This window comes from Euprymna scolopes, chromosome 1 (assembly GCF_053919585.1).
Source record: "Euprymna scolopes isolate OS-2025 chromosome 1, ASM5391958v1, whole genome shotgun sequence".
Classification (NCBI taxonomy): Eukaryota; Metazoa; Mollusca; class Cephalopoda; order Sepiida; family Sepiolidae; genus Euprymna; species Euprymna scolopes.
In genome coordinates this window covers 77,115,370-77,187,458 of record NC_136482.1, presented here as the reverse complement: position 1 = coordinate 77,187,458, position 72,089 = coordinate 77,115,370, and positions in this window count along the sequence as shown.

The window sequence follows — 72,089 nt, the reverse complement described above, 5'->3', positions numbered from 1 at the left end:
AAATACACTTTTCGTTGCTATCAACCCATTCTTTGAAGTCTTGGTTTTGTTAAAACAGTATATATATATATATATATATATATATATATATATATATATATATATATATATATATGCGTATGTGTGCGTGTGTGTGTGGGTGTGTGTTAGAGGGGCAATATAGGTATATGTGATACATACATATATACAGATCTGCGTGTGCGGCAGAGTAGATATGTTGTTTTCAATAAATATAGAATAGTAAATGTACGTTTTTATCCGATATATTTTAAAATATGTAAACAGCATTTCAGAGAATGCTAATATCATAATAGAATATTTACCTACAAATATTGAACCAAATTTATATCTTTAAATGTATTGTTGTATAAGCTATATTTACATATATATATATATATATGTTTTTTTTTTACAAATATTTAAACGGAATGTGCTCTGATGAACTCGTTACACTTATGCCCCCTCAACGTACATATCCTCGACAAATCCGCTTAGCAACAAAATCACACATCTTCATTGTTGAGATCCCTAAATGCCAGAAAGCTTTCTGCTCTAATAGATTCTTCTTTCGGACAGCTTGATTTATGGATTTCTTTTCTGCTTCCTGTTTTCCTCACTCTACTTATATGCAGAAGATTAAATCTAACGTAAACCAGCATCTTGTTAACTTTTAGGAGGCATCGTCCGAAATAGTAGTTTCTAATGTCTAAGTTTTGGTATGCCTTGTGAGGAGTGAATGTGAGATCTCCCCAAAATCGAAAAATAAACAAAAAAAAACAAAGCTATATGAAAAACAAATACATTTAAAAGCATTGCTACCCTAGGGATAAAAGTTACTGCTAGTACATATATCTAAATGTAATAAATAGAAAAAGTAGATAAAAAAATCGTATAAAACAGAACACATGCGACATTTATGTGGAACATAAAAATATGAATGGAAAATAAGCTAACAAAATATGGACATTTGTTAGATATATCCTGACTTCAAACATTAAATGAAAACTATGTCTATTATTAAAAATTGCATATCGCAATATTTTGCTACTAGCAATTTATCAAACATAAACCAACTTTTTATGGATAAATATGCGTGCATAATATTCCTGTTCTGTGGAAAACATTTAATTTAGATAACAAGTAAAAATAATAATAAGGGAGAGTAAAGTACACAAGAAATACTGCTTATGCAAGTATGTACATATGTTTATCGAATAAACATAAACTTGTGCTCAACTTTCACAATAATCGAAGACATTAGAATTTTTAGGGATATCATCAATTTGTGTATTAATAAATTAAACTAAATATAGTCAATATAAATAACTGACGCAACAGCAATTTGCTGTAAAATTGATGACAAATTGTTACTTAGTAAAAGCGTAAATACGTAAAAGTATGTAAGCCGCTACTCGTACGTAAATTGATATACTAAATAGAAAAATCATATATATATATATATATATATATATATATATATATACTTGCAAAAGTACTCGTCGTTGACTGGGTCCAAAAACAGTCTACAAAAATGGACTCTGATTTATGAAAGTATAATAGGTTATGAAAAGGAAGGATTGAAAAGAGATAGCTTCGAATTTGGGGGGATCACACACAAAAGAAAAATATGATGAAAGTAAAAATAAAATACATAAACCCCATAATTTATTATACCATACCTGTTCACAGTGAAACACTTATCACACTATTCTGTGGATCTATAATAAAATAAACCTTGTTAAACTTTGTGACATATTTCCATTCTATGCAAGTCAGGCGCAAAGAAACCCATCATAATTTTATTATACCATATTTCTTCAAACTGAAACATAATTATCAAAGTATAATTACGCAGAAAGATATTAAAAGTCTTTATCAAAGTGTCTGTCCATTTCCATTCTATGGAGGTCAGGTGCAAACACAGACCCCACAATTTTATTATACTATCCCTATTTAAGTTAAAACATCCTTATCAAAGTATTATTATGTACATCTATATCAAACATACTTGTAAACGTTTTTTTTATTTTTAAATTTTTTATTTCCATACATTGTGGATCAGACGCGTACGCAGACCCCACAATTTTAATGAATCGTCATTATGCCAGATTAAACATACCAATTCCTGTGTCTCGATACATCTTCTGTTATTATATGCGATCAGTTTTCTATAATAGTCAACCATATACGAGCCTATTCGTGACCAGTACCACACACAGACGTTCAGATTTATATATTTATACATATATATATATATGTTTGTATATGCATGTACATATATATACGAGTTTTAGTGGTAATGAGGGTAAACAAATTCATATAATATGTGAATAAAAATAAGCAGTAAGCACCTTTGAACATGAAACATAATTATCGTTCGATTATTTCGTCCTTATGCGTTTCTGTAAATAATCATCAAAGTAGAGGACTCTTTATGTTATAGTGATAGGCATAGACTTCGAGAGGAGACAACATGTTGTAAGAGGTGGAAGGAATAGGTTCTGTATGTATTGGGAAAGCTGCGTGAGAAAATAAATCGACAATACGAGATTAAGAGTAAGCATTGAAGAATAAGGAGTAAGTGGAGTCATCAGCACAACAATGAGGTGAAACACGATGTAGTTGAGAAAATAAAACTATGTATACGAACGCGGAGAACAGACGTACAACCATTTAAGCACGCGTAGGTGAAAAATAACGTACATCATAAGTTGGAAAATCACTTGTTTAAAAACATAAATATGTTAAGCAAAATCTGTTTTATAAAATCAAAACTTAAAGTCAATATTTACTTTTACATTTATTACATTTCTAAGGTCTAAGCTATACAAATTATGGTGCTTTAATTTAATTCTGATTGAATCTAACATATTGAATATATGTTATATTATATTCATTTTCTTGTATCATCAAATAAAGTGTATACATTTAACAATTAATGATATTGCGGTATGCATTTACAACTTAATTTTGTAAATGTCTACAAAATATACATAACATAAGAAAATTAAAGTTGTTCTGGATTCAATTTACATTAAATAATTAAACTTTGCTTTGCAAATTTTATTGATGCCATCTTTAGAAATTCATAAATTTCAAATTTATTTTTTTACCTAAAATTTTACAGATTATGAAAAATATTGTGTTACATGCATAACTAAAATGCTTTTCTGACTTGCATTTCATTTTTAGGATTATATTTCACTAATTTCTCATTTAAAATTTAAAATTGTAATAATTTGCTTGTACATGCCTGTAACACGTTGAAATAATTTTCTGTTTCAATATTCTATTTAGATGGAAAGTAAATTTATATGTAATAAATGATTAAAACCTGATTTAAAATATCTACTTTGATTTTCCCTTACTCATGCATTTTTTGTATCTCTATCCGCTTCCAATCTCTTAGCTCAAATATATTCTATCTAGGACATATGCCACTGTTGTATTCAACATAATATTTTAGAATAAATTATTTTATAAACTGATAAGCTCAATTTAGTGTATTGAGTACAATAATAGTCAGCATTTACTACGTTTCATGTGGCCCACAGTTATATTGCACCCATCAGTTAAACATATGAAACTCTAGCCCTGTATTATATAGCATATGCTGTTTACTGAGAGTCCTATTTGATAATAATTTATTGCTCTAGAGTTTGCTTTTATTTATTGGTCGAGTGTAACGTAGTACACGTATACACACGCGTTAACTCGTCGACACTCGGGACCGAACACGATGTAGGAGCGTATGTCGTAAGGAACAGAAAAGAAGAAGTAACTTGACTTGTTTTTCTTCCGTGAAAACAACGACATTTATTTACAGAACATATATCATAAAGGTTTCATTAAGATAAATTCAGTACATAATGAGAAAAGCTAGGTAAAAAAATATAATATTCTAAAAACAATAGAATTTGAGCTATTAAAAACTGTTGCCAATACATAAGCATAGCACCATGATGAGGTTTCTGTGATCGCATCCAACAATAACAATAATGATATATAAGAAGCAACAATTGATCCAAAATTTAGACAATAGAAGAAAAAAAACCAAACGTAAATTCAATGAAAAAATAAATGCATGTTCAAACAGAATATAATCTTACGCAATTCATACAAACGCAGAGAAATATGTCTCCAATGCGAATATCTCTTAAGTAAGAAAACATATTTCAACATTATTAATCCGATGTCAGCGCTCGTCTGAGCAAACCTAATTATGACGTCATTGATGTGAGTGCCGAACTGCCTGAAAACAAATCGTGATATTATCATCTCCGTATAGTTTTTTTTTTTTTTTTAGATTGAACGCATTTTTTGTGACAATGCTCTTAGTTTCTTTGCCATCGAATCGTGACAATCTTCTTGGAAACTGACAAGTTTTCTAAATTAAAATGGGGAAGGCGTGAAATTGATTCGTGACATCATCCAACCAGATTGCTTTCCATAACACAGAATTGTGTATATTGAATCCGACGAAAATTTGAAGATGCTCTGTTTCAAGAAAGACGTTAAAATACAACATAAATATTATAGCATTATGATGTCTATCAAGTATTTAGCAAAGAGCCGTTTTGAAATTTAATCAATTGTCCAATAATTTTACTTTTGTTCCATATTCACTTGAGCAAGGTATCGGATGAAATCTTAAAATCTGTTAAAACAAGTGACAATTATATTACTTTGCAAATCAATATCATGCACTCGCATATATTATGTGTTTATTCTTGTATAAGCATATTAGATGACATTGCAATTCAAATGTAATTTATATGCATGAAATCGTGATTCAATAGCATCTTTTATATGGATTAAATTTTCAGGTTGAATCAGATGAATTGTATGTTTTATGTCGATATTTTATAACTTTAAAATAGTTGAGTTGTTGAGAAACAAACATTGATATTTATGACTTCATTTATTAGGGATGTGCAAGAGTTATATATTTTTTCTTTTAGAAAAAACTGTTTACTCCTTTAGTATGCTTACTCGTTTAGTATGCTTTAAGACTTGCAAACATAAAATACTACAACAGAAAATCCTTAGATCAAGCACATTAATTCACCACATTTTTAGGTAAACGCTATCCAAAATTCATGGAAACACTGTGATGTGTATAAATGGATACACATTAAAGAGAAAATAGTTAAAAGTACTAGTAAAATGTTCGCATATAAAAAATCTAGTTAAATATCTAATTTAATAACGTAATTCACAGAGCAAATTTAATGCGAACTAAATCGAAGAAAGTAGTTATTTATAATGTGAGATACATATTTTTTCATATATCTTATTTCTATCAGATTTGAAAATCCGGCAATTTTGATTTTATTAAATTTCTTACCCAATTAATGACAGCATTTTGTTAATGATGACTGTAGAGGACACAACCTACGATTAAGAATGACTCCGACATTCTAGTCAACTATGTCTGCCGAGATTAGAACGTTGATTAAATGGGGCGCTTTCGTCTACCTTCCGTGCGAATTATAGCATTTGAAAGAAAACTTTCCGAATTCTACAAAATACATGTGAAGGATCTCGGTGATTACATTGATTCTAACTCTGTGCAAAAGTTTAGAAAAATGGAAAGAATAACCCGATGCTACAGAAAATAAGTAATTTCCTCAATATCAAATATTATGATTTATATTCATGTTTAGATCAATATAATGTTTGGCAAACAGTCGGATACATATGATTAAGGTAATCTATTATTTTAAATATATAAACATTATTCATGTGTCATGTCAAAATCCTAACGTGCGCACAACAAAAATATTGCATGTTTACTAACTTGACTTTCATCATGATTTATACGGTTCACACTATATTGGGATAAATATTATCGTTTAAAACTACGCATACGATTTTTAAAAATATTATCATAATAGGCTGAGTTATTTTTCTTCTTACCTATTACTGATATAACGGTATTCATAGTAAATACTTGTTAAACCCGTGTCGCAATGAAAAATCATGAATTTGATAAGGTGTAAAATGAGTTTTTATTTTGATTCAATAATCTAGCAAACTTATCCATATTGAAAAATCGTCTTAGATAGATTATATACTTTTTACGAATAAAAGCTTAAGGTCAGAAATTATAAACTTTCATCTGTGCTAACAACAGGTAAACAATGAACGATATAAATTACCGTGTTTTTTAGAGGTCAATCTCATGTGGGTGTATTTTTTGGGTTGTACTTAGCATTTACGGCGCAATATTTCCTCCCGTGGGCGCACCCATACGTAAGTGTCTTCTTACTATTTTTTACTCTACAAGCAATACATATTACCCCGTGCATGTAAAGGGCTACGATTTGGGATTATGTTTACAGAAAACTTTAAGGAGTTGAACATCAAGAAATCTGTTTCGAGTGCATTTAAATCTCATAAGTAAGAGCAGTTAAGGATAAAGAAAACAAGGAGAAAATTCCAAAGTCTGGAAGGTTGTGGAAAGAAACTATTAGGTTCAGAAGAAAGTTCTTGCGGAATTATATCGTATTAAAAAAAGGATGAAATCATTTCGACAACGCCCAGCATTAATCAAGAGAAAAAGTCCGATTCTCCTCCGCAACATGCCCGACCGTATGTTGCCAAAGACACCCTCCAGTAGTTGAACGAATTGGGCAACAAAAGTCTTCCCCGTCCGTCCTACTCTCCAAACCTATCCCCTACCGACCACCCCTTTTTTATTTGACATTTTCTGTGTGAGAAATGCTTCAAAGACATAATTGATATCAAAAAAGTGATCTTTGTAGTGGACTCTGGATGAACATAGGAGGCACGACTGATCCAATTGCACTCACAGTGTACACCACCGTTACCAATTCCCCGCGTTCAGCGGAGGTGATTGAACCAACTTGTTTATTTCCTTTTTCTGTGGCAACGGCTCCAGGGTTTTGAACGGTGGTGCACCCAGTCTCATCAGCGTTGTAAATGTCACTTGGTGAGAACTTGTACTTGTCCATTATCTGACTCAAGTTGTTGAAAAATTTATCAACAACTGGGCGGTTGAAGGCTGTGGCACGCCTAAAAGATGTTGCTTCTGTCACTCTAATTGCCAGGTTCCGGCGCTTCTTGGAGCCTAACCACCAATCATGTCCTGCTTTTTTCTCACGATCCCAACTTGGTGGCAGATTGAGACAGTTTTTTTAGCAAACTCATATGCCAGTGTGCGACATCTTCTGAATGACAAACCATGAAACATGTCTGACAATTGTTTAACGTGGTCAGCCAAATCTCTTTCCATTTCAGGACTAAAAACCAATTGCCGTAAGGAAACAGGTGTGTTAGCAGTCCCTGCTGGTTGACTGTCGTGTTTGTCCATGTACCGCTTCAGTGTCATTCGATCCATGTTAAAGTCCTTTGCAGCACTCCTCACACTCTGACCTCCAGTAACAGCAGCAGCAGCTCGTTCCATAACGTATGTAGGAGTTTGTCCACGATTTGTCTTTCGCACGTAGTGGCGCATTTCTGGTGGGCCTTTTTCTGTGAAACTCACAAAAAAGAAAAATGAAGTTAACACAATAAATCCGATAATGATGTAGAATATTACTAGAGTGAACTAGTTGATTCAGTGGAGTTCCTGGCATAAGTCTGGAACATTGAACAATGAATGCCAGAACAGCTGGCATTTGTAGAGAGGCACCTGCCTCTCCTGGCATGTTTAGCCAATCAGGCGCCTCCAAATGGAATAACCCACCATGCCTGACTAATTGTAGGCTAGTCCATAATGGTGGAGAGGGGAGGTAAGTGCATTCTTGATTCTACAATGATAATAATAATAATGTTAAAAATAATAATGATAATAGTAATAATAAAAATAATTATTATTATTAGAATAACAAAGCGCCTGTACAGCATGCAAATTCCTATCCAAGCACGGCTTACACATCTTAAACGTTTACCAGGTAACCCATAGATCTAATTCTTATACAAGTAGAGCATGTAACTTATACAACATGCATTTTGAATTCACTCTATAACAGGCCTACTGATGTGGTTGCACATTCATCTGTTTCTTGAAAATGTGTAAAAAGACATATGGGTCAAGTTGAGCCAGTGCCACAACTTACCCCATTAGCATTGGCTCAACTTACCCCAGTCTGAACTCATTGAATTGTCTGTTCAAATGCATGCATCTCATGTGTGGTGAATGTAAAAATCTTTTACAGGTATGAAGGCAAGTAATTGAACACACAACTACCACATATTATATCTAATCAAACTATTATTACACACAAGAAACATGCACTCACATCTGTAACGCTTTATTTTACTTTTTTGGCACGAAATCTGATTTTCTTTTACTGCATCAACCTCTGATATTGGTTCAGCAAAACAAAATGGTGGAGGTTAAAGTCACGTGATCAGTTGTTTATAGATTGCATATAAACTTGGATTGGCTTAGTCAATTGTAGTTAAAAGGGGGTGGCTCAACTTACCCCTATGCTCAACTTACCCCGACTTCCCCTAACCTTTGTAACTGTACACACATTAATATGTTTCAATGAATATACTGTCAGTAATCATTTTAATTCATTTATTTACAAAATCAAACAAAATGTAATATGTTCGTGTGGTATTAATTAATTTAAATCTTGTAACTCCCTGTGAAGTAAAACACCATGATTGAATCAATAGAATTTTATGCTCTCAGCTAAAAACCGTTTACTACATCGAAATGCAATCACATACAAGAGGAGAGGCATACACACAAACAATATAACTATACAATAAACAAATAAATAACAACAAAGGTTTGCTAATGAAGATTACCACGTAGCAAGCTGATGTGTTTAATAAAAATGTCATGCGCATTCGAAAAAAAAATCCCACATCTCCTTTTCAACTGAATAAGTAGATAAGAAGAAATAGGAATATTGCGTCAGAATAACTTTATTTAACCGGATGAAAATGAATTGAGTCAAAATACACTTCTGATGAAATATCTGACTACAGTCAAATTCAATTTAGTTTCGAATGCTGCACTACTCCGCTTGATTAAATTATCGTATTATATTCACTGTGAAGGCCGAAATAAAGATAAAGTGTTTTCTGAGCTTTTAAATGCGAATACTATGAAGTGATTTATCGACACTTTTCACCTATGACGTGTTTGTGTATTTGTATAAGGTTCTGTTTTTCGTTTGCTACTCTATTTGTTGAATCTATGTATATGTTCGTCCGTCGTACGTGTGTGCCGTGCTGATGGGTTTTTCGAAATGATAAATGCAGTTTCTCAGCCCGAGACATTTATTTGTTCAATGACAACGTTGTCTGGGCTGTTGTGCGGCAGATATCAATCGAGAATACCTAATTATGGGTCATTTATCAATTTCAAGTATAGGCATATGTCTACGAAAATGCCATTCTGTCTAGACCAATTCCTCTACAAATTTGAAAGAAAGCAGGACTGTTATTGGTAATACAGGTGTGTTATAGTAAAAGTCACGCTATATTAGAAGAGTAATTGTTTAACTTTACATAAATGAAGTACGTGTTATTTCAAATTATTTTCGTACTGTAAACTTTAATATAAATAAACTATTTGAATCCCGAACATTACTAATACTTATTTTTATAACTTTTTTTCAAAATAATTATAAACTGTAGAACTTATTAATCAACCATTGTTTCTTACATTACAATCAATTTGTTTGAAAAGATTGTGTATGGTTATGAGAATGGACTAATATGGTTCTTACTTGTGTAAAATAGGTAAAGAGTAAGAGTCCTGACTTGAAATTTTGTAATAAACTAAATGAAAGAAATATATATTACATTAAAACTTAGCCACACCAGACAATCCTCATATGTTATTTTCCTGTTACCCAATGTAAAGATTATTCGATCAACCGGTGTGTTTTTAGTAGGTTAGTGAGTGATGTATTCTTAGCAACTAGAGGCTGAATAATATTTGTGTTATGCACTGTTGCCGTAAAAGTTTTCCGTAGGATCTATACAATAATTATGATTTTAAGAAAACATTCTTGAAATAGATTTTTACAATATTTACTTATTTTGAGCTATTTTCATACTGTTTATTTAATATAAGTTAATTATTTTTCAATCACTAGTTAAATGTGTTTATTATTTTATTACTTAGGGGTCACCATTTATCAATTCTCGAAGACAACTCAAGATAAGACTTTGTGAAGTAAGCTGGTAGAATGTAATCGTTAGTAGCATAAATTGGTTAGAATTCGATCATTCACGGTGACGATCAACAGGGATTTCTTACATTAGACGTGTAGGTCACTATGTTGTATTTTATCGGGAAGCATACCAGCGGAACAGTGTTTCAATAGAGGGAAGTTTTGAGAAAGATGCTTTGTTCATGGAATTTGCGTTTATATTTAGGCCAAGATAGAGAGTGAGAAAATCATATATAGTGGTTTTAGCTACTTAAGTGTTTTTTCTAATATTTGGCAAGGTGGGACCATAGATTGGAGTTCAGATAAGAATTTGCCAGGGAAATAGCGATAGCGCAAAGACCTGCTCGTGACGTCTTTTCTATTGGAATAAGGTTGCAGGGAAGAATAATTTCTTTACACCTACTTAAATTCGAAGCCGATTTTAAACTGCATTTAGGCAGAATACAGTGTGCAAAAATATTCGAATGGCCTAAGAATGTGAGTTGTAAGAATTAACCCTGAGAGACACAAGCCCTAATACAGTGAGTTTATAAGTTCTGTCCATGAACAACTACTCTTATAAGCCTATCAGAGAGAAAAAATTCATAACTGAGAGGATATTATCAGCTATTTCATAGGTGGTGATCGTATGAAGTAGTCATTTATGCCGCAGTATATCAACACCCTTCGATATGTCAAGATCTATTGCCCACGAGAGAAAACCATCGTCGAACGATTCACTAATCCTGTGTAATATAAGAGTTAGTATATCAGCTGTAGATTTCACAAAACGGAAATAATATTGCATGTCACTGAGAACGTTATTCTTGCTGAAGTGGATGGCCAATTTTCTGTTCATCACAATTTTCAGTAACGCACAGGAAACTGATTGGTCTGTTCTTAGAGGGAAATGATCAATCAACGGTATTTTTAAATACAGGGCATACTGATGAAGTTTTCCAAGGTGTTGGAAAGCATTTCTTTTTGAGGCAACGCTTAAACAGTTTTATAAGTATTTGAGTTTTATCAGCTTGAAGCTTTTTGAGCACTACGATTGGAATGCCGTCGCAGCCAATTAGTTTACTAGAATTTAGGTGTTTGATATGTTTAGAAACATCACGTACAGAGATTCATGTGTCTGTTTTTTGTGTTGTCATTTACAGAAGGGATCTCAAAGGGTGGAATCTGATGCAAAGTTCTTCGCAAAAAGTGATGCTTAATCATTGATGATGGTAGACTAGATGACACGCTTCTGTGCAGGGCCTTGTTTGTTATTCACAAAACTGGTGGAAGCAAAACCGTTGCTCTGCAATTTAAACAAATCTCTTGCATTTTTATTACACTTTTATAATAGTGCCCGGCTATCTCAAAGCTAGCTTTAGTTTAATAACATCTATTACGCTGGAAGCAATGGAAGTAGTGATTTCTGTGCGCAATGGCGGCGGCGCATTCTGGAATGATCGAGAGGTGGTTGTTGGGCCTTTTGATAGAATATTTTGATGGTTATGAAGCGATCGATACTCACGGTTTACTATTGTCAGTTTTGATATTATAGAGGACGCATTTCTTTCCGATCTTGTGGTGCAGATGTATATTTGATAAGAATTTTTGGAAGTCATCCCTGTCAGACATTGCGTATCTATACACAGTACGACGGAGAGGTGCATCAGAGGACTGATTACATTTTGTGTCCAACTTAACTGAGAAAACTGAGCGATCGCAACATCCCAATAGAGACAGAACGGAGGATAAGCATATGCCAGGGTAAGTTGCAAGAAACAGGTCAAGGAGACTTGTATATTGTCTGTGGGAGTCGGGCATACGGGTGATTTCGTGAACAATCATAACAGTGTTAATTTATGGGCAATTGGGAAATTATGACAGTATTTCCCCTCATCATTCGTCTTGTTTGAGGGGACTAGCTATTCAACATTGTGAACATTGAAGTCTGCACAGACGTGAATGCTAGTCGAGGGATGAGTAGCCAGAATGTTGTCAGTTTTTTTCAGAGATAACTTCAATGATATACACTCCACTTATATAGTTTTGATAGAAAGCAAATATGAGTGCTGTGCTAATCTGAAGCACATTAATGGCAGATTAGAAACTTCTCTGGAGATATCATTTCCACATGAAAAGTCATCTCTAATGTAGGCACATATTCCCTGCACATAACGATTTTCGAGGTCAAATTTGAATAGCCGGTGATCGTGAACTCATCTAAGAAAACGATCGATCTAATTTAGCACAGGTTAGTCTCCTGTAATTGAATTTCAACCTCTTGATGTTTGGAACGTATACTCCTAATGTAAGAGTAGAATACCTGCTAGTGGGGGTCTATATTGGGAGTTGAAGTTGATTTTTCATTTTCTTGGGATTGTGAGAGGCGGAGAAGGTCAGCAGTTGTTTGATTAGAGCAGAGAAAAAAGCACAAAGAATGAATTTTGCAAGCAGTATAAGATAAAACCATAACAATTACTCACTTATATGGTTTCAAGAGGCATCACCAGCAGCTAGTGCATGGTCTAGAATCCATTCATAAAATTGCAATATAGCAGCGCCAGTACTTAGCACCTGCTGGCAGGACAGACTCCTTGGGGCTAATACAAAATTCGTGTCCCGTGTACAATTGTAAATAAGAACTGAATGATAAATACAAGTGAGAGTTACGGAGCTGCCGAAAACGTAACCATAGTGCATGTTCTATTCTTCATTATAAAAAGAAACTATGTATTGTACTCAATATACGTTCAAAAAATCTGTTTTGCTTTTCACAGAAGAGATATCGATTATTTTTCTTCTCACTAAGGGTTTTTAAGGGTTATGTTTTATCTATCCAGCCACAAGCGGGGAAGAATCTGCAAAAGTAATCAATTTAAAAAAACACAGTATCGAAAAAAAAGTTCTTACAACTGATATTTAGTAAACTTCACTTTGCAGACTGAAATGGGGTGCGCAAACAAGATAGAGAAAGAACACATTTATGTTGAGTTCATGTGGTGGAAGATATAGCATAACTTGGGTTTCCATGACAACAATGCGAGAAAAGACTAGTAGTTTTGAGGGTCTAGCATGGAAACCTGCAGATCGTTTTTTAGATTTATAACGAGGGTAATAACACGCAAAAAATATTAAAAAATGAAAGAAATGAAAGACAAAACAATGTGAATGTCCTAGAAATTAAAAACTAAGTTTCATACAAGAATCTACAAGAAACAGTCAATTAAAAACACGGTCGTATCTAAAGATTACGTTCTTACAAATGATAACAAGTGCACTTGATTATATGACGAGGATAATTTACAATTAAAGATTTCATTAATCAACCAATTCTATAAGCTACAAATATTTTTTGTTCGAAATAGTTGATAAAATGATGAAGATGAAATGTATAAGAATTGAAACTTGGCTGTTACGCTGAAACGCGTTCGTTACGGTTTAAAAGTCCCCAGGACCCCAAACCATCTGGTACCGTCGAAAAGATACAATCACACTAGGTGAATAGATTCGACTCGGCTTTTTTTCTGTTTTAGCAAAAGATATTTATTACCATTGCTTTTCAAACAATGGATGCTTCTTATTTTTATTACTCTCAATTCCTCAGTAATAAAATTAAAAATAGCGATCAAAACGGCTGCTATCCATCCTTTGCCTGCTGCTTATATAATTACAGGCATTCATATGCGCTTTGTTACAGTATGAGAATTGCTTTCACATGATATATATTTTTTGTAATTAATAGTTACCACTAGGATCCTCTGACTCAGACTGTTTATAATAAGCGTAAAACATTTTTCTACTGTAAAAGACACCCTATCATACAATCACGTATAATGAGATGGTGTAAAGTAAAATACTCAGCTATTAATTACTAGTATCTTTGTAATTTATTATCTCTCAATAATTTCATGTCGTGTCTTTATTAACATCTTGGCAATCTGTTTAGACAAACGCATTAAAAATAAAAAAAACAAAACAATATAACGAGTACGATACTTCTAGACGTAGACTCTACCTATCATATTTATTTTACATGCCAGGATTGTTCATTAAACATTGTCTTATTGTTACGTTCGCCATATCCCTTCGTTTAAGCTTCAGCCGGTAGCTTATTGCATATTTCTTTGTAAATTAGGCTCTATTTGTTTATTGCTTGTGATCAGAAAAAAATATAGTCGTGAATGCTTGAATTGTATGACGCTGACAAATCCTGTTCATATGGAAACAATCTCGCTTATGTAGTATAAACTTCATTTCTTGTAAAAGTTGTATTAAACAAAAAAGATGTGTATACAATGTGATGTACCTTGATATATAGAAGTTTTTCAACAGGTGGAATAAGTATGCATACACACTCACGCTCTTATTTATGTGTCCGCATATATACACGTATTTGATTATGTATATTCATGAGGACAGCTTCAACCTCTAAGTTAATAAACCCTCATTATGAATTTTTAAATATTTGCTTAGCATAATGTTGACTATATACAAAAATGCTTACATTTATGCAATCTATGTAAATAGGATATTTAATTTTATCTCTACATTTTAGATATGTGCACATCTTTCAGGCATTTTTAACTTTACAGATAATAGATTTGCATAATGCGCGTTAGATTTCTATTTAGTTTAATGCCAAATTGTGAAGCAGGCGGTAGACTTTCTTTCTGAGAATCCAGATATATAGATATGATTTTTAGGAGATGGTAACTATAGCTTTTTTACAATGATTAAGCACTATTCACTAATTTTGAAATATTTTGGGCTATTACTTCTTCAGAAGTTTTTTTTGGGGGGGAGTAGTTTCCAATACTCCGACTGTTAATGATGTCTTCTCCGTGTGTCTCTTTCTGTTCCTTGATCAGTTATAATATTTGCTTCGCTTTTCTGTCTACTTCATATGTGCACGACGAAATCTACGATATGAAAGGGATCTCTCACATGCTTAATGTTATGGCATCCGGTCTATTTGCTGGGATGGATTTTTGTGTTTGTATTTCCATGTCTCAGATGATCCTCTGATTTTTGTTTTCGACTGCTGTTACCGGTTTTTGTTAATAAGATTGGGTGGCTGTTTAAGATGAAGTTACTTTCATAGTTCTCCGTGTAATTTCTTCCCGACCTAATACTCATTGTTTTAATATTATTTGTGAGCTAGTTTGCTGACTTACCTTATTATGTGCTTTATTGTTTCGTCTATTTGATTGTAGATTCTACATCTGATGTTGTCTTTGTTTTGTCGATCTTGGCTTAGATATACTTGAAACTTATGACGGTTTTTTTTCTTGAGGTTGTAAGAAGTGATTTAGTTTTTCGGTTTAGGTGTCCATTTATATATATGTCCATGGGTTTTGTGTCTCTGATGTTTTGAAATCCTTATAAATCATACATGTATTTGTTTCCGTTTCTGTTTTATCATTAACATCTAGCCTCTCTGTTCTCTGTCTACTTCATTTTAATAGCTCCTGTGTTTTCTTTTACACGTGGTATCAGTCAAAAGTGTCCTTTGTACGTAGTCAATAATAATAATAATAATAATAATAATAATAATAATAATAATAATAATAATAATAATAATAATAATAAGGGAGTATTATTGCCACACAGATTCCAGTGAGGACCAATGGTTATTACCAGTAGGAAAACAATAGCAAACGACTGTTGAGATAATACAAATTCATGTGCAAATATTATAGAAAGGTGAGAGCAAACTTGTCTTTGATCAGACTCCAGGGAACAAAACCGGTTGTTGTCAGTGAGCATGACTAATAATAAGAACAAGAATAAGAATAAACAAATCTCCCATATTTAAGGAATCAAGAGTGAGAATAAATTATTCAAAACAGAAACAGAGATGAACAAGCTCCTTCCATACATCTCAACATAGACTATTAGAGCCTTAAACAAGAGATTAACTATGAAGCTTAAAAATGAAACCAACGGGGAAATTAACTGCACCGACAAACCTGGATGAGATCTGGAAACACAGATCATTAAACTTTAAAAAAAAAATGAAGTAAAAGCAAGCTGGGGAACACAAGGCGACGATGGATGTCACGCGTACTTGTTTTAAATATTCAAAACACTACATTAAATAATAATTCAGAACATGAACATATCTATCCACGAGGCAGTCGTGCCAGAATGGATGACCAAAAACAGAACTACACTGATGCAATAAGCCGCAGATAAAAGACACCCGTCTCTAGCAATGCAACCCTATAATATTTTTTTATCTATAATATAGGAAAATACAAACGCACCTATTGAATGGACAAATTTATAATTTCCTACATTATAGATCGCAGACTATTCTCAGAAGAAGAGAAGGATGCCAGAAAAGATGAACACATGACTTAATATACATACACCAAAGGATTCTGAAGGAGCTAAAAAGTAGAAGGAAAATATACCCAGGGCATGGATCAACTACACGAAAGCGTAAGACGGGATAAAACAAGCACGAGTAATAGTATGTTTGAGAATGTACAAAATACCAGAAAGATTATCAATATAATAGAAAATGCAATATAAACCTGGAGACTTAAACTGACAACCGTTGGGCAAAACTGATTAAAAGACAAATGCTTTCCTATCACCACTACTGTCAATTATTGCCATGCCGCTACAAGAAAATATATTACAATTCACGAATATAGATGAAAGAATGTACCACATAATGTACACGGATGAGCTGAAACGTTTTTAGCAAAAATCAATGATGAACGAGATATGCTAATAAACACAACCATAATATTTAGTATGAATGGAATTCAGTATGGAAAAGTGGGCAATGCTAATTATAAGAAGGAAAAAATGGAAGCAACGAATGCATTGTACTACCAAACCCAACAGAAATGAAGGCACTAGAAGAACATGATAACTATATACGTGGGAGCTCTGAAAGTAGACATTATTAAAGCAATAAAAATGTAAGGGAAAATTGTAAAAGGATGAATTATTCTTTAGTATGAACAGAATTCTTGTTTCCTAACCGGTATCCAAAATATCATGTTGTATTAATAATACGATATAGTTTAATATATCTTATCATTACAGTTCCTTTGAGATTCCAAACATTGGTTATGAGATTTAAATATATTTATTCTTAAATCAGGTGTTTTTTATACCTTTGCCGTATTTTATGATTGCTATTCTCTTGTATTATTATATTGTGTAAACACGTGACTGCTTATCCAACACATAAAAGGGACGGCAAATGTTTTATTTATTCGAGCGAGGAAAATGGCAAAAGAACGGACATATTTTCCTGCGGAGAAACAAATAATTTTTGCCGGAAACGATTGCTAGTCAAGCCGAAAGAACAAGCTATGCGCGCAAACGGGATGTAAAAAAGGTAAAACAAGGAGGAACAACAAGCAATGTATCGGAAGTTTTTACGATGAAATGAATAAATGTTCAAGTGATTGAGTGTATGGAATATCTGTTGTGACGTAATCAGTAACGCGTCATCATTAAACATTCTTTAATCAAAAGTAATTTATTACTTGGGAGAACATTTAAATCAGATGTGATTCAGAAATAAGGAACTGCTAATACTAATGTATAGATATATATGCGTGCCTATATATTTTTATAATATATATATATATATTATAATATATGTATATATATGTGTATATATACATATATATATATATATATATATGTATTATTTTATGTGTTCACATTAAAATTTATGTATCGATTGTTCAGTAATAATTTCGACATTGCTCGATATGAGTCGAGATAGGTAGTAAGTTTTGTAAATATATATGGATATTAAAGTTCACATTTTATATATTCTTGTGGTATTGAACTTTTTATATGCCAATTAAGTATAAAACTTCAAAAGAACTTTCTGAGAAAGATAAAAAATACTGAGTAAGTCGCATATGTATTACACTGATTTGTATATTTTCCTCACCTTAGCTCAGTCTGATGATTACGTCTGGAAATTAATGTTATATTAATTTACTTATATAAGCACTAAAGATAATCTACAAAGAAAATTATATGCATCCTATATTTCGAACATTCTAAAGAACGTGGAATAAGTAAAATAAATTGTGTAAACTAAAGGGAAATACACATCTTTTTGGTAAATGTGTAAGTGTTTATATTTTGCGTTAACAGTTGTTAATATTAAGGACAAAAATCTATAGCTGTAATCTTATGTAATGAGCAATGGAAAATGCACACTACTATAAATATAAGAATAATACCTACACGGATCGATCTCTTTTTCGAGAACGTAAATTGATCATTGAATCACATGCATAAAGAGCGGATATTATAATATAGATTACAATAATATAAATATATAAAATATATATCTTTCCAGATATTACATTAGACACACTAACACCAATTAAAATACATTGTGTGGACAAGATCGCTCATACTCCTACAAACATTTTTTTAGGCGCAAACATCCACATTGTTTACAAACTGCTATTATTTTGATCGTCAGTAATTGAAACATGTGACATACTTCGATATAGGAAAATAAGGGAACGAAACGAAATAAAAGATACATTTTTTTATAAAAAATATCACGATTAACCACAACTTTAAATTACTCTGTCATAATAAAATATGTACACTCATAAACATACATGTTAGCCATTTGTTTTTAATCGCACTTTTTAATTTTTGGGGAGTATATATATAATAATTTTAACATAACAATTACTTGTCTTTTGAGCACCTGATATTTGAACATGTGAGCTAGCACAATATATATCATCCAAATATTTATGTTTATTTTAAGAAGAAATTTATATAACTACAATAATAAATTTAAAATATTACATAATTCTGTGAATTCACTAAGTATTTCCTTTAAAATTTAAAATATTTCTTACTCCGTGCCTTAAACTAATACATTAAAATAGTGCACGATATATATATATATATATATATATATATATATATATATATATATGTGTGTGTGTGTGTGTGTGTGTGTGGTTGTGTGTGTGTGTGTGGCTTTTAAAAATATAGCCCCCATTGTAAAACGCATAAAATTATCCTTGAAATATAATTTAATATAACATTTTATTAAAATGATAAAAAAGTATAATTCAGGCACTTTTATATAAAATTCAGTATATGTGTACAGCATTTGCAGATCTACCAAGAATATCATCAACGGATTTCGCAGGAAACTTTTGCGATATGATAATCATAACTTCACGTAATCGCCCTTTCTAAATTTATGTTGTGGTTGAGTACACTTGCTCTTTTAGTCAACAGAAAATATATAGTCCCAGAACGTTAAGTCAAGACATCTGGTCGGCTTTTCGTACGAACCACGACAGCCCATCCATCTCTCAAGAAATTAGGCATTAAGCTATTCACGAACAGCAGAAGTAATGTTTGAATGCACCTCTCTTTTTTGAGAGATAGAACTCGGCCAATTTTTAGTGCTAGAAAATTGGATTTAAATGCAAGATGTTGTACCTCCATTTATATTGTATAGTGTTGTTTTTTTAAAAAAATTTATACTTATATTTACAATTATTTTTCATCAATGTCACTCTGATTAAAATTTCCTATAAACATGCTTTAATTTTATTCTGCTAATGTATTTGTTTATTTGTTTTAATTTCGTTTATGATAATCATATTAATAATGTTTTTCATACATTCGATACGTACAATTATTTCAGTTCTGTATTAGAATAAAATACAATTTCACATAACGTAAGTAGGCTAAGGGACAAACTAATTCATCTTGCCCCCTCCCATTAGGCTTGCATTCACAAATATCCGTGGGCTTAGAAATAATTTAGCTGATGTTGAAGCATTTCTCTTAACAAATACTCCGGATATCTTAGCACTAAGTGAGACTAACCTACACTCCTCCATCCCTTCTAACCACTTTAACATGCCTGGGTATCTCCCACTCTGCCGTAAGGACTCTGACAGACACATGCACGGACTTGGGGTTTACATTAGTAATACCCTCCCCCTGACTAGAGAAACAAACCTAGAAACGGATGGTCAAGCCTTTATGTGCTTTAGACTAAACATGCAACACAACATTAGCTACTTTTATTTTCTCTACCGTTCTCCCTCGACTCAGGACTGCACCATAATAAACAAAGTCTCTGACAGCATAGACACGGCACTCTCCCTCGACACTAGCGCACAAGTACATGTATTTGGTGAGTTTAATATCCACCACAAAAACTGGCTTGGATTATCTACTTACACAGATGCAGCGGGCAGCACAACTCATAGCTTCACTATATTTCACTTCCTATCACGATTTGTTACGTTTCCAACCCGTTTCCCTGGCCAAGAAGAACAACACGCATCACTTTTAGATCTGTATTTGATTACAGTTCCCGATTATTTCATAACGAAGGCCAACAACCCACTCGGGAACGCTTATCATGCAGTGATAATGGTTGAGCTCGCCCTAGACTCGAGAGCCAAAACTGAAAAACCAATGCTCAAACAACGAGATATAAAAAGGCTGACTGGGAAGCCATCAAGGAATTAATCAGAAATGCCGCATGTGGAAATATTTTTCTCTTCCTGCTGAACAGTGTGCAAAGGAGACCACTGAATGTTTCAAAACTGCAATCGAAACGCATGTTCCCATGCGGAAATTTTATAGTAAGCCCCACTCTCGCCAATGGTTTACGTCGACTTGCGCAACTGCCATTGCTCAAAAGCAGCAGGCATACCGCTGATTTAACCGACATACGTCGAGTTCAAACAGACTGAAGTATATAGAATCTAGAAATAATGTTAAGAAATAAATAGCGACAGCTAAGAGAGAATTTACGGAAACCACTAAAAAACGCATCGAAGCACAAAAACTATGAACTCGAGACCTCTGGAAAATCTACAACAGTGTAGTAAATAATGGGCAATCAACAATTCCCCCACTAACCAAACAATCACGAGGTTGTCTCCTCAGCAACTGACAAGGCTAACATGCTTGCCAGTCGGTTTGCCTCAAACTTCACACTGGACCCTTCCAACCACCCCTACCTGACTTTCCTATGCGGACAGATGCCATGCTAGACGATCTGAAAATCACCCCTGCTCAGGTGCATGCTATCATAAAAAACCTTGACAATTCAAAAGCATGTGGACCCGATCTCATCTCAGCTGTGCTATTAAAAAAATGCTCAGCCGAAGTAGCTCCAGATCTCTCCAAACTCTACAACAAATGCCTTAATGAATCATGCTTGCCGCACTGTTTGAAAACTGCTTCTGTTGTACCAGTATTCAAGAAATCTGGCGAAAGGACTAACCCATCAAATTATCGCCCTATTAGCCTCCTCTCACTTTTTGCCAACATATTTGAGACCTTAATAAACCATGCTCTAGTCCAGCACCTTACAGATGCTAAACTTCTGACCGACCATCAATATGGATTTAGACAAGCCCGTTCCACGGAAGACATCCTAACTGTAATCTCTGAACGAATATACCATTCACTTGACAAAGCGGGGGAGGGCAGAGCGGTACCTCTAGATATATCTAAGGCTTTTGACAGGGTATGGCATGAGGGTCTCCTCAGGAAAATTAGATCATACGGTATCAGTGGTAGAATACTTAACATAATTAAATCCTTCTTAGATAAGAGAAAAATCCAGGTTGTCCTTGACGGTCGTACATCTAAACAATATGATATAAATGCGGGAGTGCCCCAGGGGTCTATCCTTGGACCTCTATTGTTCCTGATATTCATACATGTCCTCTCCGACAAAATTGCCTCTGAGATGGGTATATCTGCTGATGACACTACACTCTATGGCAGGCACGACATGAAGACGAATGAATATATTTCTAAAGAAATGGCAGAAACACTAGAGAAGACCTCCAACCTCTAGTGGAATGGGGACAAAAATGTTTGGCCACGTTCAATGCCGCCAAGACTAAACTAGTTTCCTTCGATATTACAAGAAACCCTCTCTACCACCTATAGCAATGGCCAGCAACTCTTTATCTGAGAGTACATCTTTCAAACTCCTTCGCCTAACGTTCACAGGAAACATGAGTTGAAACAATTACATTGAAGGCATTGCCAGGGCCGCTACAAGAAAGGTGGGCTCTCTCTACCGTGCTAGACAACTACTAACACCCGAAAGTATCCTGTACCTCTGTAAGGTCACCATTCGCCCATGTATGGAGTATTACTGTCACCTTTGGGCTGGTGCATCTGCTACTAGTGTCTCGCTCCTTGGTTCAAAAGAGAGTCGCAAACCTGATAGGCCCTGAACTGGCATCTAAGCTTCAGCCTCTGTCCCATCAACAAAATGTTGTACCCCTCTGCCTGTTCTACAAGTATTTTAGTGGTTAATGCTCTGACGAACTGGAATCACTTGTGCCCCCACGACGTGAGCACCCTCGACAAACCCGAGAGGCTGCTAAATCCCACCCCACACTGTAGAGATCCCTAGATGTAAAATATCTTTCTACCCTAATAGTTTCTTCCCCAAAATCGCTAGACTTTGAAATTCCATTCCAAGTCCCTGCTTCCCCAACAGTACTGATGTGCAGAAGTTCAAGTGTAACGTGAACCGACATCTTGCTGCCCAAATCCCTACATAGTGTCCCAGTAGTTGTTGCCTCTGATTGTAGCTCCCTACACCAAAGTGGCAATTTGCCTTGTTTGGGGTAAAAATATAATTAAAAAAAAGCTATTACAATTATCATTGAAGTAGAGAGCATGTGATAGATGTCTAATATCAAACAAACATACCAGTGATATGTATTCACTTACTGTGTAGGTATATTTCTATCACCACAAATCATGATCACACCAAAACAAACAATCGCAACCTCTAGCGACATCAGGCAGTTTATTATTAATCTTCCCATTATCGTGAATTGCTTAACGCATTACATATTCAAACTTTGAAATCTTATATAATAAATAATGGCTTTGAGTGGGAAAACACTTTAAGCCATTAACAATGATGTAAGACATTAGTATATATAAAATTCATATCTTGAAGCGTAGAATATTATATTAAAACAATCAATGAGATAATGTCATATAGTATTACTCCTTGCAACAGATGGGTCTCAGTAACTGTAACTATGTGCCTACAGGACAATTTCTAATCCGCAAATTTTCCCATAAACAAATATAATTTGATTTTATAGATTGAACTTAATTAGAGCTCTGACACATAGTGATGGTTTACCAATATATTACCCCTTATCAAGGAACATCTCGAACGCAAATGTAAATGGATCAATTCTCAGTTAAAATAAAATAAATATTTTGAAATTACAAAATATATACACATCAATCACTGGCATAAATATTCAACTAATGAGTTACCTCTTATCAATATCAAGACATCAATCAAGTATAAGGTTTATTGAGCTACATAAATGTTCAGTTCAATGATGATAAATATTTTTAGAAAATAAGACATGTTTAATTACTATCATTTAAAAACTACAGTTGTGAATATATAATTATTTCTATTTAGGAGATGATTGCTCATGTAAGTTGAGGGCTAAACAACAGAATAGATTAAAGCAAAATGTATCAAACTTACACAAGGTAACAATTTTTTTCGCTATATAGAAATAATGCATTAAAAGATTACCATGAACTATATATCAGAGAGATATAAACACAAAAAAATAGAAAAATAAACATGTGCATAAATTAATGCCTATATATAAAAAAATTGATTGGCGTCGAAGAAAATATAAATTAATGCCTATATATAAAAAATTGATTGGCGTCGAAGAAAATATGAATGAAATGCAAAAAAAAAATTGCAGCATTAATGGCATTAAGAAGTATGTTTCATGGGATAAGGAAATCCACAAGCAGTCCCCAGTTGAATGTATATCCCTGTTAGAGGAGATGGTGTTTGCAACTCTTGCAAGAAAGTGTCGATGCTCCCTATATAAAACATCTGGTATTCCAAAATTAATGACCATATTGTATTTCCAAATTTGTCATCTATCTGACTAGGCTCACCGTAGCTTAGCTTCAGTAATTTAACGAAAACTGGTGTGTCAACGTGATCATGCCGTATATACTGGTTAAAGTATATACTACATATAAATGTATATTACATGCAATACACGGAACGCAATGAGGTTAGTTAAGTGATGGCTGACAGCGACCGAGAGTCTAAGGGTGTACTGTTTGAATCCAGTTTGTTCCATAGAAACACTTTCATCAAATCGACATCTGAGCTTGTGTGCAACCTCCTAGAAATTGGGTTAATACAAAAACAGAAATTATAGAATTCGCCTAGAAAAAGATACGACTACTCTATCGACATTGATTAGTTTGAATAAACATGGCGGCCTTATCTGTTTATTTGGCGTTCTTAATTTAGCCTCTGACTGATTAGTTCCGATCATTAAAAGATGACACAAGCGTTATCTTTTCATGCATCCTTTTAAATTTGGAGACGAAAGATGCATTATATGTTTGAGTGTTGACTTCGATTAATTTTCCATCTGAAGTAATATGCTAAGGTTCTTAGATTCATATTAAAAATCGGGTATCGGTTTTTTTTTTTCTGAGACATTGTTCTGCAAGATACACTGTTTGTTTTTTAAGAAGCTACAGCTTGTCTCCGGATTTTCATATTTAAATTATATGTTTTGATTCATCTTTTTTCATATATTTTTTTGATCTTGGAGTGCATTTTCTTTAACGTCTACATTGATTGTGTCATACATTGTCCGAAGCAATTTCAATAAAAATATAATAACCGCAATAAATAATTCTTAATGATATGAATTAAAACGTACATAGCTGGTAAGTTTTCTTTGACTAATTTTCAGAAGTCTTTTAAGGTTGTTAATCACTGCATACGTATAAAAGCGGGCATTGTATACATGTGTATGTGTATATTTTTGTTCACAATTACACCTAAAGTTCACTGAGTTGTATGTTTTGTGTCTGAGAGTGCTCTTAGATAGGTTTCGTGTCAAATTCTCCCAATAATTATCGACGATCGATAATCGAAAATCTGATTAAGGAATAAGCAGTCCGATTTTGATGTAAGTTAATATTCTTATACATTATTGTAGCATAAGTGCATTTTCGAATTTATTTTTCAACGGAGAAGAAGAAGGGGTCGGAGTATAAAACAAAAGTAGATTCGTTCATACCACTTGACCTATGATACTTGACATTTGCATTTTAAACTATATTCACGCCATTGTATAAAACAATTATATAAAATCAACAGTAGGTTCTCTACAGTGCAATGCAGACTACAGTGTATTATTGAATAAGTCATTACCGGAAAGCATGTCAAACTACCAAGTACACAACGCTGGGCCCGAGACGGCTCTGATAACCAATAGATGCTATTGAAAATTTTTGTAACTATTTATTATAAAGTGTATTGTATTATTTTCTTTTTATTAAACCCAGATTTGTGAAAGCGACATGTAATACCGCTCATCCGGATAGTATTATTATATCTTTCCTTCGACCAATTGATATGTTTTGATTTCACATCATGATAAACTAATACGACTAAGTTCAAAAACGGTATAGTTATCAATCATAGTTACAATTATTATTGTTTGCTACTGTCGTATTCAATAGTCTTCTACAAATATTCTGATTTCTCTTTTCGATTATAATATTAACAAAGATTTGAATAATATAAACATTTTAAATATATACATAATATATCTTTTTCTTCAAACTACTATTACTTGATATAGTTATTATTACTTGTGCGTAAAACCATCAAATGTTTACTTTTCTACATTTACCCTGATAAATTTTTAATTATGTCACACTTCCAAGTACGAGTTTCCGGGCTTATATCCAACACACTGCTATTAAAATTCATAACTCCTAATTCTTCACACTGCTGCTAGAAAATCGCTTATCCAAAACTCGATGCTAAGATGTTTAAACTCACTACTCCAAAACTGCATACTTTGCTGTCAAAGCTCTCAACTCTAAAACACGATGCAAAAATTTATACTTAGTTTCTAAAATATCAAGTATTTTATTTTAAACCGGAAGCATTTCATCCAGATATTAGGTGACAATGTCGCAAACATATAAAAAGAAAATGCGTCATTTATCGTGCTTTTGGTCTGCATGAGACTCCACAAGCTGCACAAAGGTACCAATTTTTATGTCGTTTTAACACAGACGAGTACCCTATGATGTCTTTAATTGCATTTCACACCATCCGCATACTTAATCAATAAAAATTATTTTCCATTACATAATCTGTGCAAAAATTGTCTCTATGGTCTGTGCCTTGCGACGTGTTTAACTCTGTTTTACTGTTACCTAGCATTTACATTAGGCACCGCCAAAACGGGGGGGGGCAGGTAAGTACTTTTTGACGGACCGTCTTTTTAAAAATCTACCAAAAATCAGGTAATTATCCAATCAATACGAAATTTTCAGCGATTATTAAGAGAAGTATGAACTTTATAACAGTTTATTTATTTTTCATAAACAATATGTATATATATATATTTTTGCTTACAACCCCCCTTGTTTTGCTTAAAATAATCATCTGAAACTGAACAAAACATATTATGTTGTTGTAAGGGACGGGATTATAGGTAAAAAAAACTTGTTTGCATACCTTATTTTGCTGTATGAATATCAAAACTTCGATTGTGTTTCATTATCCCACTTTTGATTTTTGAAGTGTGAAATTCGGTGAATATGTTAAGTAAAATAATTAATTTAAGTTAAGCAAAACAAAAAAATATATTTATACGAAAAAAGCCATTTTAAAATATTTGATAAATAAATTAACAATTTCTTTTTAGCGAGCCGAATAATGCATGACCATTATTAAACAGAGCATGCTTTGAAGAATCGATACCAAAAAAATCGATAAATATTGTGCCTTTTGTGTTAAAAATATCATTATTGTTTCGATCAAGTTTGGAAACGTTTGCCGCCTTTCGACTACGGTGGACCAAACGCGCTGAAATATATTTTTTATTCTGCTTTAAATTACCCCCTCCCCATTTTGGAGAGACTGGCCCCCACACACATACACATTAAAAACCAAACTCATACAAATTGTCACCCATCTGGTACTAGCCAGCCTTAGCCTTAATAATACATTGAAATTTTCGTCACTGATAAATAAATTTTTTTTTTTGGCTTTTTGGTCTTTCGTAGTTTGCTTTTTATCAAGCACAAATGTAAACAGTAATCAACTCGACTCGAAGTAACTGGTTGCCTATATGAATAAGTGGAATTATTTTAAATCCAGGTACTTATATTATAATATCTTTGCATATTCTCATAGAAAATCACCCTAAATCTTAGTTAGACAAGAAATAAACAAATTAATTCTTTCCAAAACCTTTTTCTTTACTATTTATATACGTTTTTGTGCAAAACAAAAAAACGCGAATTGTTAACTTTTGGGGAAAAATTAACATTTAAAATTTAATTAAAAATAGTAGAAAGGTTTTACATTATTCTGCTTTCTATATGATTAAATTCAGGGTTTTATCTTTCTGGAAAAAAGTTCCTCAGAAATAATTGATTTTAATAAATGTAAGTTCGTTTTAAAAAACAACAACAACTTGATTTTTCGGCCATTTTTGGCGGTGCCTAATTTACATCCTCATAGTGTAGATGAACCACGTGCATTACATCTAAAATATGCTATGGCATTCAATCTTCACCCTAGTTCTAAATTGATTACACGCTAGTAATCATTCTGCCTTACAATTGCATCCTACATCGCGTGTTTGGTGGTTTCACCTAAACCTCCTTTTCCTATTGGTATACCGGAGAATACTTACTCAACGCATTCTGGGGATATATCTCTTTAATGTCTCCATTAATAATTAATAACTGATCTATATGATATTGCGTCTAATCTTTGTCCAACCACGTGAGCCATGTTGTACTAGAATGTGGTCTCTCATTCCTCTCCAACCTATTGTTCTCACTGCCCACTGATGTCGCCCCACTAGTCTATTCTTTTAGACCCTAAAAGCTGCCCTTTTATTGCTTACTTTTCTAATTTTAGCATCATCTGGAGAATTTCTGAGTCATCGTCTATTATCATGATGTTATTTATAAGACCTGGTTCAACCATCACTATTTCGAACTTCTCTCAAACTGCAATACTGATGTAACATGAAACTTTCCCCATATTGTTAATATTCCACAGTAAATCATTGACAATAAGCTCCTTCTTTGTCCAATTCTTGGCCAATTCTTCGAAGTCTCAAGTTCTCTAGCATTATGTATATTTTGGGCGATATCAAGCGATAGTCACACACACGCTCACAGACAAATACACATACATACACACACAGACACAGACACACAGACACACACTAACACACACACACACACACACACACATATATATATATACTGTACTTCCATGTGCTGCATTCCATGCACCATTTCTGACTCGCTAATTAATAGACAGTATAGCTTAACACAGATAAAAACAGCAGTTACTGTTTTTATGTGTTTTAATATATCTAATATTTCTATGTGAAGTAAAAATACTGCCTTTATTCGCAGTTTTAATTCAGATACTAATGCTCCGATTATAACTAACAATCGTTTTAGAATCCTTTCTCCAGCTCTCGTTGTACGCTTATTTTTCACTCTATATTCTTGTAGAGATATCTCAATTAAATACCGTGGCTGTATCTGTGTTCATTTTTATTTCTTCTGACACTTATTTTAAAGCTAACTTGATGGCTTTCAAAGAAGCGTCTTATAGCCACTCGTGCCCACTTTAAATATCTGCTCTCAGATTCTTATTTTTCATGAGATTGGTGCCCGTGCTGTTCCATCCACCCAGAAATTCTGACGATTTTGCTATGTCCGGATCTTTTCAAATGTTCCACATTTTCTTTATCTTTATATCCACCATTATACCATCGATATTTGAATGGCTTCATTTTGTTACTTTCTTTCTATAACGCCGTTTTCAAAACAGCTGCCATAATATTCAGTGCAACATTTCGTCCGAATCTAAGCCGTGTAAAACAACAAATTTTCCTTTGTAGCAGACTAGCTGGTACTACCATAGTTTTCTTGTTTTTTTAGTTTTGTAGCTGCAAGTCTGTAAACTTAACGTCTACAATCGAAGCTCATCTCGCGGACCGTATCCATTTCCTCATCACACACATCTGTTTTAATGCTCTCTGTATGGCAACCACAATCAACAAAAGTCTTCAACTGGCCGGGCTTTCTATTGACTTGAACATTGCAATCAGTGGTAACAAACCTTTTCCTTTTCTGTCTGGTAAAAAATACCTTCTGCTAGCAACCTTTGTACTTCCTTTTAAAACACTGAGAATTCGTAATTATTCAGAGAACCTTACAATGGGTCATTCTATTTAAAAATACTTAAATAATCCTTTCAATTTCCATTTTGTTATCCATTCATTTTCATCCAAAATTTCCTTCAAATCTGTATCCGCAATTTTTTTATACATCCATTTGCAAACTTTCCCACAACCTTTTATATAGATATACTTACCATCTCATTGCTTACATCCATTCCAGTAATACCTTCAATCCTTTTAAGAGTGCGACTCATTAACAGATTTTGCATTTTTGACTTTTGCTATATGCACTTTGATTTCTACTTTCAGGGCTCCTTATAATTTTATACCATTTTCCTAAACTGCGTTTACGTTACCAATTCTACCCTATATACCAATGAGTTTAGAGTTGTTTAAAATAGTGATGTACCAAGTATTGAAAAATGCACCGCAACTGCTATTATCGAAAAAGCAATGCGCTCAACCTTTCTACAATTTTAGTAAGTTACTCTAGGTATCTCGATGCAATCTTTTATAAAGTACGGTCCTTGATCTCTGAAACAGTGAATGCTTATGAATTTCTTATTAGTCTGTTAATTGTCTGTAAATTCGCTGCCACAGTTCCAGTCTCCCAAATTTTGTTTTGCTTACTAAGAACCGTGCAGTTATTATTGCTTTCTTGACCTTCTCTTTATCTGCGTAAGGTAAATGTTGTAGTGTTACAGGTTGATCGCCTAAGAATTTGTAAGGAAAGGCAATTTTACTGTATAACTCATCTCATCTCTAGGTATCCTGAAAGATCAACCAATCTTATTATGTTAAAACTCAACCGATTGTTATGTCTACTTGAGTCATTTTAGTTTTTTATATGCTTCAAAAGTTTAGTCGGTGAATGAAGTCATTAGTTTTATTTCGAAATCTCCGCATATGATGGGTCTTCTTTGCTCATCTCTACGTACGCAAACAAAGTATTTCCATGAAGAAATAGGGAAATAAAACATTTTTGTAGCTTAGCTATCAAGTGTATCTTTGATCCACGCGACTACATAACCTTTTTATGAAAAGTAGTATCATATCTTTTCTAACCTCAATAGGCCTTGTTCCCTGATCTCGACCTGCTTAAATAGCTTGTGGTTAAAATAAGAAACTGTTTAATGTTCAACATTAATCTTGATGGATTTGTAGCTATGCTGTGCTTCCAAGCAACAATTTTCAGGGTTAAATTTGATACACTACGGCTAAAATGCACTATTCAAATTTTGAGAATTACTTCCCAAAACCCGCAAGCTCCAAACTTGGCACTACCGTTAATAAAGTGTTGTTTAAGGTGATCTAAAACAAAAACAAAATAATAATAAAATTGAACATGATTTGGAAAGCCCAATATATTTGGAATATTTTACGATAATTAGAATTTACGCGTTTGGAGAATGTATATTAACTCCTGATATTTGACACAATTTATGTGGTAATTATTATTACATAAAATAATAATAAACATGAAGCTTACACAACATCCATAACAAAATATGATAAATAGAATTCCCATATAGGAAAGCAAAATTACAGTTCGTCTATTTATATATTACTGGCAAAATTGCGAGTTAGGTAAAATTTAGTGTTTACAAATGATTTTACAAAAACATATTGCGAAACATTATTTCATATCATATGGAAAATTCTCTATGAGAGAAAAAAATCTGAAGATACGCGCCAAGCTGTACATACGTGATGTATAGTGAAAAAAAACATAGAGTTTCCAAAAGATTGGTCGTCAAAATTGCAGAGAGAAATATCCACTTTCAGAGATCTACTTTAATGAACACATGTGTTACACTTATATCGATATTTTCTCGTAAAATTTTTACTTAATATGACTAAATATTGTAGAAATATTAAAAGTATGTGCTTTACACATTTCTCTTATGATTTTTACATGTGTTTCAATAGCAGAAATAGTTATATCTAATTTCCTAAAATATTACACAATGAAACATCGGAAATAACCTCTATACTTCCCCACAATTTCAGGCTCTCCCTACACTTTGTGGATATTGGCAGGAATCAAATTTATGTACGGGATATCATACTTTAGATTAAACTCATGACATGTTTTCGTATATCTTATTTTATTTGGCACTAATTAAAAAATTTGTGTAATTAAAATTCCATTTTTAAATATATAATTTTAAATTTATAATGTGTAATAATTTAGTGAACCTATTTGATGCGTAAACATTTAAAAATAATCACATAATTTTGTGCAAAAGTTAATGGGAAAATAGAAACTTTCTTTTTTATTAATAAGAAATAAGATTTCTCAGACAAACGACGGTTGATTGATAGTCGAACATGTCCCAATCTATATAACACACTTGTTTTCGAGAAACACAAGAGATATCATCGAAACTTACTGCCGGTTGTTCTGTCTTTCTTCTTTCGCATATATATATATATATATATATATATATATATATATATATATATATATATATATATATATATATGTTTATGCTTTCAGTGTAAATAGAATGCCTTCTTTTCAAAGTTACATAAATAAAAAAAAATAATTTAATTGATATTTGAACACATTTTTCCAGAAATAAGGTAACATAGAATGTAATAGCATTTACATAAATGTTAATGACTATGTATATATATATGTGTGTGTGTATGCATATATATATATATACATATATATATATATATATATTTTTTTTTAGTTATACATATAAAAAGGCCCATAATATCGTAAAAATCTAATCATATCCATAGACATATATCTATGCGAACCATACTATTTGAACCGCAGTTTGTCGTTTGGGTTTGGTGAAAAAAAAACTACTTTTGCTTCATAAATTGGCCAGAGAAATAAAGTAGTTCTATAGGCACATAAGTTAAAGATCGTATAAATATCTAATCTTGATTTGAAAATTGAATAATGACACGAAATAAAAAAAAAGACAAAACATCTTTTCTGGATATTTTTAAAACATGTCTAACGTAAAACAATTATAGAGATCACATGTCAACGGCATAAGGTTATTCGACTTCACTGTGTTATTACAAACTAGAGTTCTAATATATTATATTTTTTAAGGAGCTGTTTTAACATATATGTCAATCAATTTAGAATCCACTTATGCTAGTGATTTGAGAACTTCATTTTTTTTCAATTAAGCAATTGGACTCCGTTAATAACTTGTTGTTTTGGTCTTAGTTTTTATATATCACTTTTTCTTAAGTTAACCGAATGCACTATTTTAGTTAAACTTGATGGCATAATGTATGTATGTATAGAAGTGAAATTGTGAAAATCTGACACGTATTGAGTTCACATTAAATTTAAAGATGCGTGGAATGTAAGGAGTTTTCTCAAACCAATGGGTATGAAAGTAAATGGAGGCAATAATAATGATTAAGATAAAATGTTCTTGTTTTTCTTGCCATAAATTTTGTATACAATAAAACATGGTGATAAGTCAGCTATTACACCTACAAATGGCATCTACACCTGCTCTGACTAGAAGCTGATGTAAGATCACACAGCTCAAAAGGGCAGGTCTATAGAGAAAAACATAATACTACAGACGCCTAGGAGGAAAACGACAACAAAATAATGATATTAGAATTGATAGTGATTGAATAAGCTCTAAAAATTTTGTAGCCTGGATATTTAAAAATGGCTGCATTTACATCTTAATAAATTATACTTTTTTTTCACAATGTTTGATTTAAAGATGTGTGGAATGTGGAGAGTTTTCTCACACCGATGTGTATGAAAGTATATGGAAGCCATGATTATGATTAAGATAAAATGCCTTATTCTACAGACGCATTCCAACCCTTGAGGATAATCGTGATAAAATGTTCTGGTTATGCAAGACAAGCTTTAAATATGTTTTTTACGATTTCTGATTCTGATACAATAACACATTTTGTCCACGTATTTTCATGTGTTTTATGTATGAAACAGAAAAATAATTCGTTACGCATTTTCACAGCAATACTTGCGGAGGAAATTTGCTATACGCCATTGGCGTTCACGTACGAAATCAGTGCACTACATTTAATATATACTTATATTAAATACACTTCATATATATTTAAGTATATTTTACATACATCCATCTATATCTGATACACACATTGACAAAAGATAATTATATAATTATATAAGTGAATGATTACACAATTGCTGAAATATGAGACGAAGCATAAAGCATAAAATGTTTTGCTGAAAACAAGTATGAAAACGCCTTGTATCTGAATGGATTGCCAGTGCAGATATCCAAAAAAGTAATTAGAATAAATCTAAAATATCTTGGGAAATGGAAATATTATCTGTCCGAATATACTAAATAGTCAGCAAAAAAAGCCATATGTTTTATTGAAAAATTTCCTTGAAATATCAGTCAAATAATTCAATAATAATAACACAATGTATGCATTTTTGTATATTTTATTAACTTTTTATTTTTTTTGCACGCTGCCCAATTTCATCCCTTTAAAGTTAAGTAAACGTTAATCAAATATTTTAGCCGAGGTGATTTATCTTTCTATGCTCCGGCTTTATCTGTATTTTATATTAATTGAAACACATTTAATAATTAAAAAATAAAACAAATTAAAATATTTAATATATATTTACTTTTATTTGTATGTTTATTTAATGTTCAAATCATTATTTTAACATTATAGTTATTATCATTAGTTGGTTGTAGGCAGAAATCAACAGTATAGATTGTAAAACATACATAATTCCATGCATGAATATGTATTGCATAAGGCAACATTTGAGGGTGTTGACTAACTATAGAGATTATAGTTAATTTTTAGCGGTTCAGAAATCAGGTAGCGTTATAATTTTTAGGTACTTCTGTGGATAGGTGTTAGCTATCTTTCATACGCTTGAATATATCAACATTTATACAAATCAATAGAATGCGCAGTTGTGCCTGAAAATGTTTAGGCATAGTAACTGCATTTAAAACAGAAAATTTATAAAAACGATACTAATTCCATTCACATAGATAGCAGGATAGAAGTATTACTGTGTGTAAATTTTCATCTTATCGAGTTTCTATAGACAATCAGATACCGAATCTCTTTAGAATTTCTTATTTATTTTAGTAGAAATAATCACTAATCCACGCTCAAATTGCATTCGCCGATAAGATTTAATGATAATCAGATTCCTGCTGAGACAACATCGTGACAGTTTCTAATATTAAATATGTGGTTTTTATGGTTGAGGGGTGCCATATAGTTGATGGCGGTATTCGTAACGCCACTATCTTTTAGGGCTGGCTCCAAAAAGGCTTGTGCGTATTGAAAATTTCCCGTTTATATGAATTTGTACTAATTCTATTTTCGATGAATTTCGAGATGCGGTGGTTATATAAAGGGTGTATATATATATATATATATATATATATATATATATATATATATATATATATATATATATATATATATATATTTATATATATATATTTATATATATATATATATAAAGGCATGGTATTGTTTTAAGTATTGAAGTAAGTATATATATATATATATATATATATATATATATATATATATATATTTAAAATATAATTATCCACTGACACGTGTTTCCTCGTCTACGTCTCATCAGAGTAGCTGAATCTAACGAGATTCGAAACCGGAACCACATGGGAAGAAACCTAAACCCTTACTCCTCGTCCACCTCGGTGATTGTTCGGGTATATCGCGATTTACGTAGATGTTATTTGTTTTTGTTTTTGCGATACGTCTTGAATGAATTAAACTATTTATGAAAGTGCATTTTTACCTAAATGCGAGTTGTGAATAATTTTCCCTTTAACCAATTTGGTACCCCCCCACACACACGAGGAGCGGCATATGTATTATTTTTAAAATATAATAATCCACTGACACGTGTTTTGTCATCCACGACTCATCAGTGGCTGAATCTAGCGAGATTCGAAATCGGAACTCCATGGTAAGAAGCCTAAGCCTTTAACCAATTTGGTACCCCCACATGAGCATATATATTATTTTTTTAAATATAATTATCCACTGACACGTGTTTCGGCGTCTACGACTCATCACGGTGGCTAAACCTTGCGAGATTCTATTTTTCTCTCTATCTTTTTCTCTCTATCGCTCTTTCTATGTATACATATATCTAAATATATCTATGTATGTTTGTATATATACGCATATATATGTATATATAGAGAGAGAGAAAGAGAAAGAGAAAGAGAGAGAAAGAGTGATAGAGAGGAAATGATAGAGAGAAAAATAGATTGAGAAATCAAGAAAAAAATGAAAAGAGTAAGAAACAATGTTCAGTTCTTTTAGGATTTACCATTAAATTAATCTCATAATATACTAGTTTTATATATTCGGCGTCCCCGTGTCTTAATACATTGCTTGGTGCAGCGTTTAGTCAAAGAATATATAAGATTGACTGAATATTATAACTGTTAGGTTGTTCCTGAAAGTTGGCAGCATGTTGGATTTGTGTAAGCCTTAAGGATATTTATCCTCATCTATGAAAACAAAGCATCCGTAAATAAAGCATAATTTATTTTTAAACGCAACTGTCTTATGTTAATAATAAAAAGAAAAAAAAATCTCCTCCACGACAATGCCCGACTGCACGTTGCTAAATTGACCCTGCGAATTAAGCTATGTCACTCTTCCTCATCCGTCATTTTTCCAGACGCATACCTACTGACTACCAATTTTTCAAGAATCTCTACAACTTCCTACATGAAAAATTGTTAAAAAAACTTAAGCGATATAAAAAACGCTTCCAGCGACTTCATCGCGACCAGAACGTGAGATGTTTATTGGACTAAACACACTTATCTTGCGTTGAAAAAAATGTGTTGATTCTGATGGTGCTTATTTCGATCAATAAACTTTTGTTTGAGCCGAGATATGTTTATCTGAATTTAAAAGTTAAAAACCGCAAGAAATTTCTTTCAATTATACACACACACACACACACACACACACACACACACACACACACACACACACACACACACATATATATATATATATATACATATGTACACACACACACACATATATATTTATCAGCATGATTAAAAATATCATATTTAACGTATTTTACGACCGATCCGCGCCTATTTGGTACAATATAATAACCAATAAAGATTTTTCTTTATAATAACAATATATTCGAAATCGGCATAAACTAAAATATTATATTTAAGCGTATTTTTATGACAAGGCAACGCCGGGCGTCTTGCTAGTATATATATAATAAAAACAAAAATGTCATATTTAATATAAAGTATAAAATGGGAAAATGAAATCCTCTATTAAAATCTTCGTTTGTGAGGAATAATTCCTTGTCAAACATTTGCTTCTATCTGACAGAACCTCAATAAAAGTGATTATTGATCTAACGGCATTTCATATAGGATACATTTAATACTTTTGCCGAAATTTTCATTCTGATAACAAATCAATAACATTAGGTTTTATGAGCATACAAAAAGTATAGTGTGTTTCTTGAAAGTAACTGAATGTTGTTTATATAGGAGATGGAAATGAATTGCCACTCGATATGTTCTTCAAGTACAATTATGAGTACTTTTGATGTAGCTTGTCGATATTAGCGAAATAAAGAATTTTATCTGATATAATATATGAATATATGATTTCTATTATTTAGTTTAAGCTTACTATCTTTCGAGAAGTTTTTGTTGTGAAAAATTCAAATAACTTGATAACTTGATTGTTCACAGTTCTAAGAACAATTGAATATAGTAGTCCAATTAGAACATTAATATTTGGAAAAAAAGCTCTTGAGACTTTAAAATTTAATAAATTAAGAATATTATTGCTGTTCTATGAGATATTCGATATTTTTACACTGTAATTTAAAACACTACTACTACTACTACTACTATTAATAATAATAATAATAATAATAATATAACAATAATAATAAGTTTTATCATTGTACAGATCCAGTAGATATCTCACTTCTGATGATACACTCTAGCTATATAAGAGCCAATACGCCATGAAATAGTGTACTCTTACCACATCTTACCAGAAACTTCTAGGAGCCCCTATTCCGCCTTGACAAGAGTTAAAAACCTGCTTGGAAAACTGGTGAGTGTTGCCCTTTTCTCTTCCCTGCAAACCATTTCCCATAGAAGAGACACTGCCAGCCTTTTGTGTTATATCGTCATTTTTATTGCGTCTGATCGGCTGAGCTCCAATCAATGGTCATCCTTGTCAAGCTTTCACAGAAGAGACATGTCCATCTACAACCACTATCAACAATTTTCCTATTTTCTATCTGTGCATAAATCTAAACGTGGGTTCCATTAATTAAGCTTCTTTAAATGAAATGACCGCATGTGGAACTCTGTTTTCCCCCTGACTTCCACATTACGGTTGTCTTCAAGTCCAATGTAAACAAGTTCCAGCTGAGCCGGTCCCTTAAATAATGAAACAGTAGTAAATACCAACTATTACCGATTACTACACATTTGTACTGATGACTACTGCGCATCTAGTTACCCTTATCCTCGAGTGGCCTTCAGAACCATGATCAGAAGTTACCACCTTGTAAAAAAAATAGATGTCTGGAGCTATGAGTATTATTAATGATAGAGAAGGTAATTGTCATATACATGTAAACAACATTCTGACTATCCGTTGACGCAGTTCATGAGCACCTGAGATTTGCAGTAGTTCCTATAAGAAACGTATTTATTTATTTGTAGTTAATTTCATTTAAATTATTATACGTTTTTTTTAACTCATGTTACCTCTAACAAGGTGTATAACAACTTGAACGTAAGGGGTTACTACTTGGGCTCATGTCAAGGAAATAATTACAAGATGTTGGTTTGCGTTACATTCAAACTTCTGCATATCAGTACTATCAGGGAAGCAAATAGCAGAAAGGGAATACCAAATTCCAGCTATTCGAGCGACGAAACTGTTAAAGTAAAACGCTTTCTGGCATTTAAGTATTTCAGAAGTGAAGGGGTGATATTTTCTTTCTAAGTGGATTTGTCCAAGATATGTACGTCGAGGTGGCGCAAGTGCAGCAAATTCATCAGAACACATTTCACTAAAATATCCGTAAAACAGGCACGGCGATTTATCACTGCAGTGATAGGAGAGGGGTTGGAGCTTATTCGACAAAGTGGAACCTTTTGAAAACGCATTTGCAACAATATTCAAGAGGCAGAGGCTGAAAGTAGATGCACCTACGCAGATGTGGACCAAATACTTCATGCATGGGCGAATGTTAGCTTTGTAAAGATACAACATACTCAGATGTGAGTAGTCTTTTAGCTCGATAGAGGAAACTCACCTCATTTCCAGCAACCTTCGCAATGTCATCACTGTATTTGTACTAGTTCATATTGCTTAAGAATGTTTGATCGAGGAGTTTGAGAAAAGAAAATCTCAGGTAGGGTGTAATTTGTTGTAAATATCAGCGATTGCGGAGGCGTAATCAAAATGTAATTTAAAATACATCAAGAAGGTTTAATATTCTATCCTATTACTTTAATCAATTACACTTAATATGAGCTTAATTGTCCTCAGATATGGTAAAATTAGATAGTAAGCTTATCAAAAACTTAGCACTAAATAATTTTTATTATAAATACTTTTAAAGCATAAACATACAGACATGTAAATATTTGAAGACAGATTTTCATTTTGATATATCGTATCTTAAAATATCATGCATTGCTTATTTAAATAGTTTGCGATAAAAGTTTTTGAATGTCAAATAAAAATTGGTAAATAAAAAAGAAGAGCATTTTCACATTTATTTTCACCGTTTGTATGCAATGTTTTGCCTTTAAAGATAGCCATAAATTATTATTACGTAACTAAGGAAAACGTACATTTTCACACATTATTATTCATTATTTTTATTTTAGATAAACTAAATTGATGTATGCGTTTCTGATTATACTATGTTGAAACACATTCAAGCGGTTAATGCACACACACACACACACACACACATATATATATATATGTGTGTGTGTGTGTGTGTGTGCGTGTGTGTGTGCGCCTGTGTTAGCCGCTTGAATGTGTTTTGATATAGTATAATAAAATATGTATACATTGATCTAGTACAGTTTAAATATAGGATAATATATAAGTATGTTATATAGTGATTATTATAATGATAAACGTGTGCGTCTCGTATATGTAAAGAACACGTAATGTACTTTGGGCACGTATTTCCGATTTTTGTCAAAATAATTCTCCTCAAAGATATTTTAATTTTACTCTTGAACATAAAGAAAATCTTGCTCTTAAAATGTATCCCGTTTAATTAGTAAAATAATGCTTCGCAAGAAATGAATTTCAAACCACTTTCTCAAATGTTCTGTACTAAAATTTTAACAAAAACATCTACTTAGATTCTTATCCACACTAAAACATGAATATATATATATATATATATATATGTATATATATGTAAAAAAATGCATCTTACGTTTAACTAAAACAACTCTTTCCGGTAGAAATACTCAAGCATTAACATCATATCCTAACCTGAATTAATGTATTCTTCAAATAATTTTTCCAAACGAAGTTACAGAATGAAAGCATAAATGATTTGCCCAACTGCTTTTTAGAGGTAACTTTTCGCCATTTTTATAATGATTCCAACCAAAATGCTTATAAAACTAATCCTTTACTAATAATCCGAGATGTTTGAAAAAGAATACACCAAATAATCAGGTAATGTATAAAAAAACGAAACCCATTCAAAACTACTAGCATGAACACCTGTGGTGTATATACATTCAAGTTTCATTTCATATTTTAAAAGTGCTTAACAGCGTTTAACAACATCAAGCCGATATAACAATTCCTCCCTTATTTATTAAATTGCATTGTGTTTCTAATTATTTTACCACGCATGGATTAGCTTTAGACAGCATGTGATTAAGAATGTTGATGCATAATTTTGAATCCCACACGCTTATGTTATTCCATTAAATCCACCACTATGCTTATAGACTGCAATACAATGGCACTGCAAAAAGTTATCAATCGAGCATTAACAAGTCCAATTTAATCAAACACTATTGTAGTGGACTCTTTGGAATCAATTTCAATCTGATTCCAAAGAAAGTATGATCAGTTAATCATGTTTTTTTTTTAATATTTATTTCTAATCGAATTAACCTTATGGAGATAAAGAATTCTATGCTTTGATAGATGTTGGGTTGTGATGTGTGCAATACAGTGACAGAATTTGAACCTCGAATAGCTTCATTAATGTGTAAACGGGAGGATTGGAATAAAAACTTAAACTATTGTAATATTGCTGTTAATTTAGTCTATTAATAAGACGTGTGTCCCGACATTGCACGGGATGCAACCTGTATAATATTCTGCTTGATTATTTCCTAAATTAATACTTACTTTACGCGTTAAAAATGCCAAATGATATTTTGTAGGCCAATCTGATCAAAAAAGGCAAAATAACGAAATTTGACGTTAAAAGCCTTTCTAGGGCAGCATTTTAGAATGACCCGCTTTGATATCCCTTCGTCTCGAATCTCATTAAATATACAATAATTTATTAAAGAAAATATAAAGACATATAAATAAATGAATCATGTTGTAATTATTTAAGAAAGAAACCCGTAGTAATTTCGAAGTTCAGATGGTCGTAACTGATGAAAATTCAACGGAAGATTCCGTAAAATACGACATATTCGAAAAAAAGATCAGAGCAAAAACAGAACATTTTCTGCTGAGAGGAGCTGGACTAAAGGTGTAAATTAAATACTATCACTGAGAAGGTGGGTTTATAATTCCTATTAGACTATATAGTACAATATTATTTTCTTTTATTATTACATAATAATTTATTTCATTTTAGTCATATATATATGTAGAATTCATTTATTACATATATATATATATATATATATATATATATATATATAATAAAATGGACACTAATAGAACTGATAGTAAACTCAGATTCACAGTGTGCTATTTTTTATGGTCATAAAACTAGTTTGCGCAATCCGAAAAAAAGAACATCTTTCTCAAAATATATTGGTTTATTAAATATTGTTTTTGTTTCCGTAGATTTTTTACAGGTATAGGTATTATTAGATACTAGACTGATTTTGACCCGTTGAGCCAGTATGTTATATTAGCCATGGAATTAAGGTATGAGCGTGACACGTGTTACGTAAAGAAAATAGCTTTTTTGTGACAAAACAGAAATATTTCTATGAAAGTATATTAAAATGAAAAATAGAATATAGATAGATTTCTATGAGTTGCTCCGTTTATAATTGTTTATTTTTAAAAAACGAAACTTACAGCCATTGATTTATAAGTGGTTTGCCATACTTATAGATAAATGTATACTGAACATATACCATAATACTTAAAGGTAACTTCATATTTTGATATATCTTTTAATGTAAACGCGAATAAATAACAATTGGGACGCTGAAAACGTACAAAGCATAACAATACGTTTTATTGTCGCGTTTAATATTTATTTGTAACGCATAGAAAAAAAATAATATTTCGGGGTTATTGATTCATGTTGGTAGTGTAGAAGAAAATGTATGAGTGTGTTTTTAAGAAAGGTGTATTAAAAATGGAGAACAGATTTTAATAAAAGAAAGGCGGTGGGTAAATCGCTGTTGTAAAATGTTTTTATGGTTGTCAACGGGTTAAAGTAGATTTATTTGTAAGAAAATTGCGTTAAAACAGCTTAAACGTAATACGGAAATGAACGATGTAAAAAAATGCAGAAAGTATTAACAATTGTTTATTTGAATAATTTAAACGCGAAAAAAATGGGACGCTGAAAACATACACAGTAAAACAATACTTTTTATTGTCGCGTTAATTATTTATTTGTAAATATGTTTTCTTTATTTGCGTTAGAAATAAATAACCAACACGACAATAAAGCGTATTGTATTACTGTGTAGGTTTTCAGTGTCACAATTTTCCCCCTTAAAATTATCCAAATAAACAATTATAAATATTTCTGCTTTTTTTACATCGTTGATTTCCGTATTAAGTTATTGGTTTTTTATGTACGCATGCGAAATCGGAAGTCATAAACCGGATGTTGGTTTATAACACCGGTTACAAGGTCATTTGATAGTTATAATTATATAGATGTATTTCACTTTTATGAAACTATCGTACAGTTTTTTGATTGTTGACTTTTGTCGAAATAAATCTGAAACTTATGGTAATGTAAGGAAAGGTTAAGCCAGCAACAATTCTACAAATTATCTAAATATACCTACTATTTTCAAGGAATAAAGAATTTCTCTAATTTTATGACGAAGTTTAAATTTTTATATAGTAAGAAGTTGTTGAAAGCAGAATATTCGTCCCTTACAACATATTCTAACTCATCTATAATAGTGAACTTTTCCCGTTTTTAGTTTTCGATTTCAAAACAGAAAACTATCCTCAAGTACACTATAGCTATAGTGGCTATATTTTCTTACATATCTATTACGGTCTTACGTTTATAATATTTTATGCCTTTTAATTTAAATATATTATATTGATTTTTAATATATCGGGGTGAATTAAATGTTCTATTGTTTTTAATTTTACATTGTCTTATTAATAAACATATATCATAAATCATGAAAAGATGGAAACAAAACTCATAAGTTTTATAGTATTCATAAAGTTAAAAAAAAACGTCTCGGATAAAGTTGTGACGTCTGAATTGTTAATATTTTATGCGAACACTCAGACTTAATAGTTGTAGCTTTAGAGTATGTTTATGTAACGAGATTAATTGTACGTAAATATCATTATATATTTTTACAAATTGCATCGAAATATTCGAAGAATTTTAATTTAATTTTGAATTTTAACTGATTTTGAAGTTCGGAGGGTTTATTATGAATGTAGCTAATCCACATAAAGACAAAATACACAAACCACCAAAATATTCCAACATTCTTACTCTTATAAAAGGGTAGAAAATAATTGAGTGTGAAATAGTTTGAATTTTTTTTAAGTTGAATATTTTCTGGTTAGAAATCAGTTTTCTAATACGTGTAAAAACACTAACAATATCAGTTTTCATGATAAACGAATATATCTTGCATTCTGTCCATGTTTTAAGGGTTGCCACTCCATATCTAAGCCCACACTAACTCGACCCTGATTTACAGTGTGAGGGAAAATTTACTCGCCCCTAAAATATTTTTACTCATCTTACTTTATGTCTTTGTTTCAGTCCATAATAGTAAATAAATTTTAAACAATTCAGGAAATTACCGCGTGTATAATCTAACAAGAAAATATTTAACTCTTGTAAATCATCTATTTTATTACTAAGAATATTTCAGTAAATATTCAACCAAACGTTAAAATACAACACCAGTTTCTTTATATAGCATCATTCATATTATTGTTCCATAGAAATAAGAATCATTTCTTTGCATGCTGATATGTAGTATCAAAATGACAATTGAAATATAAATAATTCAAGACTGTGTTTATTGGTACCGTTAGAAAAAGATATATATCTAACGTTATACACAAAGAAAACGTAATGTAAAATCAGGCCCTTGAAATAAATATATTTTAAAATGCAAAACCAATATTAGAGATCCATTTTTACATTAAAACATTTCAATATGAAGTCTCTAATTCAAAAAATATTCTGAAACATACAATCATCCCAGCAACTCAAAAAATCAAAAATAGTTACTTACAATAATTACTGAACAAAACTCGAATGGAGATCATAATAAAAATGGAAATTTAGCATCATATAGCATTGAATATTTCAGCGAAATTTATATAGATTAACCTAGTAATTAAACGGCTTTATTAATGAAACAATAACGGTTTTTATACATTTGTTCTATGTTTTTATTTTTAGAAGGCAAGTCAAAATATTCTATCATGTATGACATGTTACTAATGATCAGTCGTCTTGATATTTTTATGTGTTTACATTTTATAATTCATGTCCAGATTTGTTTATATCGTGATACAGTTCTATCGTCCCTGGAATAAATAAGGTTTGTTTACGAAGAAACGAAACTGAAGCGAAAGCTTATTACTTACTTGTTGTATAATTTTATTTTCGGTGCGTGCTTGACGGAACGATGCGTTTTTTCCTCTTCAAATCTTCGTCTTTACTTTTGTAAGCATGAAGTGCATGTAGTTGTAGCGTCAGAAGATTTTTTTTCCGAATGAATTTCAAAATCAGAGAGCTAAATGAAGGCGACATTTTGACTACACGCCGAATGTGGAAATTTGACATATTGTTGACCTTTAGCGAGACTAACCTTTTTTCAATACGATATTCCAACGGTCTCATAGTTAGAAATGAAAAAAAATCACAAATGATGAAACATGTGTGTTATGAGTAAGTTGCTGGAATCCATATTAAATAGAGAAATAGTAAACCACCTCAGCAGCAATAACCTTCTTAGTGACACACAACATGTTTTCCGCTCTGCAAGATCTACCGCAGATGTGCTGACGGTTATATCCCACAGGATTAGTGAATCTCTTGACAAAGGCTTCCTTTCTAGGGTAATTGTCCTTGACATACCAAAGGCCTTCGATAAGGTATGGCATAAAGGCCTACTTCACAAGATTTCCAGCTACAGTATAACTGGAAATGTTTTCTCAATCATTAAATCATTTCTCTCCGATAGGCTCATAAGAGTAGTGGTAGATGGACAAAAATCGGAGGCCTGCAATATAAATGCTGCAGTCCCTCAGGGCTCAATCCTGGACCCAACTCTCTTCCTGATCTACATCAGACCTCCCTAAACACATACTTAAATCATTCGTTGACATATATGCTGATGACACGACCATCTACGACAATACATCAAATAGTGTAAACGACAAGGTTCTCTCTTATTCTCTCTCTTCTGATCTCGAGCATGTGGTTCAGTTGGGGAAGATGGGCTGGTTACCTTTAATGCATCCAAAACTAAACTCCTATCCTTACATCATCAACGCTCTGATCTCCATCTGGCATCAATTGTGATGGATGGCTCTCGTCTGGGTGAGACCCCGTGTTTTGAAAAGCTTCTGGCTTTGACCTTTTCTCCTGATCTGAAATGGAACACGTACATCAAGTCTGTTGCCAAGATCGCTGGAAAGATGGTGGGATCCTTCTACCGCTCCAGAAGATATCTCACTACTGATGCAATTCTCTATCTATATAAAAGCCAAGTACGTCCAAGGATGGAATACTGTTGCCATATCTGGGCAGGAGCTGCTAAAAACAGCATATCCTGCCTTGACAGAGTACAAAATAGACTTTGTGGCTTAGTGGGGGATGACCTTTTCTCTACCCTGCAACCTCTCTCCCACAGAAGAGACGTTGCGAGCCTATCCTTGTTTTATCGTTATTTCCATGGCAGGTGCTCGTTTGAACTCCAATCTCTGGTCCCTCCTCGCCAATCTTTCACGAAAAACACCCGTCTAGCTGAATCCACTCTGAAAAATTTCCCCCACTCTATACCTGTGCCTAAATCAAAACGTCGATTCCATGAACAAAGCTTCTTTCTTAGAACTGCGCGGCTGTGGAACTCTGTTCCGTCTGCCTGCTTCCCACCGGACTACAACTTGGATGTCTTCAAGTCTAATGTTAACAAATTCCTTATGAACCGCCCCCTTAAGTAAACACTTCATCAAATCTCCACACTAACGTAATGTACTTGCAATAAACCTTATTCCTGAGTGGCTTCCGGGCCTTGATAAGTGGTGATCACTGTGTAAAAAAAACAAAAAAAAACATAGATCATTCTGAGTCACCACATATTTAAGAGTCATAAAATAAATGAGTTTCTCTCGTTTCTTTATTTAAAGAAATGTTATCGACCGGTGCGCGAGTTATTTACGATTTTAGTCGCCCAAGAAATTTTCAATCGACTGTGGCGACCGGTCGTGTAAAGTCTCAAAGGCGAGATATATATATATATATATATATATATATATATATATATATATATATATATATATATATAAATTGATATCCTAACATATATATAAGCATTATGTGAGATGTTCATGTAGGATCCCTAATTGTTATATATCATTAGTCAATTTATTCGTTCACTCCACTTCAGGCGTGGAATTAGTCTTTTTCTTCACAGCTGTCCATAACGACATAATGGCGGTAAATGCCAAACACGCCAAGAAATCTTACTATTTCGACATGACCTATCCCTATAGATTGATAAAAAACACGTGCAAATATAAGACACAAGACATAGTTTAATTTCAGCTAAACCTCCACCCACACACACAACCACACACACATATATATATATATATATTTGTGAGTGAGTAATATATATATATATATATATATATATATATATATATATTACTCACAAAACAGTACATATATATTTATTGCTCGCAAAACAACACACACACACACATATATATATATATATACATATATATATATGTGTGTGTGTTGTTTTGCGATCAATAAATATATATACTGTTTTGTGAGTAAATGTGATTCTGCGAATGTGCGTTGCAATGTCTTACAAACAATACATCCAAACGAATAATGTATAGATATCGACAACCAATGACGTCGAAGCTCAAATATATCTAAATATTCAATGGCAGTGGAAATGATAAATAGACGAATGAAAAGGCCGAAATATATATTTACGAGAAAGAAGAAAAACAAATTAAACATATCAGCTAGTAGATTGGATAAAGTAAGATATGTGATAATTGACAAAAATACAAAAGAAAACTAACTAAATAGACATGTAAAGCGATTCTACATAAACAATGCGATAAAAGTTTCCGGCTGAAAAATTAAATAATTCAATAAATTTTAATATAATGATGTCGTGTATTAATGCAATTATGCATAAAAGCTTATTTGTTCGCATCGGCGAAACATATACATACACCAAAGCTATGTATATGGCATTTTAGCACGTGAGAAAGTGATTACAGAATAACATTTGATGAAATATAACGAAATATATTGTATAAAAAATTGTCAAAATCTGGAGAAAGTTAATTAAAATATGTGATGGTATATTGTTATCATTTACTAATTCGAAAATATGTGGAATGAAATGCTAAAACAAATAACTAATATATCGATCGGTGCACACACACATACACACATGCACACACGAATATATATATATATATATATAAATACATATATATATATATATATACATATATATGTGTGTGTGTATGTGTGTGTGAGAAGGTGAGAAAACTTGACTGTTATTTGGGCGGTCAGGTTTCGATCCTGGCTTGATCCTGGCTGATGAGCTGTGAAACAGCGAAACAGTACAGTATGTAGATGACTATAGTGCTCCCTATGTTGGGTGAGCATTTCGGGAAACAAACTGCCATTAGCGTATAAAGCGACGTTTTTGGGTAAACAAATCGAGCGGAGGCATTTGGACTATGTCAAAACTAAACATCGATAAATTCATTACCCACACAACAGCGGCCGTATAGCGTAATGGTGAGAAACCTTTACTCTCATTTGGGCGGTCAGGTTTCGATTCTGGCTTGAGGCAGTTGTCTGCCTATCTTTACTGATGAGCTGCGAAACAGTACTGTATGCGGATAACTATATATAATATTATCAAAAATTTATAATAAGTATTTTACTGAACATGTTTTATGTGATATCTTGATTATAATTATGTGTGCTCCATAATATTGAGATAAATTTCAACGCTTGTAATCTTTTAGGAATGGAAATAGTTGACCAGAAAACGACTTCGTAGAATCAATATCATGTAAGTATAATGAAAAATGTAGAAAACATTGCTTACAAGAATGAATTCGATTCCAAAGTATTGTTTTGCATTCGACTAGCTACAACAACTATCAACAATTTTCCACCGTCTATGTCTAAATGCAGATTACATGAACAAGGCTTCTTTACTAGAACTGCACGCACGTGGAACACTGTTCCATTGGCATGCTTCTTAGCCGACTACAATATAATATCCCTGGACTTCTTGTTGAACCGTCCTCTTAAATAATCAAAATTCTACCAAATATTATTAACGATTATATAACGTGCACCTTACATTCGTTAAGCCGTATCTTCGTGTTGCATTCAGGCCTGGAGATTTGGTACTTACCTCGTAGAAAATATATATTAGTTATAACGTTTAGAAATAATATGTAATAGAAATTCCACAATATGTTCATAATCAGCACTACAGTTACATTTAACAAGACTTTCAGTATTATCAAATTATATACTTAAACTAAACTTAAAAATCAATCATTGACACAACAATATTTTAAATCAACCGATGGAACTATAATTCATTGCACTAGGTAAAGGAATCAGTAATTGATATATAGATATGAACCCCTCGACGGACAAGTCTGTAAATTTACTCGTAGCCGGCTTAACGACCGATATGTATGATCTGAGATCAATTAAAAGGACACTTACCTGTATTGATAATAAAAGTGGTAACATAGTAATTATTTGATTAGAAAGTGCTCATTTCGTAATAGTTAAATTTCTAAGTTTTTTTTATTTCATTTTTTTATATTCATGAATAGGAAAAATTGTTATAAAGATCGTCAGTTGAGCGAGCATTGTGAGATGCACAAATGATTAAAATATATTTATAATCCAAAATAAAGGCTCCAAAAGAATATGCTTATATTAGAGTTTGAGACAATAATTTTGTGTACGGTTGGAAAGTGGGATCGTGGTATCTTCTTTTGCAGATAATAACTTGTGGTAAATACGGGGATTAGGTTATAGTTTTCATAAAACAGTGAACCAAAAGTAAGTTATGGTAGATGCGTACTTGCTGTAAATAAGCAGACTAGGAATTTACGCTTGGTCAAGCAGCAACCATGACCATCAAATACAACATAGACGACCTACAATATGTCTTCTATGCGATAGAGTATAGGGCGAAACATTCACTTCCACTAGATTGCGTACTTTATCTTTGACTCCTCCGATAAAGAAAGCAGTGCTACGAGTTGTATCTCGCATGATATAAGTGACGTAACTTATTGTTTGACTTGTTTAACTTTTTATAGATAAGGTATTGCATCAAAAATTATATATTTTCTGATAGAATGATCTAACCGTTTTCCAAGGAAGCTTACCAATAGCATCGATGTATGTTTTCTATTTCACATTTCTTGCCAATCTTAAAATAAGAGGAACTGTGTCATAACCAATCTCAGGGCTTTGCAGTGATATTTTTACTCGTTTTTGTCTAACACGGATTTTGTCTTACATAATTTAATCATAAAAAAATCTATGTAAAATAGCTTTAGATGTTAGGATTTACTTATACGCAAAAAATAATCTATTTAATCATTCATTAATCAAAATAGATGCCTCTAAAATTTACGTTTATAATTGTCAACTTCTTTCACTACCTTGCTTGACTAGTCATTCTTATATTCTAAAGTTGCAAACATTTTGTCATATTTCTCTATGCTTTTAATCATTTTTGTCTTGTTTAATAGCAGACGGCGTTCATAAAACTATCTATAAAATACTTGACGTAAATAATCCATAGAAATATAAAAGATATAACAACATTTTAGCTATTATAAATCCCGAAGCTAATTTTGAATTATTTTGATAAAAAAGTAACTTCGTAATAGAAACTTTACTTGTTTTCATACGATCTGATTCTTGAAATCACATCAAATTATAAATAAAACGCTATGCTATAAAATTTCTTGACATATTTTCCTCACATGATAAGATTGTACGTATAAATACGTAGTATTAAAGTAGGTATTAATTTCCCAAACATTGCGCGCATACAGTTATATTTCAAGAAATTAGATCATATTTATATGTGTGTAATATTTTCATAATCATTGCAAAAAGCGTACGTTGACATTTACATTTTTGGGGTGCATTCATATTCATGTTAAAAACCCTTTTTTCTATTTAACTTAAAAGAAAATACGTATGGGGTGTAAAAATGCAATCACTAGCTAATGTAATCTTGCTATTTTGTATAGTCTTTTAAACATTCGTATACATACCAGGATAAATATTTGCAGATTAAATAGCTACGAAAATTAAGCTAAAATATACCATATGAAATAAGCTTGACATGATTCTATATTAATGTATACACATATATATGTGTGTTGGCTTATATATGTCTTTTATAAGATTAAAATATACTTCAGAACAATAGTTTGCAATCTATTGACTTAAATATCTCTTGATTGTTTTACGACAAATTAAATTAGCGAATCTGTGATGAGTTAATATGTTCTCTTAGTCGTTTTAATGTATTCTGAAAATGTGACATTCTATTTTTTTCCGGAAATTACAGAAGAACCAGTTCGATACACTTAGGAATCAAAATTGGATATCTGTGTAAAATATGTCGAATCTTTCAATAATGTAGGTTCAGATGGTAGTAGGTTTTCGAAATTCACAGGGAAACAAAGACACCCACTTTATACCTGAATAATGGCTTTGTATTTTTCTAATATCATAAGTATTTAACATTTAATAGGACATTTAATTATTCTAATTTTACTACTGTAACATTCTTTTAAATATCTCAGAGTATATGAAATTTTACACACGTTTGTTAATTCACATCTAAGACTTATGGTTATATTTTAGTAAATAGAAAAATTTGAATTTATGATATTCTTTTCGCATAAAAATTAATTAAACAGGATTAATAGCGAAATTTAGAAACCATTAACATAGCATCTGTATTGCTATGTACATAATGATGGTTTTATTAGTTCATGAGAAAAACCTTACATAAACATATCAGCTATATTACAAATTACGTAAGGATTGTTCTTAGTCTCGACTAAATACTGTACATGAGAATGCATAAACAATGCACATATCTATTATTAAATATCAGGAAAATCTAGGTCCAAACTTATATAGTAAAGGATTGATATGTAGTTTGCTTGAAGCATTGTGTGGGATAGGTATGTAGTAGAGATTTAGAAGGCTACCGCAATGCGAGGAATGAAATATAGTCGTTGTTGGTGAAAGGAGACGAAAACAAGTGGCAATTTACAAATCAATAAGTGCATATACATATATATATATATATATATATATATATATATATGTCTATATATACATATATTTAATCAGTTGTGTTAGGTATAAATGAATTACTTGTTATGCCTGCGACAATATCCATTATTAATTTCGGAAAAAATCCCGTTTCAAATTAAACAGGTAGAAAAGGATTCATATGTCAACACGAGCAATAGTTGATTGTAGAATTTTTAGCAAAATGTATTTTGGCTACGTTAGTTACAGACAAATTATGAAATCGTAAAAATGGAAGAAAAGCATCAATTGATAAATTAGGAAATATAAAGTTTCTCTTTAAAATAACATTATTTCGTCTATATTTGTGACCCTCCTATATTTACTACCCCCGCTGTTCGTTTAATTCACCACAATTACCAAAAATAAATACAAAGTGATGATATTAATTTTACTGTCTGATAACATTCCTTTTTTATGGAAAATAATACAAAATCTATTCCAGTATGTTATCAGTAAATGTGTATCTTTAATTATTGAGGGATATATGTCATTTTACCGAACCTAACACCACATTCATAGCAAGTTTTTTTTTCATTAATCATTTTTACTAAGTCTGCAATATTTTCTTAAAGTACTAATGGATATGTGAGTAATCAGTTTATTTAAGACATGGATAAATTCCTACATAGATTTTAATTAACTCCATCATAGTATTTGTTAGAAAATGTTTTATCTCTACCCTCGAATATGAATATAATTTCTGTGGGATTGATCTTATTTTATTATAATTGAGTTTTTATCTCTTTTTTATACTCATGTTCACCCCTTACAAAGCATATCGTCACTTGGACGTAAGGGGCAATTATTTGAGGCAGTGTATAGAAAAGATTAACAAGATATTTGTTTATGTTACATTTAAACTTCTGCATATCAGTACAACCAGGGAAGCAGGTAACAGGAAGGGAATCCCAAGTCTGATTACTTAGTGTTCGAGGAAAGAAATTATTAGAATAGAAAGCTTTCTGGCGTTTAGAGACACCAACAGTGAATGGGTGAGATCTTATTACTAAGCGGGCTTTTCGAGGATATGTACGTCGAGGGGGTACAAGTTAAACGAGTTCATCAGAACGCATGCCATTAAAATACTTATAAAACAGGCACATTGATGCAACATTGCGTCGATGAGACAGGGGCTGGAGATAAGTTGATAAAGTGGGACCGATTAGATTGACAACTCTTTTTTGGACTTTATCTAAGAAGGAGAGACAAATGGTAGATGCACCAGCCCAGATATGGCAACAATACTCCATGCATGGTGGAATGGTGGCCTTGAAAAAGCACACACTACTCTCAGGCGTGAGTAGTCTTCTACCTCGATAGAGTGAAGCCACCTTCTTTGCAGCAGCCTTTGCAATGTCCTCTGTGTATTTTTTCTCAGTTCATATTGCCCGCAAATGTTAGGCCTATGAGTTTGAAGGTAGAATTCTCAGGTAGGGTTCTATTTGTCATGGATATAGGAGGTTGGAGAGGCGTCTTGTAATTGTTAAAGGTGAGCTGCTTAGTTTTACTAGCATTAAATGTTACCATCCATTTGCGGCCCCATTCCTCTATAGCCTGGAAGTCATTTTCTTACAATTATGTCATTGTCTTAGATTTATGTATATCTGTTCTTCCCTCATGCATGTTATAGAGCGTTGTATCATCAGCAAATACACCTATCTCAGACACAATATTATCAGGGAGCTCGTTTATAAATATCAAGAATAATAATGGTCCAAGGATCGACGCCTGTGGAACTCCCGCATTAATTTGGTGCTTGGATGTACGTCCGTCAATTACAACTCATATGTTTCTATTGTCTAAGAAGTATCTAATTATATTGTATACACCCAGTTATACCGTACGATTTAATTTTCATCAGCAGTCCTTTATGAAAGACTTTGTCAAATGCCTTGGATGTATCAAGCGCTTCGCCAGTCTTATCCAGTACATGGTAAATGCGTTCAGAGATGACTGTTAAAATATCTGCAATAGAAGGAGATTTCCTGAATCCATACTGTTTGTCAGAGAGAAGATTTGCTTTAGCGAGGCGGTGAACTAGTGCTTGCTTAATTAAAGTCTCAAAGATTTTAGGGAATAGTGGGAGAAAACTGATGGGGCGATAATTGAGAAGGTCTATTCTTTCACCAGAATTCTTGTACACTGGTAACACAGATTACATCTTCTAGCTATTAGGGAAGTACCATTCAGCAAGGCATTTATTGTAACGCTTGGAAAGTATGGGGCCTAGTCCGGCTCAACAGTTCTTAATTGGTAATGCAAGGATGAGATCCGGCTCACACGCCTTTAAGGTGTGTAAGTTTTTTTTATGTTATTTCGAACATGAGAAGGGTGATTTTTACATCATTTAATGCGACTTCAGTCTTGTCACTATATTTCTCGGTGGTCATAATACAAATCACAATAGACCAAAAATAATACACTGATTGACTGCGTCGTTGAAGGAACTACAAATATAACATTTAAAAGTACCTGCCTACATTATTGTGATTTATTGAAATAGCAAATTGCATGAATGTTTTCTACAATGAGCTGGTTGCCGTCTCGCATTATTAGATGATTAAATATTGTTAAATATACTTTGTTTCTTATACCTAACCGAATACACATATACACTAAATAACGCCTATTTCGTAGATAGCATGCATTTCTCATATGAGAACCTCTTTTGAAATATACAAATCTGTTTGCAGATTTTTAGCACTTTAATCATAATTTAAGTCATATCATCTGTGGGAAACAAGTTCAATTTACTTTAGAAAACTTCACACTGTAATCGAGAAGAACATTTAATAACATAACGATATATAACTTTTACATCATTATATTTTTACTTAAGATTCACCACTTATCAAGGCCTGAAGCCCACTCAAGGATAATGGTTAATGACTGTAGAGTAGTCAATGAGAAATGTAGTAATTATTAGTAGTGTAAATTTGGAAAATTGAATTATTTAAGGGGACGAGTAATCGAAAACTAGTTCGGGTCGGACTTGAAGACGATCATATTGTAGTCAGTTCGAAAGTAGGGAAGCAGAAAGGGGGTTTTACAAGGGCGCAGTTCCAATAAATACATTGTGACCATGAAATCTACGTTAAGATTTTTGCACAGATAAAGAGTGAGGGAAAATATTGGTAGGGTTTTAGCTAGACAAGTATTTACCGAGAAAGTTTGATGAAAAGGGAATATAGTTTGAAGCTCAAACGGGCACTTACCTTAAAAATAACGATAACGCACCGTTTCATCTGTGGGAAAACGGTTGAAGACAAGAGAAAAGAGTATCCTCCACTATCCTACGAAGTTTATTTTGGACAATATTAAGGTAGAATAGGTTTTATTTTTTTTTACATGGGGGCCCCACTTATCAAGGCCCGAAAGCCACTCAGGGATAAGGGTTATTTCATGTACAGTAATCAATGAGATAGTATTGTAGTAATCATTAGTATTGGGGGTTTTGATAGAGTGTCTTACTTATGGGGGCGGTTTGTCAGGAAGGTGTTTATGTTGGACTTGAAGACGTCCAAGTTGTAGTCAGGTGGGAAACAGGCAAGCGACAGAGAATTCCACTGGCGTGCAGTTCTAAGAAAAAAGCTTTGCTCATGAAATCTATGTTTGGATTTAAGCACAGATAAAGAGTGCGGAAAATTATTGACAGTAGTTTCAGCCAGACGGGTGTTTCTCGTTAAAGGTTGGCGGGGGATGACGAGGGATTGGAGCACAGACGATCATTTGCCATGGAAATAGCGATAAAACAAAGACAGGCTTGCAACGTCTCTTCTGTGGGAGAGAGGTTGCAGGGAAGAGGAAAGGGCATTCCCCACTAAACCACGAAGTCTATTTTGTACTCTGTCAAGGCAGGATAAGCTATTTTTAGCAGCTCCTGCCCAGATGTGGCAGCAATACTCCATTGTTTGACGTACTTGGCTTTTATACAGATAGAGAATTGCATCAGTAGTGAGATATCTTCTTGAGCGGTAAAAGGATCCCACCATTTTCCAGCGTCCCTGGCAACAGATTTGATGTACGTGTTCCATTTCAGATCAGGAGTAAAGGTCAAAGCCAGAAGCTTGTCAAAACATGGAGCCTCTCAAGATGAAGGCCATCCATTTCAATTGATGCCAGGAGAGAATTAGAGAGAAATTTGTCATTTATGGCCTTTGATGTGTTGCCGTAGATGGTCGTGTCATCAGCATATATGTCAACGAATGATTTAAGTATGTGTTTTGGGAGATCATTGATGTAGATCATGAAGAGAGCTGGACCCCGGATGGACCCCTGAGGGACTCCAGCATTAATACTATGGGCCTCTGATTTCTGCCCATCAACCACTAATCTTATGAAGCTATCGGAGAGAAATGATTTAATTATTGAGAAACATTTCCAGTAATACCGTAGCTGGAAATCTTGAGAAGTAGGCCCTTATGCCATACCTTATCGAAGGCCTTCGATATGTCAAGAGCAATTGCCCTGGAAAGGAAACCTTTGTAAAGAGATTCACTAATCCTGTGCGAAATAACCGTTAGCACATCTGCTGTAGATCTTGCAGAGCGGAAACCATATTGCATGTCACTAAGAAGGTTGTTTCTGTTGAGGTGGTTTACTACTTCTTTATTTAATATGGATACCAACAACTTACTCATGACACACAGGAGTTTTATTGGCATGCACTGAGAGGGAGATGACGTTTCACCTGAATTCTTAAATACAGGGCATACTGAGTAGTTTTCCAGTGTGTTGGAAAGCACTTCTTCTTAAGGCAACGCTTCAACAGCTTGTAAGTATGGGGGCAAGTTCTGGTTGGAGATTTTCAGCACTACAACTGGAATGCCATCAGGGCCAGTTGCTTTACTGGAATCAAGGTTCGTGATTAGTTTGGCGACCTCACGCACAGATTTTTGTATGTTGCATAGCGTGTTATATGTTTTAGGAGGGCATACAGGGAGTTGATGGTCATTGTCGCATAGGATAGAATTAGCTGCAAAGTTCTTGGCAATTAGTCTGGCCTTGTCTGATGCTGACGAGATGACATCAGGTCCATTGTTAATAGTTGGGATAGAACGCACACTTCTGTTCAAGATCCTGTTTGCTATTTGCCAGAACTGGTGGGAACCAACCGCTGCACAGCTACTTTGGATTTAACAGACTTAGCATATAGCTGTCTTGCATGTGTTATTACTCTTTTACAGTGATTGCTGGCAGTCTTGAAAGCAGCTTTAGGTTCAGTACATCTATTACGTTGGTAGCTATGGAAAAGGTGATTTCTGTGCGCGATGGCAGCAGCACATTCAGGGAAGAACCATGGCTGGCTGTTAGTTTTTTGTTGGAATATTTTAGATGGTATGAATCGGTCTATGCCTATAATTAACGATTCGGTCAAGTCTGATACTATAGAGGACACATCCTTTTAGAGCATGGAATGCAGAGTTAGGTCAGATATGAATGTACGGAAGCTATCCCAGTCAGCCATAGAGTATCGATATACAGTACGGTGGAGAGATACGTCTGAAGACTTATTACATCTCATTTTATCTTAACTGCTACAACAGAGAGGTCAGAGGATCCCAGAAGAGATAGAAGGGAACATGAACACAGCTCAGGGGAAGTTGTGAGGAAAAGGTCTAGAAGGCTTGCATACTGACCGGGTGTATCAGGCACACGGGTGGGTTCGTGAACAATCTGAGTGAGGTCATAGGCAATGGAAAATCGTGGCAAATTCTCCCCGCGTCATCGGCTTTATTTGAGTGGGTCAGCAATTCCACATTATGGACATTGAAGTCACCGCAAATGTGAATGTTAGCCGAAGGATGAGCAGACAGGATTTGGTCAATTTTCTCAGATATGCTCTTAAAAATAGAAACTCCACTGTTGTGGGGGCGATAGAGGGCAAATATAAATGCAGTGGTGTAAGCTAGTGCAACCCGAAAGCACATATAAGGTAAATTAGGGTCGTCTCTGGATATACCCCTACTACATAGAAAGCAATCTTTGATGTAGTCACATATTCCATGCTCATGGCGATCTTGTGGGTCAGATTTAGATTTTAAGTTGGAGTAACCTTTAATTATGAATTTGTCTAGAGAAGTAGTTGGCCCCATGCCATTTTCACTTAGAAAGAATATGTCCGGTTTCGTCTCCTGTAATTGTGGTTCAACCTCTGGAAGGTTGGAACATAGACCCCTGATGTTGGAGAAGGAGACCTGGTAGTAGGGGTCTACGTTGGTGGATGGGGTTGTAGGTTTATTCGTGTTTCTTTTTTTGGAGATTTGTCATGATTGAAGTTTTGGGGTTTGTGGAGCAGATCGGTAGACTTGGTAGGATCAGGACAGAGATGGAAAATAAGAGAGAAAAAGACAATATTTTTTTGTGGCACATGATAAGGTAAAGCCGTAACAATTATCCACTAGTATGGCATCGAGAGGCCCTACCAGAAACTATGTATGGTCCAGAATCCATTCACCAAATGGCCATACAGAAGCCCCGGTACTTTGCAACTGCTGATAGAACAGCTTCTTTAGTGGTTAATCCAAGGGTCGGGTCCCTGACTATCAGACGGGTACAATCAGCCCAGATGAGACGTTTACCTCCAGCACCCTTACTAGTGACATGACCACAATGGTAGACATAGAAATAGAAATTTTCCGAAATCTCAGGCTACTCTTTACAAAGTACTACCGACCTGGAAAACAGCTTTTTCTTCACCCTTTGGCAGAAAAATCACTCATTCGAAATGGGGACTGAAGGACAAAAAAGAAGAGGCTGCTTCTAGCAGCTCTTTCGCAGAGGAGACATGAGTATTTCATCCTAGGACATACATGGCTTTAAATAGTTAGGGAATTGCATCGGTAGTGAGATATCTACTGGAGCGGTAGAATAATCCCACCATTTTTCCAGCAACCTTCGAAACGGATTTTATATACGTGTTTTATTTCAGATAATGAGCAAATGTCAAACTCAGAAGCTTGTCAAAACATGGAACCTCACAAAGACGAAAGCTATTCATTTTAATTGATGCCAGACGAGGAGAAGAACGTTGATGGCGAACAGAAAGAAGTTTGGTTTTAGATACAATGCAATTAACCACCCATTTGTTTCCTCATTGTACCACGTGCGTAACACTGGAAGAGAGAGAATCAGAGAGAATTTGCTGATATACGGCCTTTGAAATGTTTCCATAGATGGTAGTGTCGTCAGCATAAATGCCTACGAATGATCTTAGGATGTAATTTGGGAGATCATTGATATAGATCAGGAAGAGAGTTGGGCCCAGGATGGACCCCTACAGAACTCCAGATTTAACATTTTGAGCTTGTGATTTCTGCCCATAAACAACTAGTCTCAGGAAACTATTAAAAAGAAATGATTTAATAATTGAGAAGATATTTTCAGTTATACCACAACTCTTATTGAGTAGAAGTTTATGCAATGTCATATCAAAGGCCTTTACAATTCCGAGAGCAATTTGTCTTAGAAAGACAACCAGTCTCGACGAATTCGCTAATCCTATGAGATATAACTGTTAGAAGATCTGCTGTAAATCTAGCAGAACGGGAAACAATATTGCTGATCACTTAAGAGTTATTTTTTTCTGAGGAGATTGAATACTTTGCAATTTAACACAGATTCCAACAACCTACTCCTGATGCACAGGACTCCTATTAGTCTGCACTGAGAGAGAGATGATCGATCATCTGAAATTTTAAATACCAGGCATACTGATGAGATTCCTCAAGGTGTTGGAAAGCAATCTTCTGTAAAATTACGCATAAATATTTTTGCATGTAGTGAAACTAGTGCTGTTTAATGTTAGCCAAATTATGAGCAGACAGATTGTGGTCGATTTTGTCAGATATGCCATTAAAGAATGTAACTCCGCTGCTGTAGGAGAGATAAAAGGCAAATATAAACTAAGTTAAGCCCGAAAGCATATATATGGTAATTTAAGGTAGTTTCTGAGATGTCCCGACGACATAGAAAGTCATCTCTTACTTAAGCACATATTCCATGACCATGAAGATCTTGGAGGGGGTCAAATTGATGTAAAGTGGGGGCGTCCTTTAATTACGAACATATAGGAAAATATCCGTCTTATGCCAGTTTTTCTTAAGAATAATAATTTTGAGATTTGTGGAACAGGTTTACAGACTTGTTAGAGCAGGACAGAGAAAGAAAGTAAGGGAGAAAAAGAAAAAAATAAATGTTTTTGTAACCCATGATAAGGTAAATCCGTAACAATTATTCACTAATATACCATCAGTAAGTCTCAAAAGAATTTACTGTATGGTCCAGGATCCATTCAATATATAACAATAAAGCAGCCCATTACTTTTAAGCTGCCGATAGGACAGCTTTTTTTGGTAGTAAATTCACAGTTTGTGGCCCTAACTATCAAGCGGATAACGTCAGCCATGATAACAGGTTACCTCGAGCAACCTTATAAGTGACATGATCATAAGGATAGAAATAGAAACATAAAATTTCCGACATTTCAGGCGACTGCTCACGCAAAAATACAGATGAACACAATACAGTTTTTCTTTTACCTTTGGCAGAAAAAAACAACAAAAATACATCGTAAACCTTTGTTCTCTGAGTTGGAATTCAGTGTGTCATTTTTATAGACACGAGATGCGAGGTTATAGAATTGCCTGGATGGTTTATGCTGTATTTAAATCAGCATTCGAGTCAAAGGGATACATTCATTGGATCAGACACTATGATACATTTAATAAAAAAAACAATGAAGTAAAATAAAATACAAATTAAAAAGTAAAATAAGTATAATAAATACTGACATTTTATCGAAAAAAATTATGTATCGCAAATTCACAACTTATCTGCCAAAAGAATCCATCTTAAAATACATAACAGTGAGAGACCGTCTTAGGTCATTCGGCCCTGTGTGTAACAAAATTCAAAAAAAACCGTCGTGACATGAAATTGTTTGCTACAAGAGACTATAACAACATTTATAAATACGAGGTAGACTATAACAATATTTATAAATACGAGTAGAATTGTAAATATAAATACGAATATAATTGTCGGGTCATTTTATATGTTATTTTTAATCAGCATGCAAGTAAAATCGATACGACTATTGGACTAAAATCTATTATACATTAAAAACACAATGAAGTTAATAAAATAAAAATTTAAATGTGGAATCAATATAATTAATATTTATATTTACATAGAGTAAATAAATCTTATCTAATATCTAATAGAGTAAATAAATATCGCAAATTCACAACCTATCGGTTAGAAACGTCCATCTTAAAAATATAATTGTGATTGATGGTCTTAGCATTATTAAGTTCTGCATTCAACAAAATTATTTGCTAGAAGGCATCCATCTTAAAGTACATAAGTGTTAGAGAGTGTTTCTGCGTCTTACAAGATAAATAAACAGGTCTTAACGGGCCATCGTTCGCTTAGTTTGATTATAGTGTGTTTTTATAGATACTATGTGCGGGGAAGGAATAGAATTGTCGGGTCGTTTTATGCTATATTTTTCAGCATGGGTATCTTCATTGGACCAGAAACTATTATGCATTTCATAAAACACAGTGAAGTAAAATAGAATAAGATTTAAAAGTGAAATCAATATAATAAATAATAACAATTTGCATGCTATACACATTTAAAAAAAATCGCTAGTTTACAACCTATCTTCTAGAAGTATACATTCAGTACTGCGTTCAACCAGATTTTAAAAAAAGAACAGGCGTAATGTACCATCGTTCGCGTAGTGGAACTCTAGTGTGTCATGTATATGAATACGGGGATCAGGGGGATATAATTGTCGGGTCGTCTTATGCGATAATTTTAATCCATATGCGAGTAAAATGGATACGTTTATTGAACCATAGACTATTGTACATTTAATAAAATACAATGACATAAAAATACAAATTCATAAGTAAAAACAATATAATTAATATTAAAATGTTCATCTCATAAAAACGAAAATATATACATCGCTAATTCACAACTTATATGATAGAAGAATTAATCTTAAAATATATAACTGTAAGAGATTTTCTTAGCTTATTCGGCTCTGTGTTCAACAAGATTAAGAAAAACGTCGTAAAGTGGCATTGTTCTCATAGTTGGACTAAAGTGTGTGATTTTTATAAATACGAACTTCGGGGTAGATAGAACTTCGGCTCGTTTTATGCGGTATTAAAATCATCATTAGAACAAAATGAGTTTATTGAACCAAAAATCATTATACTTTTCATTAAACCCAATGAAGTAAAATAAAATACAAAATAAAAAACTAAAACCAATATAATTTATATTACTATTTTCATCTAAAACAAAGAAAAATATAAGAAATTCACAACATATCTGCTAGGAACATCTATAATTAAAATCATAACTGAGGGATTGATATAGCTCAAAAAGGTTTAAATAAAACGTCGTAGCGTTCCATTTTTGCAAAGATGGGCACTAATGTGATGTTTTCATGAGCTCAAAAAGATTTAAATAAAACGTTGTAACGTGCCATTTTTGCAAAGATGGACACTGATGTGTTGTTTTCATAATTATGAGGTGCGGGGAAGGAAATAATTGTCGGTTCATTTAATGCTATATTTTAAATCTACATGCAAGTAAAATGAATGCGTTCATTGGACCAGATACTATTATAGATTTTATAAAATACAAGAGAGCAAAATAAAATTAAAAAAAGTCAAGTAAAAAAGGGGACATTAATATTAACATTTGCATCTAATTAAAAAGAGAAGAAATATCGCAAATTCACAACTTATTTGCTAGAAGCATCTATCTTACAATACAAACCTGTAAAAGATCGTCTTAGCTTTAATCGGCTCTGCGTTTACCAAAATTAATAAACCGTCGTAACGTGGTATTTTCGCTAAGTTTTACACTAGTGTGTCGTTTTTATTGATACAAATTGCGAAGAATAGAACTGTAGCATCGTTTTTTTTTGCGATCTTTATACCTGCATGCGGTTAAGAGGCATATGTACGTTGGGTCAGACACTGTTATACATATAATAAAACAAAATAAATGAAATAAAATACAAATTAAAACCTGAAATCAATATAATTAATAATAACATTTGCATCTAATAAAAAAAAAAAATATTGCAAATTCAAAACTCATTCTAGAGGCATCCAACTTTAAATAAATAACCGTAGCAGATCGTCTGAGCTATATTTAACTTCAAATTCAACAAATTTTAACAAAGAAAGCATCATAACATTGTTTGCTAAGTAGGGCTCGAAGTGTGTCGTTTGTGTAGATACGAGGTGCGGAGTGATAGTTATAATTTTATTAGAAGAACCACTTTTCAAATACATAAGTGTGAGAGATCGGTGTAGATTTATTCAATTCTGCGTTAAACACGTTTAAAAATCCTGTCGTAGCATGCCATTGCTCGCTGAGTTTGACTCTACCGTGTCGTTTTTTATAAATGCGAAGTGCCGGAACAGAAATAATCGACGAGTCATTTTATGCGATATTTTAAACCAGCATGCGAGTAAAATGATGCGTTCAGTGGACCAGAAACTATTATCCCTTTATTAAAACACAATAAAATTAAATTAAAATTAAAAAATTAAATCAATATAATTAATATTAACATTTTCACTTAATAAAAACGAAAATAAATATCATAAATTCATCTTCTGCTAAGAGATGGTGTAAGCTTTATTAATATAAATATTTTGTAACATTATTATATAAATATTTTACCGTTATCACAAAAAGTTTTATAATATTACATGAGTATTATTTACTATTACGACATAAATGTGATGTAATTACATCACATTAATATCTTTTTGTAATCAAAAATATGTTCTCCCACTTTTTGCATTCATATTTTGTACCATAATTACATAAATATTTCGTACAAGCATTGTAATATTTTGTCCATTTATCACATAAATATATTTTATTATTTTCGTATTAATATTTCGTACGGTTTGCCCTTTTATACTTTGAATATTTTGCACTATTATCATATAGGTTGTTCAGCTATCACATAACTGTTCTGTATCCATAATAATTAACGGTCTGTATCGTTTTCCCAGTAATATTACTTTCCATTATTGCACATACTTCAGTCATGTAATCGACAGCCTAGATGTTATTTTATATCAATAGAAATATTTGAAAGATGTTTGCCTACTTTCTCAGATAAGAACTTGTAATCGTTTTCACTATAAGTCTCCATATTCTCTCAAAATATTTTGTCATTTGCTGGTTATTTAGACTTAGGAAATTGTAAATGCAATATTTAATATATGCTATTTAGATACTGTACAATTCAAATAAATGTTGCCATATGTAAGGCAATTGTATATACTTATTTTTATTGATAAAAATCTGTTTAAATAATTTAACCGAAGACAATTCTGGATTTGTGGACATATTTTAATCTGGTAAAATAATGTTAATTGAATGCAGCGTTCATTCAAACAATCTATTTTATTTCAGAATACATTCTATACTAAATAAATGTATTTTTAGATCATAGGTGATTCCTGATTTACGCTCATTCATGTAAACATGATATCAATTATTAACATATATTAGTCAGAATACAATGACACATGTTGAAATATAACCCGATTGATTACAAATATAATATTATCATAATTTACTATGCATCGGAACAACGTTAATATAACTATAACAAACACATATTATATAATATTATAAATCATTTACGATTGAGAACATTGTGAAATTGTTATGTTTAAATACTTCAGAAGAGTTCCCTGCTAGGAACGGACAGAATATTGGGAAGTTTGGACAAAAAATAAGTTGATAGTCTATGATAATTTATTAAGATTTACCTGTCAGCAAAACACGGCAATAAAAACTGTCAGATACAAAAAAAAGCAACAACAGGCATAATAAGAATAATAAACGAAAAATAATAATACAAAGTAATACTACTACTACTACTACTACTGAAAACATTTCTACTATTACTATTACTATTACTAATGATAATAGTAGTAGATGAGAAAAAATGTGCAATCGGATAATTTTAAATAGAAATGCCAGGAATAAGTAGTAATGAAATCAGACATTTTATATAGCTGTGTGTCTTCACTTAAGATGAGTAAAGTAAATGATTGAATTCAGTTATGGTTTATAACTTTACAAATCATTCAAAGTAGGAACACGTACAACGCAATTTTTTTTATAATAAACAATATTTTCTTTTGTTCAGTATATAGGAAATCGCTACTGCAAATGCTTTGCCGTGCTCAGAAATAATAACTCGTATTCCGGTTCTAATGTAAATCGTTATGTCAAACTACTGATGGCAGTCTACTACGTAATTCCGTCAAAGTAAGCATGAAATGAGAGAAGTTAGTAATAAAAATTTCTAATCTAATGAAATATGTAGAGTATAGCACTAGCTAAGAGATCTATAATTTATTGATGACATGTATGTACGCTATGCTGTGCAGAAAACAACACATTCTCTGATTTTTGATTGCGTAGAAGGACATAATTCTATGAGGGTGGAACTTTTTTGTTTATGCCTACGTGGGCTTGCATATTTAATAAAGTGAAGCAAAACGGATGAATTATATTAATATTAAACGCTGGCGGAATATGCGTATTCTAGCGGGAAAACACGCTACATTACATGCTGGATATGATACATGCTGGAAGTTGGCATGAGAATTGACTCTTTGTTTCCGAAACTATTAGAACTCTCAGGAACAGACAGAACACTCATTTTATTTATATAAATGTATATTCATGGACGTGTGTGTGAATGTGTGTGCGCGTGTGGTTCGTGTGTCTATTATTATAGGCTGCATCAGTCTTCCGACATTTTAAACTATAGTGGGCATTTTATTTGATGAAGTTAAAATTAAATTAGTTCGTTATATGCTTTCGTAAATACAACGGAGATCCAGATTTCTCAACATAATGGTCATAGGTAGGTATAATTATAGAGTTTGGGAAGGGTATAGGTAATTTAATGGGGATTAAATCATTAAGTTGGAGTGTTTGACTTTAAACACATTATAGACCATTCTATGCCAACAGTTATATGAGGGAATCTAAATATATATATATATATATATATATATATATATATATATATATATATATATATACATATATGTATATAAGATAATGTACAGTTATACATCCATATAATACCTACCTGAGCCCATATGTGCAGGTACAACTCTGTATAGTTAAAGAACAATAGTTTTCCAACACTTCGGGAATGTGTGTGGGATCTGTTGGAGTTGGGCGGCTAAATTTAACTAAAAAGAGCAATATACTCAGATTGTTAGGTAATTGTATTGCAGATAAAAATAATGAGGTTTAAATTGGTAATATTGGAGATATATCGTAGCGTCCAAAGTTAAGGAACGGTCGATCATTTTTTTTTTAATGGCTTCCAACTTTATTCATGAAAAAGGAAAAATAAATATTGGTGAATATTCCAATGTTTAGTAATCGTAGTTAAATAAAAGATAGTATTTATTTTTGATTTTGAATACATATTAGTTGTCACATATAAATAAATTTAATCAAATTATGTAAAAAACTAATATGTATTCAAAATCAAAAATAAAATAATTATTTTTTATTTAGCTACGATTATTAAACATTAAAATAATCCCAACTTTTTTTCCTTTGTTATAGGTAAAGTTAGAAGTCATTTAAAAAGAAAATGATCGACCGTTCCTCAACTTTTGGACGCTACTGTAGGTTATTTTGTGGGGTTTAGAGTGGGTTAGGTCGAAAGATAAGATAAGGTATAGGAAGAATAGAGTAAGATGATTTAAGTGTTTAGATGTTACAGTAATTAGTTTATATGATAGATGGTTGTGTTGGGCCTGTGTCAAAGGTATGTCTCAGAAAGTTATTTAATTGCTAAGAAGTTGGGTTCTGTAAATCCGGCAGTTTATGGTAGTTTCATGTTTTCTATTTAGTAATTTATCTATCTCTTTAAAATTGGAGATAAGATTTTCGTTTAGACAGAGAAGGAATGGAGAATTTAAAGATTTTTATATGCTAGATTTGTTTGTGTTTCCAAAGTAGTGGTTGGTGTAAGATTATTTTGGATTATATGGAGATAGTGGGAAGTTAGTTAAGTTTTGTTAGGGTGGTTGGGGTTTGTAAAGGAGCATTTATGTACTCTAACTCTGCCTTTAAAAGAGGTTCCGGCTAGACCAATATAGTATTTTTTGTTGTTTGGGTTTTTGTAGGAGCCATTGTAGCTTCATACACTACTTCTGTTATTAGGCATTGCTGATTAATTAGTGTTGTGGTGGCAACCACTTATTTGCATATGCGAATAACATAACACTATAAATGACAAGCCTAGGTTGGCCTTGGTGTGTCTTACTCAAATGCCACCGGAAGTGACGCCGAAGAGCGTACATGTCCTCCCACCAAGACTCTCTGACTCGACACCGTCATTTGTACATATTGTAAATATACCTTTTCTTTAATACACTTATTATTGCGTTATCTTGTTGTTTGCGTCTTCATTGTATGTCCTTACTAATTATTGTTCAACCTTGCAACCACAACAGTTGGCGACGAGATATGAAGCGTCAAATATAACAGTTTGACGAAGAACTATTTAAAAAAACAAGTACAACGCAATTTTGACCATTTTTTTAAGGAATGCAAAGTGTTGACGAGCAAACGGATTTTACGCTAAAGAGAAGTTTCAACTCAAGTGAAAAAAAAACTCTAACGTGGCAAAAGCGACAATTTACGCCGTTTTCTGGGAATCCGACTTGCAAACGAATGTAAAAGTGAATTTTTGTTTTGTCGCTACACGACAAATCTTACTAAAGGACCAACTTGCAAACGAAAAGCGAACTTTGTTCTGTCGCAAAAACGACAGGTCAGACCCGTATTACGAAAAGCAAGGAAGTAACCTACGAAAAAAGTTCACCAGTGGATTCTAATTACTGTTCTCCGTAAACAAAACAACAACGAAAGGATTTTTTAATTAATGTTTTGGTTGACGTCGGTACTAAAAGGAAATACCACAGCTAAAACTAAAATTCAAGGAAAGGATTTTTTTTCTTGAAGTTGTCACTGAATAACGGATAATACAGTAAAAACGTCACGGAAAAAAGGTAATCTCAATTTAAGAGATATTTAAATTACTAAAATACTAGAGAAAAAAAACTCAAAGAACTAAATGTACTGCATACATTTATTCAATTGTGACTCGATTAAAAAAAAACTTTTATTTTGTGAAAAGAGTTACTTATTAGTAAGTGCCTAAAAACGGAAAGTCAACTCCATTTCGTGATTCCAGATAAACCTGTTTTATTTTTTTTTTGCAGCGTGACTCGCAAAAAGAATATATTATTGCAAGCAGCGATATTATTATTGAAAACAGGAGCTTACAGCAATTTGCTTTTTTGTTGTAACCCAAACCGGTGTATATTGTACATGGCACAATATTTTTTTAACTACGCACTAAAAAAACAAAACAAAACATGGAAGACTTATCAAAAATTTTCATGCAATTTTTACAAGCACAGGCTGAGCGGGATAAACGCAGACAAGCTACACAAAACGAGCTTTTTCAAACACAAATACAGGCACAGGCTGACCGCGAGGGAAAGAGAGAGGACAGATTATTGAAATGGCAGCAGGAACAAAAAGAAAAGCAGAAAATGGCACAATTAAAGCAGAAAAAACTGCAATTGGAACAGGAAGAAAGGCATAAGAAACTACAATTGGAATATGAAGAAAGACAAGATAAACGTTTTGCTAAATCACTGGAACTACTAAAGAGTACTCGAGAAAATGTCGATAGTGGTTATTTCTCCCATACAACTATTTTTAATAGCATGGACACATTTCATTATGTGCCTGAGGAAGAGAAGAATTTTGAAGCATACTACACAAGATATGAGGATGTTTTTCAACTGGACTGTAAAAATTGGCTAAATAGTCAGAAAGTGAGCCTCTTACTCAGAAAATTGGGTATATCAGAACACAGCAAATTCGTAGATTACATATTACCTAAAAAAACTGCGGAATTAGAGTTCATGGAAGCTGTAAAATTACTAAAAGAATCATTTAATCCAAATATATCTCTTTTTCATAAAAAATGGCTGTGCATGAATTTAAGAAAGATGGACAACCAAGATTATTTGATATACGCATCAGTTTTCAATAAAAACTGCGATAATTGTAAGCTTGCAGAACTAACGGTAGAAGATTTTAAATGTCTAATCTTCGCTCAAGGGTTAGTTTCCACGAAAAATGCAGAAATACGCAGACGAGTGTTGTCTAAGCTGGAATCTGAGCAAGATTTAACCCTCCAGAAACTAGCAGAGGACTGTGAAAGGGACATTACACTTAAAAAGGATTAAAAAAATATAGAAGAATCCGGAGTGGCATATGTAAGAAAAGTTAGAAAACCATACGCACCAACCAAGAACTTTACAAAGAAAAGCACTGGAACGGGGTATTCCAAAGAAATAACCTAAAAAATATAGTACAGAATATAACAAGCCTCTTCCTAGATATAACTGTAAGAGATGTGCAGAAAAGCATTGGGAATCAGATTGTCCTTATAAGAAGAAAAATGCTACATTTGTAAGAAGGTGGGACACAAAAGCGATTGCTGCAGATATAAAGATTACACCAGAAAGAGAGAACAGCAAACAAAATCAAATACAAAATTAGACAAAGATCGGCGAAAATACGTAAAACTGAAAATATACAAAACATCAATAAAGTTACAACTCGACTCCGGCCCCGATGTGTCTATAATAAACCTGAATACGTGGAAAAAGTTGGGAAAACCGGCCATGATGAAAACTAGTAAAGCAGTCCGGACGGTAACTGGTGGTGGTATAAAATTGGTCCTCCCGATAAAATTGAAAGGGATTTCGAAGAAATTAAATATATTCGTACTAAAAAATAGTGAAAATCTGTTTGGAATAGATTTAATTGAGAAATTCGGACTATGGGATAAGCCAATCATTACATTCTGTAAAAAAATTAGAATGTTCTTCTCCAACAACAGTAAATATAAAAGACGATTAAAGAGAATTATTTCCTGAAGCATTCACGACTAACTTAGGTCGCTGCAATAAATTCAAGGCCTCGTTTGAACTTAAAGAAAACGCCAGCCAAATTTTCAGAAAAAAGCGAAATGTTCCGTTCGCTGGGTTGGAAAAGATTGATAAAGAATTAAATAGATTGGAACTGACGGGAATTCTATCAAAAATAGAACACAACGAGTTGGCAGCCCCCGGCGTATACATAAAGAAAAAGAATGACGAAGTTAGAGTGTGCGCAGACTTTTCGACCGGGGTCAACTCCCTATTAAAAGATCACCATTACCCCCTACCAAGCCCAGAGGAAATATTCACGAAGTTGAATGGGGGTAATATCTTCTCCAAGATAGACTTGAGCGACGCGTATTTGCAAATACCGGTCGAGGAGAATTGCTAAAAAATACTATGCATCAATACGCATAAGGGATTATAAAAATACAAACGATTGCCTTTTGGCATCAAAGTAGCGCCTGCCATCTTTCAGCAAGCGATGGACACCATGCTAAGTGGTATTGAGTGCGCATGTGCATACCTGGACGACATTGTTGTCAGGAGCAAATCCCTAGAAGAACATAAGGAACATTTGAAACAAGTATTTACTCGAATACAAGAATTCGGCTTTAAAGTAAAAGAAAGTAAATGTGACTTTTGTATGAGCGAGATTAAGTATCTTGGACACATAATAAACAAACATGGACGACGTCCAGACCCAGACAGATCTGCGGCAATAAAAAAATATGCCAGCACCCGATAATGTAACAACCTTGCAGAGTTTCTTAGGACTCGCAAATTATTACCAATCTTTTATTGAAGGAATGCATAACTTGCGAGCCCCCTTAAATAATCTGCTTAAAAAGGATACACCGTGGAACTGGACGCAAGAATGTCAAACCGCTTTTGACGAAATAAAAAGCGCACACACATCCGAATTATTCTTAACGCACTTTGACACAAACTTAAAAATAGTCGTCGCTAGTGACGCTAGCTCCTACGGCTTAGGAGCATGCATTCAACATATTATGCCGGATGGGTCTAGAAAACCAATAGCGCACGCTTCGAGAACGCTTATACCAGCCGAAAGGGCATATTCACATATCGAAAAAGAAGCGTTGAGCATAATCTTGGCCGTGACTAAATTTCACCGATATTTATATGGTAGAGAATTCATACATGAAACCGACCATAAACCGTTAGTCACGATCTATGGATCAAAAAAGGATTACCGGTATACACCGCAAATAGATTGCTGCGCTGGGGTACAATACTACTTAATTACGATTTCCAGCTACAACATCTAGCATAAAAAAAGATTTACCATGCGGATGGACTGTCAAGACTGATACCACATAAACACAATCTGGAAGAATCAGTCATTGCAGCAATTCGGACAAATGTTGAAGTAAAAATTATGGTAGCAAACATCATTTAGGAACTACCCGTAACTTTGTCGGACATTAAAAGGGAAGCCGAGAAAGACGAATATATAAAGGACATAAAAGAGAAAATTACAACGGACACAAAGGTGCAGGAAGTTTTCTCCATATGTGACGATGTGTTACTGTACAGCGAGAGAGTGGTAATACCCAAAACATTGCAGAATAGGATGTTAAGAGATTTCCACACAGGACATCCGGGGATAAATCGAATGAAGTCGTTAATGAGAAGCTACGTGTACTGGCGTAACATGGACACTGACATAGCGACAACAATTGATAAATGTAAAGGATGCCAGTTAGCGGCAAAATCTCCACCTATAGTACACAAACCTTGGCCGAAAACCGACCAACCATGGTCGAGAATCCACATGGACTTGGCTGGTCCAGTAGGTGAAAACTATTATTTAATTGTAGTGGATAGTTTCACAAAGTGGCCGGAGGTAATGCGTTGCAGGAATCCAACAACGAACAACTCAATAGGGTTTCTACACGAGTTGTTTGCAAGATTCGGTGTACCAGACACACTGGTCACTGACAACGGAACGCAATTCACATCCGCAGAGTTTAAGGAATTTTGCGACACGTTCCGAGTGAAGCACATCACGACTCCGCCGTATCATCCAAGGTCGAACAGCCTCGCGGAAAGGTTCGTGGACACGCTAAAACGAGCGTTAAAGAAATCCATTGGAACACCAACAGAAAAGGCTTTGCAACAATTCTTGCAAGTATATAGGATTACACCACATCCTAGTACACCATCAAACATATCACCATCTGATCTAATGTTTGCCAGAAAGGTAAAATCAGCGTTTGACAAACTATTGCCAAGGCAGGCAATTATCCGAAACACTACACACACGAGAAGAAAGAAATATAACTCGGGAGATCGAGTATATTTTAAGTGCTACAGAAATAACACATCTTACTGTGAATGTGGAGTAGTAGATAAACGCGTTGGTGATTGTACATACATGATTAATGTTCCACAGAATATATATAAAAGGCACCTAAATCAGATAAAAAAACGTCATATCCAAGATGATGAT